General features: G+C 45.9%; 2 protein-coding genes across 8 annotated transcripts in view; one reads left to right on the top strand and one right to left on the bottom strand.

The window, feature by feature from the left end:
• Positions 1 to 215: 215 nt before the first annotated feature.
• Positions 216 to 49,639, top strand: Atp2a2 (ATPase sarcoplasmic/endoplasmic reticulum Ca2+ transporting 2). Of its 3 annotated transcripts, none has more exons than NR_027839.1 (21): positions 216 to 839; positions 1,454 to 1,471; positions 1,579 to 1,661; positions 11,162 to 11,266; positions 13,399 to 13,537; positions 30,161 to 30,241; positions 32,466 to 32,551; positions 33,540 to 34,004; positions 35,631 to 35,719; positions 36,487 to 36,589; positions 37,292 to 37,423; positions 40,914 to 41,036; positions 41,119 to 41,337; positions 42,127 to 42,462; positions 42,914 to 43,134; positions 43,451 to 43,653; positions 44,526 to 44,611; positions 44,832 to 44,965; positions 45,432 to 45,549; positions 45,634 to 47,162; positions 48,843 to 49,639. NR_027839.1 is itself a non-coding variant. In NM_001110139.2 (21 exons), the coding sequence occupies exons 1-21, from the start codon at positions 722 to 724 to the stop codon at positions 48,854 to 48,856; spliced, it is 2,994 nt and encodes a 997-aa protein (NP_001103609.1). In that variant the 5' UTR covers positions 216 to 721; the 3' UTR covers positions 48,857 to 49,639. The 3 variants fall into 3 exon arrangements, 2 of the variants coding, with proteins under 2 accessions (NP_001103609.1, NP_001104293.1); NM_001110139.2 differs by having other exon boundaries at positions 45,634 to 45,754; NM_001110823.2 differs by lacking the exon at positions 48,843 to 49,639 and having other exon boundaries at positions 45,634 to 46,723.
• A 10,575-nt stretch (positions 49,640 to 60,214) lies between these two features.
• Positions 60,215 to 70,507, bottom strand: part of Anapc7 (anaphase promoting complex subunit 7) — a 28,097-nt gene continuing 17,804 nt past the window's right edge. For 4 of the 5 annotated variants that reach the window (XM_006249365.4, XM_039089466.2, XM_017598334.3 and 1 more), the window contains exons 7-11: positions 68,765 to 68,882; positions 65,185 to 65,381; positions 64,383 to 64,607; positions 63,462 to 63,612; positions 60,215 to 61,838 (exon numbers count right to left, since the gene is read on the bottom strand). In XM_006249365.4, coding sequence (XP_006249427.2) covers positions 61,649 to 61,838; positions 63,462 to 63,612; positions 64,383 to 64,607; positions 65,185 to 65,381; positions 68,765 to 68,882 — 881 coding nt within the window. In that variant the 3' untranslated portion in view covers positions 60,215 to 61,648. The remainder of the gene's footprint in view (positions 61,839 to 63,461; positions 63,613 to 64,382; positions 64,608 to 65,184; positions 65,382 to 68,764; positions 68,883 to 70,507) is intronic. The other variant, NM_001107142.1, reaches the window with a different exon arrangement.

The raw sequence follows: 70,507 nt of genomic DNA on the forward strand, positions 1-70,507 counted from the left end.
CTCGATCCGGGTTACTGGGGGCGGCGCGCGGGAGGAGGCGGGGCCTGCCGGCAGCGTGGGCGCGCAGCGCGCGCGCGGGAGGGCGCCGGGGGAGGGGGCGGGGCCGCGCCGCCCGCGCCGCGCTGGGCTCTCTCGGCCAATGAGCGGCGTCCACATGCCGCGGCGGCGGCGAGAGGGGAGGCAGCGGCGGATAAATGCTATTAGAGCAGCCTCCGCGGAGCCGTCCCCGACGCCACCTCCCGTCTCCTCCGCCGCAGTTTCCTCCGCCGCTGTCGGGGGTGCAGAGCTGAGGGGCTCGGGCAGGCGCGCCGCGCAGCTCCTCTCCAGTCGCCCGCCTCGCCGTCCTCCCCACCGAGGGCTCGCCCGGGCGCCCCTCCTCAGCCGCGCCGGGTCTCCTCAGCGCAGCGCCGCGGCCTGCGCTACCTGCGGCCGGCTGGCAACAGAGGCAACGCACACTCGCGGCGGGGCGGGAGGCTCGCAGCCCCTCGGGCGGGCTCGGCGAGGCCCGGCCGCGTGCGGCGGTTTCTGGGGGAGGGGGCTCGGGTGATTCAGCGCCCGGTCAGGCGGAAGCGGCCGCCGCCGCGGAGGAGGAGGAGAAAGAGGAGGGGACAGCTGTCCGCGCCCGGGCGCCCGCGGTGGCACGAGCCCGCGGCCCGAGTGCGAGGCGGAGGCGAGGAGGCCGCGGGGACGCGAGGCGAGGCCGGCCGGGGCCCCCGCAGCCATGGAGAACGCTCACACAAAGACCGTGGAGGAGGTGCTGGGCCACTTCGGCGTCAACGAGAGCACGGGGCTGAGCCTGGAGCAGGTCAAGAAGCTCAAGGAGAGATGGGGCTCCAACGGTAGGTGCGGGGCGCCGGGGCTGCAGCGGCGCGGCGCGGGCCAGAGCGCAAGGGAAGATGGCTGACCCGGCTCCACCTCGTGGGGCTCGGCTCGGCTCGGCGCCCGACGGCTGCGAGAGGCCCGGCGGTCCGCGCGCGGGTCCGGGCCATCGCCGACCTCTAGGGGTCTCGAGCCGGTGACCTTCCCGGCGCTCTGCAAGCCGGGGTGGGGGGAGGGAGGGAGGGAGAGAGAGAGAGGGAGGAGGCTCCTGCGGCTGGGCTGAGTCCCCCGCGGATTTATGAGGCGTCGATGTGGTTGAGAAACCCTCCGACCGTTTCTCGTACTCCCCAAAGTTGCACATCTGGCAGAAGTGATGACCCAGCTGAAATGACTGCATGGTTCGGGAGCCCGGAGAGGGCTTAAGAGCAGTTCCGAGCCCATTGATTACCAGGGCTGCATAATTTTCTCGGGGTATCAAAGTGGAGAGAGGTCGTTCGCCGTTCGTGTGCCTATATCTGCCTTTCAGACAACGGTGGTGGTGAGTTTAGCAGTTTTTGTAAAAAGCGCTAATAAAATGTCTTCATTCTTTCTGCTCTCCTCCTGACACGTTGCCTGTCGGATTTCGGCGTTCTAGAATTGCCGGCTGAAGAAGGTAAATAATTCTATTAACGTGTTATTTTAGAGAGATGATGTGTGTGCAGACGCCGACTGATTGATGTGGACAATTGACACAATTTTTTTTCCCTTCTTTTCTAACAGGAAAGACCTTGCTGGAACTTGTGATCGAGCAGTTTGAAGACTTACTAGTTAGAATTTTATTGCTGGCAGCATGTATATCTTTCGTAAGTATTTAAGAAATTATTTTTTCTACCCCTAAAAGTTGAAAGTATTTCTTGGTATACCAGAAAATAAATAATGGCCATTGAGTTTCCGTGTTTAAAAACAAAAAGACAAAATAACCCAAGAACTAGAGGAAAAATGTTAGAAGCTGTTTTGATAAGGTAATAGCCACTTTTGCAGTGCAGTGAGAAATGGATCCTGATTGTGCAGGGTCTCCGAAATGCTTGTGCCCTACCAGTGTTTAGTATCAGAAAGTTTCTCCTTGGAAGGCCTTTTCTGTTGGGGTTCTTCCATTGGTTATCATGTTGTAAGATCACACTAAGATGATGTTGGGCACTTTGTAAAAGGAGCAGACAAAAGAAATAGTCCAGCTGCTTTGCCTCCCTGGTAGTGGCAAGGTGACAGTTGTTCCTGACAGTGACAAGAATGATGACGGCAGAGATGGCACCAGTGTTGACCAAATTTGGTCACTGACCTTTAGGGTGGCATCTAACTGGACCCCTGTCTTGGGTGATGCCTAGACTAAGAGAACAAAGTCCAGCACTCTTGGTTTTAAATATTAAAGAGGGAAGGAGGGCAGAGGTGGGGTTTTTGTTTGTCTCTCTCTCTCTCTCTCTCTCTCTCTCTCTCTCTCTCTCTCTCTTTCTTTCTTTCTTTCTTGTTCTGGGTGTGCTTGAGCCAGTGTGGTTGCTAAGAAACTAGTGAAACGCAGACACCTGCCCAAGAAGGACTACTAGAGGTGTCAAGGGTATTTCTAGGTTATTAACATTTTACTACTGCATTTTCCCCCCTGGGCAGTGGACTTTATGGTTTCTTTAAGATGGTATAGTGGTGTGCAGATGCTTAGTCTTCATAACACACACCAATTTTTTGTTGTTAGAACATTGTTTTCTTATGCTATGATAGGAAGTGAAAATCATACAGTGCTGTTTTGGGCTTCACAAAACTGGTGACTGTATGGTTTCAATTAGGAATTCACATTTAAGTCTGACCCAGGGGTTCTGTCTGTGATCATGGCCTCTATGAAGAAAGCATAGAGGATTGTTTAGAGAACTTACTGAGTTCAGGTAAAGGAAAGATGAATTTTTAGCTATTTTTAAAATAAATGTTGGTGGCAAGGTGACCTTTAGGAGCACTTGTGTATGTGCATTTTGTCCTGAGACTCTAGTTTGTCATGTTGTCTAAGTGTTGCCTGGCCATTACTAGTTCAGTATTAAGAATCTTACCTGTGGTTTTCACTGAATAAAATGTAGACTCCCACAGCAAACCGTTCAGCATACTAGTGAGTCGTTTACTCTGTGCTTCTTATATATATATAGCATATTGTGTGGTTAGTGTCAATGGTCATTTCATTCGTAAACAAGATGAGTGGCGCTGATGACAGGGAGCATGGTGCCGGGTGCTAAAGTAGTTCTGTATCTGGGGTCTTTAAGGTTTGTATTTATGCAGGCTGCATCATTCTGGAAGTCTGTATTCACTAAGGCCATCAAGGACTGGGAATTAGAAATTAACCAGCTGATACAGACAAGCTGCAGGCAAAGTGCGTCCTTACTGCTTCCTTTCGTACTACTGAGGCAATCTTAGGAACATGCCACTTTTCAGTGAACAAGTTACTTGGATTTCACAGCGTTTCAAATTGTAGTGGACAGTTTGACTTTTTATCAAGCAGAATTAATGATTATAGATACATTTTGCATTGGAGTAATTAGGAATTTATTATTTCTAATCATTCTCAAATTTGAAGTGCTTAACATTTTTTTGTGATAAGGAGACACTGCTTGTTAGTGCTGTGTTAGTAGTTGAGTTCATTTTCAACAGTTACTTGGAATTCTTGTTCAGGAAATGAACTGTTAGGTTTTTGTGATCTGACTTGTTAAATGGCTAAAGAATATGTGTTTAGGAAGTGCTTTTTATGGAATTGACTGCCTTTGGTTTATGTGATCGAGATTGTGGATGGATTAGGATAACTCTTCAGAGGCCACTTTAAAGCCTGTTCCAGCTCTAACCTTTAGTGCCCATGGTTAAGTCTATACTAAACCATTAAAAAGAATAAACCTTTAAGAAGAAATAAACTCCAAGGTTGCTTTATTTCAAAAGAAAAGGTTCAGGAAGCGGGGGTATCAATATAGCTGGGATAGAGTAAGACCGTATCTTAAAAGCTACAAAAATGGAAAAAAGAAAAATTGCACTCTAGAAGATGGCCTTTGTTGATGTTCTTCATGGAGGGCTGATGGTGCTATATGGTGCTTGATCTGTTCTTATTTCCTTCTAGTTCAGTTACTGCCTATGTGTGTATGTGCAATGTATGGGTATACTTGTTCAGGTATGTGGGTGTACTTGTGTGTGAATGTGTGTGCAGAGGCCAGAAGTTGATATCAGGTGCCTTGCTTAATAATTCTCCTCACCTTACATACTAAGGCAGGGTTGCTGGATTAAACCTAGAGCTCACTGATTGAGCTAGTTCAGGTAGCCAGCTTGCCTCTGCCTCCTGAAGGCTTCAGTTACAGCCAGGCCACGCAGTCTAAGCTCAGGGCCTTACACTTAGATTGTAAGCACTGCCTGCCTAGCCCTTCTTCAGTCTCTTCTGTTTTGGCGTTTGTTTTTGATACAGGGTTTCTTGATGTAATCTCGGCCATCCTTGAACTCACTCTGTAGACCAGACTTATGGCCTCTGCTTCCCAAGTGCTGGGATTAAAGGCATGCGCCACCAGCATCATCTTTACTGTGTTGTAGACTGGTCTCAAGCTCCCTGTGTACGTCCAGCCCAGCCTTACCTGATGCTCTTGCCTCACTTAGCTTGACTCTTAGAAGCCAGGATGACAGGCTTGTGCTACCAACTTGAGATTATTTCTTTTCACGGCGTCCACATGAGGGCCCCGACTTAGTTGTGGTAGTCAGTGTATTCTTACAGGCACAACAGGAGGATCACAGCCAAACGCTCAGGGTCTGCAGTAGCATTGAACAGGCAGGTCTCACAAACCACCTGTTCTCTTCAGGTTAGAAAGATATTAATGATTTATTCCAAATATCAGATTAGTAAACTGTTAACTACAGTTAATGTTTTGCTCTGGCCAAAAAAAAAAAGAAAAGAAAAGAAAAGAAACCACATTAATGGTTACACTTGTGGCCCATGGGGACAGTTTAATTTTTAGTATCCACCAAAGCTGTTTCTTTTAAAAAGGTCAATTCAAATATGGTAGTGCGTGCCTGTAATTGTAATTAGTATTTGGTAGCTAAGTAGTGGGTTAGGAGTTCAAGGCCATCCTTGGGTAGACAATGAGTTTGAGGTTAGCCTGTGGTATACAAGACTGTCTCTGCAAAATGCATCTCCCTTTGCACATGGGTTAATTTGACACCATTCACTAATTCTGTTTCATTTGGGTTTCCATTCTCTTAGGTTAGTAACTTTACGTGTTCTACATATGGTTGCCTAACTGGAATGCCTGCCCACGCCTCCTATCCATAGTTAAACACCTGACGTACACACTAGGGACAATGGGAACATGGAGTCTGTTGCCGTGAATGATACTTTTGAGAAAGTGAAGCAGAGGGGCTGTTGGCTCTAGGGAGAGGCATGCAGGCTTTTAGTGGGTGCTTGTGTAACCTCACAAGATAACCTTTGAAGAAAGATCTGCAGGAGAAGTGAGTATCATTAGGGCTATTGCTGGCATTAGCTGATCCATCTAGACAATAGTGGTACCAATGATAAAATCTGCATGGGTTTCTTGTTGCCCCAATTCCTATTTTTACAATACTTAGATTGATTCTAAAGTACTTTTTTGTTGTATTATTGAGACTGGATCTGTCTTTGTAGTTATGCCTGTCCTGGAGACCAGGACTATATAGACTGTGCTGGCCTTGAACTCAAGAAATCCTCTTAGCACTACTGGGTCATATGTATCTTCAGAACCTTAAATATAGGAACAAATTTGTTTCTAGGGTTTTGAGGCACTTATGAAATATGCTATCTAGTTTGCTGGTTTCAATGATCCTCAGGAAGTGTTTGATAGTGCATTTTTTGGTGATTGACATTTTTAAATTTTCTTAGTACAATTTAAAAAGTGGTTTGAAGAGGAAACATTAATGTTTTTCCTCACTTTCCATACTGTAGGGATATACTCCAGGGCTGATTCACTTGCCCCAGCCTCTGTGTGCTGGGGTCACAGGTGTGTATGGTATGGCCATGCATGGTTTTTTGAAGTGTTTTACAGAAGAAAATGAATTCTAATTTGTGTTAGGTTTTTTGGTTTTGTTGTTTTGACTGAAGGAATTTTATTTTATTTATTTATTTTTTGTCACTCAAGTTACTTAGCAAATCATTTATTGATAATCTTTTGTGGTGATATTGTAAAGTCCTTAACTTCCATTTCTTTGAAATTTTTTTTTTGAGACAGGGTGTTTATGTATAAATTTTTTTTTTTGAGACAGGGTGTTTATGTATAACAGCCCTGGCTGTCCCAGAACTCACTCTGTAGACCAGGCTGACAACCTTACAAAGATCTGCCTGCTTCTGTCTTCTTATAACATTCTTAATGTAAATTTTATTTACTGATTCAAAGGCACAGTGCAAGTTTCTGAAGATACAAGGAAGATGAAAATAGCATTTTTGATTTTTCTTCCCCTCAGCATATGATGCTGGCACTAAACCTGGGCCCTTTACCCGGCATGCAATTATTCTCCCACTAAACTATACTCCAGCTTCTTTGCTGTCTGGGTGGTCTTGAGAGTTCAGCCTTAATTGAGTGTGGCAATACACAATTTTAATCCCAACACTCAGGAGGCAGAGGTAGTGGATGGATCTCTGGGAGCTCCAGGCCAGCCAGCCAGGGATACATAGACTCTTGACTGGGAAAGAAAAGCTCAGCTCACAATCCTGTCATAATGTGACGACCTTCTCTCCCATATACATAGCAGAACATGGCCTTTTTTGTGTTAGAACAAACTTGCTTTACTCATTATTCGTAGTAGAATTAGTAGTACTGCCAGGTTAAGTGTGGTGACACACTTGTAATACCAGTCTTGAGAAAGCTAGTGTAGGAAGGCTGATTCAAGTTGAAGGTCAGCCTGTCCTGGAGAGATGGCTTAGTGGTTAAGAGTACTTGCTATACTTGTAGAAGACTTGGATTTGGTTCCAGAACCTTCTTCAGGTGGCTCAAGCCATCTGTAGCTCCAGTTCTAGGTGACCCTTTTGGGTTCAGTGGATACCAGCACACATGATGTGCATATACATATTCTCAGGCACACACACACAACCTTAAAGTTATGAGCACTAGTAGTACCATAGTGCCATTTCTAGTGAGCTTGGATGGAACCCCAGACCCTCCCGTATTTTAGGAAAATGCTCTACCTCTGAGTTACACACTAATCCAGAGATGGAGCTATAAAGGAATGTCAGTAGAAAGATACCTGTCCTACACTGCTTCAGCTTAAAACCTAGTGACTTGGAATAGGGCTGGCAAGTTAGGGGAAAGGCACCATTACTGTAACAACACAGTTCAGAGGGAAGAAGAAACACTGTCTTTGTCTAAAACTACTCAGTCCTCTCCTTTCAGTTCCTGGTGGGTTGTTGGTTACTCCTTTACTCCCAGACTCTCACCTCGGCTTTGTATTTAGCTCTGCAAGCTCTTGTTTCATTGTTTCCCCACTTGTCCAGTATTAGATACTGAATCATCTACACCAGAGCATCCTCTTAGCCCCTAGGGAGGCAGCAGTGAACAAAGGCAGTATAAAGAGAATCCTTGATGTCCAACCTAGTCTCAAAGAGTTTTTAAGACCTATTTCCCCTCTTGTGTAAATCTATTTTCTTTAACTGAGGAAAACCCATAATTATAACTAAACTGACCAGACCATAAGAGAACATCTGGGGTTTTCCTCCTCCCATCAGCTGTTTGTCAGGTCTGGTTTTCCCATCTTTATAGCCCGATAGGATTTCTTATCAATAGAGCCAAAACCACAGACACTGAAAAACTCTGAGCATAGATTTGTTTTATCAGTTAAATGTGATTGATCTTTAATTTGAGATACAGGATTTGAGTTTCTGGGTCATTTATTATTTTACGGTAGACTATCTTTAAGTGATAGTCTTAAATATGTGAATATATATGTATGTTTGTGTTACTGGCAATTTAAAGCTGAACTGGGGCCCTGGAAGAGCAGCAAGGGGCACTTAGCCACTGAGTCTCTTGAGCCTCAGCTTTGTTTTTGTTTTAATGAAGTATTCAAGAAACTGCTGTGAAATTCTCCCTCATCCCTTGTATTGGAGACTGACCCCAGGGCCTGGCATATGTTAAGCAAAGTCTCTAGCCACTAAACTGTCTTGAGTGAATGGTCCTTAAACTTTAAATAGGTTTGGATGACATTCTTAGCAAATTTGGTCTCTAGTTTCTCACACAACAATAATTAGTCTATCTGTAGAACCTTCGAGTGTGGGTAACCTGTGCTTTCTATTCAACAGGACTCATGGAAGGCAAATTTAGTGCACCAGTCAAATTGGGATTCTTGCATTTGATAAATAGTCATGAGAACAGTCACATCTCTTGACTACTAAGGTTTTCGTTACTCTAGTAATTCTGACACTGCTCGCCTTTCCTTCGCTCCAGCTGTTGAGGGATGGTGTCCTAAGTTGTCGCCAGGATTGGCTGCCAAGAAGGAAATTCATACCCACTTTAACAAGGTGTGAAGCTTATCTTAGAGTCACTAATGCCTCACTGACCTTTTGGAAAAGGCCCTAGTCACTCATGAAGTTGAGCAATTTTTCTTCTTTAAGTGCTAATTAAATTTCTTATTCTGATATGTTCTCCTTGGCAAATGTTTGGAAGGCTGTATCAGCAGCTGTGATCCTGCATCTATCAAAATTTATAACTTCCTAGAGAAGTTTTCATTTTGGTGGAGATCCTGGCCTTAATACTGGGCATGCCCTGTTGAAAGCTTGCAGTAGTGTTTATCACATTCATTCTGGTCTTCTCCTGCCCTACTTGTCAATGGTAGTGGACATGTGTCAGAGCCTGTATACTTTTTCTTTGATGTGATTCTTTAGCGTTGTTCCTCTTGAGAGTTTCGTACTGCCTGAATCACCTGTTGGTAATTTGCTATTTGTGGGTTGTTTTGTTTTTTTTGTTTTTTTTTTGTTTTTTTTTGGTTCTTTTTTTCGGAGCTGGGGATCGAACCCAGGGCCTTGCGCTTCCTAGGTAAGTGCTCTACCACTGAGCTAAATCCCCAGCCCCGGTTGTTTTGTTTTTTAAAAAACCTCATTGAGAATAAATGCTATGTGGGCTCATTACTTTAACTTTATTTTACTTATAACACAGGGGTGTACGCACACACACGCGCGCACACACACACACACACACACACACACACACATAAATGTTTACACACACATTGTGTTTGTTTGTTTGTTTGTTTGGAGACAGGGTCTCTTTATTATGTCCTGGAACTTAGATCTACTGGCCACTGCCTCCTGAGATCTAGGATTGAATGTTTGGGGGAGGGAGGGTGTGCACAGGTCACATGTCACATGATTATGGAATCGGTTTTCTCCTCTCCCTTTTCTGTGGGTTCCAGTGATCAAATTCAGATTGTCAAGCTTGTGGAGTATCTTTACCTGATGAGCCATTTTGCTAGCTCCTATATAATCTTTTAAAGAAAAGGTCTTCATTGTGAAATGTGTTCATCTTAAGCAATACAGCCTCCCATCCCATCCCACCCCCACATGTAGAGCAAAGCCTACCTTCCAGATTCAGTCATTCAGGTTGGCAGTTTCTGATAAAATTGCCACTGACATTTGTTGGCGCCTGGCCCTAGAAAATGGAAAGCTTGTGTGCATATATGACATTGGACATTGTCGTATGGAGGTCAGAGGACAGATCCTTCCATTGTGAGTTTGAGAATTGAACTCAGATCATCAGACTTGCCTAGCAAGTGCTTTTACCCACTCACCGTCTCACTTGCCTTTCTGGGTAACTTTTAACTCAGATCTACAAGGTTCGCCTGTGTCATGACCCTTTTGGGGCAGTTGAATGATCCTTTCACAGAGGTCATCTAAGGCCATCAGAAAACATAGGTATTTATAATACAGTTCATAACAAGCAAAATTACAGTTATGAAGTAGCAATGAAAATAATCGTATGGTTGGGGGTCACCACAGCATAAGGAACTATTTTAAAGGGTCGCAGCATTAGGAAGGCCGAGAACCACTGCCTTGGATGTTCTTTGTTGCCTCACCGTGTTCTCTTTATCATCTTTATAGTATCTTGGTTATTTTAGTTGGTTGGGTGAGAATAAGGATGTTACCTTAAGCTGGCAATCATCCTGTACCTTTTTGGAGTAGTTTTCCTTTTACCATGTGATTGAATTTCGATCACTCTAGGCAGCAGGCCTTTTACATAATATACCGTCTCCCCAGCTCAGTTTATTTTACTTATTTGGAGGGGAATTCCTGTAATTTCTGAAGTGCTGTATTGCAGTACTAGGTGCTGTATGGTAAATTGCTTTAAAAATACATCCCCAGTCTCAGAACAGTCTCAGGTCTGATGTGACCTTCACCACCACTGAGAACTTAGGGATTAACTTCTGAGAAGTTGAATTTGAGTGAATAGTCAATTTTTTTTCTCTAAATGTTTGTTTGGTTGTTTTTGTTTTGTTTTGTTTTGTTTTGTTTTGTTTTTTGTTTTTTTGTTTTTTTTTTGGTTCTTTGAGCCAGGTTTTTCAGTTTGTAGACCAGACTAACCTTGAACTAACAGGGATCCTCCGGCCTCTGCCTCCCAAGTGCTGAGATTAAAGGCATGTAAAAATCACACCTGGTTTTGTTTTTTGTTTGTTTGGTTTTTTTGTCTTTTTAAACTGTAAATTCAGGCCATATATGTCTATGAATTGATGTAAATTTTTAAGAAGTTTTTTATTAATTGATGTGTATGGGTGTTTTGCCAATGTGTATATTTGATTACCAAATGTGTACAGGGCCCTGGAGGGCAGAAGAGGGCATTAAGACACACACACAATTAACTAAATCAGTGTGGGTATAGGTGTTTACCTTTATTGTAATAAAATCAGGATTTTTAAGTTTATTTGAAATATTTACCTATGAAGTGAATGAATTTACCACCAAAATAAAACAAACAAACAAAAAAAAAAAACCCAAAACTACTATTTGTGCTCTGACATTCCATTTAAAAGAAAAAATCCTTTTAATAAGAGTTGTTGGGGCTGGGGATTTAGCTCAGTGGTAGAGCGCTTACCTAGGGAGCGCAAGGCCCTGGGTTCGGTCCCCAGCTCCGAAAAAAAGAACCAAAAAAAAAAAAAAAAAAAGAGTTGTTAAGAAGTTAATCTTAACTTAGGTAAGAAAAGGATATAAACCAATTGTTTCTTTTACTACATTTTGCCTTATTTTTAAGAACAAGGGTTTTTATTTTCTATAATAACTTCCACAATGTGATCTTTTATTATGAAAGTAACTAAGCCTAAATGCACATAGTAGGTCTAACATGTGCCATTTTCCTTTTAGGTTTTGGCTTGGTTCGAAGAAGGTGAAGAAACGATTACAGCCTTTGTAGAACCTTTTGTAATTCTGCTTATATTGGTAGCCAATGCAATTGTGGGTGTATGGCAGGTAAGCAAAAAGTTTCTGCAGCAGTGTTAAGTGTTACATTGTAGTAATCTGGTCATTTTTCTAAACCTTAGCTGTTTTGTCTTTTTGTTTTTTTGTTTTTGTTTTTTTTTTTTTAACATTTTATGTATGTGAATACACTGTAGCTGTCTTCAGACACCAGAAGAGGGCATCAGATCCCATTACAGATGGTTGTGAGCCACTATATGGTTGCTAGGAATTGAACTCAGGACCTCTGGAAGAGCAGTCAGTGCTCTTAACACTGAGCCATCTCTCCAGCCCATTGTTTTTATTTTTTAAAGACAAGGACTATTCACATAGCCCTGGCTGTCCTGAAACTGTATATACCAGGGTGGCCTGGCATGCACAAAAAGAATCCAGATGTGGTGAAACAGCCCTTTACTCCCACCCAGTCCTTACTTGGGAAGCAGAGACTGGTGATCTCTGTGAGTTTGAGGCCAGCCTGGTCTACAGAACAAGTTCCAGGACAGCCAGAGGTATACGGAGAAACCCTGTCTGAAAAAAGGCAGGGTGTGTGTGTGTGTGTGTGTGTGTGTGTGTGTGTGTGTGTGTGTGTGTAGGGGGAATGGAGAGTGAATGTGGATGAGAGGCTGGGCGTGGTGGATCTTCCCTTGCAGTGTAGCACTGAGTAGTTGGAGGCAGGATCTTTTGAGAGTACTCTGAGCAACAATAGGAAGACTGCCATTTTCAAATAAGAACGTTGATAATGGGAAGCTACAGAAAACCAAAGGATGTGAGGACTGTACTCTGCCTCTATACTTGATGATGACTTTTGAGGACAAACATCATGAAAATGTCTCTTATTTTCCTTGGCTGGCAGAATAGGAAGAGGCTGTAAGAATTCTTAGAACCTAAATTGTTTGCAATTTCTCTATTACATAGGCTTTGCCTGCACACAGGCTGAAAGCTTTTTACTATAGAACAGAAATGGTGTCCTTCAAAATTGTTCCACAGGGATCTACCTCAAACAGACCAACATGTTTTGTTTAGAGTTTGACAAGACGGTCGTTTTCAAGTTGGCTTTCTTTTCCCCTTCAGGTTTTTGGTAGTGTTACTTTAGAAATGGAGTATAATGCTTAACATTCTTTGTTTGGGTTTTTTTTTTTTTAATATTTATATATTTTTGGTAACAGCATTTTAGCCCAGGTTAGCTGCAAGCTCAAGAAAGACCATTCTATGTCAGCCTTCCAAGTATTTGGGATCACAGGGGATTGCTGGACCATTCGGATTGCCATCAAGCGTACTTTACAGTCCTGGGGTGGGTGTAACTCCAGCTCCCAGGAGGTGCAGGCAGAAAGCAGTTTGCTGGCCTCTGTGTTAATACCCCGTCCTCACCCCCTGTTAAAATTTTGAGGCAGGATGGTGGTCAGGCATACCTGTGACATCAGACTCCGTTTTTTAGGGGTTTTGTTTTTGTTATTGTTTTTGTTCAATACAGGGTTTCTCTGTGTGGTCTTGGCTGTCCTGAAATTCACTTTGTAGACCAAACTGCCTTGAGCTCTAATGTATTGTGTTTTGTTTTTGAGGCAATAGTAGCTCATAATATAGCCCAGGATGGCCTCCAACCCACAATTCTCCTGCCTCAAACTCCAGACTGCAAGGATTCCAGGTATGCATGACCACATATTTATTTTATTTTTGAGACAGGGTCTCACTAGATAATTCTGTCAGGCCTAGAATGTACAGAGGACCTCTGCCTACTGTAATGAGTTAAATTAAAGGTATGTATCACCTAGTTTGGCCTGGCTTTTTACTGTATACATAAGTTTGTAAATGTTTGTATTAAAAATGCCAATTGTTGGAGCTGAGAGATGGCTCAGTGGTTGAGAGCACTGACTGCTCTTCCAGAGGTCCTGAGTTCAAATCCCAGCAACCACATGGTGGCTCACAACCATCTGTAATGGGATCTGATGCCCTCTTGGGTATCTGTGAAGACAGAGCACTTATATGTAAAAGTTTTGTTTTGTTTTGTTTTTTTAACCAAAATGCCAGTTGTTTAGTACAGGTGTCATTAATAATGCTTTTTAATATTAAAGATTGTAATTGTAATTTCTAATCTAGAAATATTTAAGCCAGGCAGTCTGGTTTACCCTACTTGATTTTCCTTTATACAGGAGAGAAACGCTGAAAATGCAATAGAAGCTCTTAAGGAGTATGAACCTGAAATGGGCAAGGTGTATCGACAGGACAGAAAGAGTGTGCAGCGGATTAAAGCGAAAGATATAGTTCCTGGGGATATAGTGGAAATTGCTGGTGAGCTGAGTTCCTTTTTATTTATTCCTACAGTTTATTTTTAAGGTTCTTTTCTCAAGGGTCAGAATTATATTTAGCTTTTTGTGTTTAGAGGTTTTTGTTTTGCTTTTTAATTTTATGCATGTGAGTGATTTGCTAGCTCAGGACTGTCTGCGCTGCACATGTGCCTGGTACCTGTGGAGTCCAAAAGAGGGCATTGGATTCCTTGGAACTGGAGTGAGCTGAACGTGGGTGCTGACTGAGCCTTCTCGAGCCCTGTTTTCTTTAGTAATTCTATTCAAAATTAACAAGTGGGTCTCTAACCTCGTACTTTCTCTCCCCCCCACCCCTTAATTTTATTTGTTCATGTGCTTAGTCTGCGTGTTTGTCTGTGTAACTTTAGTTACAGACATTGTGAGCTGCCATGTAGGTGCTAGGAATTGAAGCCTGGTTCTGGAAGAGCAGCCACTGCCCTTAACCCCTGAGTCATCTCTCCAGCCCCTCCACTTTCTTTTTATAGTTGTTGGGTGTTTTGCTGCTGTTATAGTTTGTTTCCGTCGTTTTTGGAGACAGTGTTTCCCTGTAGACCAGGCTGGCCTTGAACTCAGAGATCCACCTGCCTCTGCCTCCTGAGTGTTGGGATTAAAGGCATTGTTAATATTTTTAAAAATGGTGAGGTAAATAAATACTCAAAAAACAAAGTTGGATATTCAAAAAAATAAAATGGATGAATTTTAAAATTTGAATATAGTCAGTTGTCATTCCCTACATTTTTTTTTGGTTCTTTTTTTTTTTCGGAGCTGGGGACCGAACCCAGGGCCTTGTGCTTCCTAGGTAAGCGCTCTACCACTGAGCTAAATCCCCAGCCCCTGTCATTCCCTACATTTAAGGCTATGTTCCTTTGACCTGTTTCTGAATCCTTCATGGGCAGTGCTAACTCCCTGCTAGATAGCCACTTTTGCACATGCATTATGGGAAGTATGGACAGTGTTTTGGCCTTGTGCTCATGTGCTTGCTTCTTGGATTTTGATCATTCTAAGAGGTGCAAAACAGAGATCGATAGTTTTTACATCCCTCTTGCGCTTCTTCCTTTTTCGTCCTGAGCACTTGGTAATGCTGACCAAAGCATGGAATCACAAGTGTGCATTAGATGCAGCTGATAAATACCTTTATGATAAAATTTGCTCTGCAGGACAGATCTAAATGTATTCAGGGATAGACACTTAAGTGAGTGGATATTTTGACATTCGTACAAATGTGTGGTTTAATAGCCACCAGCTGCTCTAAATATGTCCTGTTCGCCTTCTCTAGTTGAGGAAAATTAATCCCTGTAGTGTCTAACGTACACACATGATGACCACATGTATGGCATGTACATGAGTCACATTTCAGTTTGCTGGTGGCTCACATCACTGTTTGTAGCATCTCAGTAATACATGGTTGATATGCCATACAACCTTCTTTTCCAAAGTGTTCACAAGAGTTCTGTAGCCATCGTTAACTCCAGACTTTCATCCAGTCAGAGAAATCTCTCTTTTCTAAAAACTGTTGTTGTCTTCCTTTCACTATTCCCTAACAGCTTGTTTGGATTGTTATGTGTTTTCTTACTCTGAGATGTCGTGCACAATGTATGGTGCTTTGATATCCAGACACATTATTTTGTGTGACCATTACAGATGGCTTACGTAAGCTTTTGACCTATCTAGAACACAGTCATGTAAAGTTGACTTGACAGAGTAAGATTACAATGCCCATCACTCATTATTTCTGCATCATTTTTAATGCCAGAATATTTCTGATGAATGGAAACATAGTTGACAAGCTGTATTTAATCGTACAGTAAGGGAACATAAGTGGTTCTAAATTTTCTCTATTAATCTGTTAATCTTATAAATGTGAATTAAGCTATAATAGCAAAAGAGTGTCTGAATTTAGATTTGGCAGTGGTTTTGATGCATGCCCTGGGGGCTTATTCAAGGGTACTGTCTGCATCACTGCCTTGGAACAGGATGAACAGTGGCACAGAGCGTAGTTACGCACACGCTCCTATCCTGCAGCATCCTCTGGAGTGAGCTCTACCTTAAGGTTATCGTGCAAGTGATCCGAGTGACCCAATCTCAACACAGAATTGCTTTCAACCTTCTGTAAGAAACAGATTTTATATTTCCTGATTAGTTGCTCAGTAGTAGGGACAGCACTTTCCAGATTTACTCAGTAATACAGAGGAATAATTCTTGGGGTTTTTTTTTGTTTTTTTGGTTTTTTTTTTTTTTTTTTTCTTTTTTTCGGAGTGGGGGACCGAACCCAGGGCCTTGCGCTTGCTAGGCAGGTGCTCTACCACTGAGCTAAATCCCCAACCCCCAGAGGAATAATTCTTAAACCTGACTATTTAAAGAATAATAATGAGATTAAGTAACATAAAGCCAGCCTCATGCAGGGTGGCACACACCTTTTGTTCCGGCACTTGGGAGGCAGAGGCGGGAGGGATCTCTTGAGGTTGAGGCCAGCCTGGTCTACATATTGAGTTCTAAGACAGACAGAGCTACATAGTTAGACTCTGTCTCAACCCCCCCCCCCGCCCCCCCTTACATAAAATATGCACATATGTGACCTTGCTAGGCCATTGAGTACAAGGCAAGGTTATGGCAAGGCAAGAGATAACCCAATTCATTGAAGAAAACCAGCATTGTCTTCCTCTGCCTAAACGCAGGACAGAGAAAATTTACCTCTACAGAATTAGGCAGTTAAAGTGAGTTGAACTTCTTTGACATAGTTCCCTCTAGCCCAGGCTAGTCATGAGTCATTAGCCCTTGAGCTCCAGGTGCTGAAATATAGGTCTATACTGCCGTCCCATCTCTGTAGATTCTAAGGAACTTTATGAATGAACAGTACATCTAAGGTGGTTAGTTGTGACCATGAAACTTGCTTGCTGGGTTTTTTGTTTGGTTGGTTTTGTTTTGTTAATTTCTTTTAGGAAGCCATCAAAGTGGAGCAGCCTAGCTTTGTTTAACAAGCACAATCTTATGAGCTGGGCAGCCATGACAGCATAGATCAAAGCAGGCCATGGGATTTCAAGCATTGGCCTCTGTTTTGGTGTAGGTCCTTATAAACTCAGGCCAGGTTGGAACTCAAGATCCTCTGCCTGCTGGAATTACAAATGTGTGTATGCCAGATTGGCAGATTTGGGGTTATTTGATGGTTGTGGTGAGGGGGGCATTGTGATAAAACCAGATGGTATTTTGAGTTCTGTGTTATTTACAGCAAAACCTTTTTTTTTTTTTTTTTTTTTTTTTCCGGAGCTGGGGACCGAACCCAGGGCCTTGTGCTTCCTAGGCAAGCGCTCTACCACTGAGCTAAATCCCCAACCCTGCAAAACCTTTTTTAAAGCAATCACTTAAAAAGTGTAAAAATAAGATGGAGACTCATTTCTGTGATCCAAGCACTTAGTTTACCACTAGTTGGGGTGGGGGTTGGTAATTTTGTTGTTTGTTTTTCTAGGCAGGGGGTCTCTGCATAGATAAACCTAGAATTCTATGTAGATGAGGCTGGCCTGTGAACTCATAGGTGCCTCTGCCCCCGAGTGCTGGGATTAAAGGCATACATGACCATGTCCCCCCTATTGTTTATCTTGCATTATGGGTGTTTCGCCTGAGTATAGGTGCCTGCAGAAGCCAGAAGAATACATTGGATCCTTTGAGACTGGAATAACAGATGGATAACTGTATGAGCTTCTATATGGGTACTAGGGATTGAACCTAGGTCCTGTGGAAGAGGAGTTCCTAACCCCCGAGCCAGAGTTAGGCATCTCCCCAGCCCTGTTTTTAAGTACAAAAACAAAGGCTATTTGGTTGGTTTTGTTTAGAGCAAAGCCTAACTTTATGGGCAGGTTGATTATTTAAGTCTGAAGTGGAGCTGGGTGGTTTCTGAATTTCTAAAAGTTCCTACTGTCCCAGGATGCTGTTTTTGTTTTAAAATGACTACAGCTTTTGCAGAATACCAAAGTTCTGTTCACAGCTTCCATTCCATGGATTCCTCTGGTGTCTGTACGTAGTACATATAAATTCAGACAGGCATATGTGTGAGCGCGCACACAGAAAACAAATAAAAAGAAAAAAATAGTTTTCCAAGATACGTACGATTCACTGTTTTGCCCTGGTTGGCCTGGAGCACAGATGATCTGCCTCTTCCAGAGCATAAATGTGGATTCTGTCATGCAGATCATACTAATTTTAAGTATAGTTTAAACAGTAATTACCGTGGATAAGCAATTTATGGTTAAGCAATTTAATGAGATATTAGTTTTTTATTCACAGAAAAGGTGTGTGTGCGCGCTTGCTTGCTCTTTCACCCCAAGAGGGCCTTCTGATCCACCATGTGGGTGCTGGGATTTGAATTCAGGATCTCTTAAAGAGAAAACCAGTGTTCTTAATTTCTAAGCCATCTCTCCAGAATGTAGGGTTTTATGTGTTTATAATTGTCAAACTGGACCAGAAAGATGCATAGCAAGTGCTTTATGCACTGAGCCATCTTTCTGGTCCGCACCCACATAAAACATGGGGATGCATGGCCTCTCTCCTTTGATCCTGTTACTCTAGCAGGCAAGCAAAGGACCCCACACCAAGTTGGCTACACTAGTTGAGGTGAGCTCTAGGTTCAACATGGGATTCACTCAGTAAATAAAATGGGGAATGGTTGAGGATGACATCTGATGTGAACCTCAGACTTCCACATACATATCTGTCCTGTCCCCTTATTTATTTATTTATTCATTTATTCATTTACTTATTTATTGTGGTAAAGATTTATTTATTGTATATGAGTACACGGTAGCTGTCTTCCTCAGACACACCAGAAGAGGGCATCGGATCCCATCACAGATGGTTGTGAGCCATCATGTGGCTGCTGGGATTTGAACTTAGGACCTGTGGAAGAGCAGTCAGTGCTCTAACCACTGAGCCATCTCTCCAGCCCCCCAAATTTTTTTAAAAGTCAAACTTATATTTTAAAAAAAGGGCAAGAAAAACAACCTAGTAAAGTGTGAAGCGTGTTTGTTTTCCTTCAGCTTTCCCTCTGTGAAGTTGTTTCACAGTGAGGATGTAGAGAACAGAGCTGCCTAGAGATAATAAAGGTCAGGGCATCTAGACTCAGGCAGTAACACTGGAAATAATAACTGGGTTGTTTGTACAAATAAAGTCGTAAATTCTTCATGTTAGCATGTATGTTAAGCAAAGCAAGGACTGGAGTTGAGCTCAGCTCAGGTCATACTCTTGAAAAGACCCTCAGTTAAGTCCTGGCACCCAGTTTGGGAACCTCACAATTGCCTGTAACTCAGCTCCAGGAAGATCCCACGCCTCTGGCCTCCTCAGTATCCTGCACACAGCACACACATGCGCATAGATAAAAATAAAGCTTAAGAAAAAAGAAGAGCCATGACTCCCAGTTGGAGCACTGGCTGCTCCTGCAGAAGACTCATTCCTTTCCCAACACCCATTTGATGGCTCAGAAAAAAGTAACTCGGTTCAAGAGTCTCTGGCACCCAGGTCCAGGGCATCCAACATGTCTTGGCCTCTGCAGACAACAGACACACATGAGATAAATGCAAGTCTCTTTTGATGGGGCAAAATACTCTTTTTTTTTTTTTTTAATTTTTTTTTTTTTAACTTTTCTATTTTTCGGAGCTGGGGACCCAACCCAGGGCCTTGCGCTTGCTAGGCAAGCGCTCTACCACTGAGCTAAACCCCCAACCCGCAAAATACTTTTTAAAAGTAAGTGTAGATATATTAAGCAGAGTCTTTGAGGTCAAAACCCTTTAACATTGGGAGGACAGGTCATAAGACTGAGAGATGAAGCACTAAGGGAGGTTCCCCCGCCCCCAACCCCTCAGACCGGGACAGACCAGTTGATCTTGAAGCTTGACCTGATTACATGGGGCTGGCATTTCCTGATTTCCCGTAGTTACACCCCCACTGCATGACTCAGTAGTACTCACAGTGTCACTTTCCCATTCTTGACACTGAGGTTAAGATGGGGGGGTTAAAACCGTGGGAAGCAAAGGCTTACCTTTCCTGAGGTACTGAGACTTGAAAAATACGGTGTTTTAGCTTTGCTTGTGTTAGAACATTTAGAGGATTGGGATTTGGAGAAAGTGGCTGGGACATGAGAATAGAATGTGATTTCTGCTTCCATGAACTAATGCGCCCTCCAGAAGTAAACGATGCGGCTCATAGCTCAGCATTTCAGGGTTTTCTGAATGTGCGCTAGAACTCTGCCTGCTGACTGAACTACATATCCAGCCCGTCCTCTCTTCATTTTCAGACCTCGTCTCACTCAGGTGTCCGTGCCCACCTCAGCCTCCTGAGTTAGTGTTAATACCAACCTGTACCACTAGGCTGAGCTTCTGAAGTCTCTTACCTGTCTGTTTTCTCCATCAGTAAACACTTTATTTAGCTTCCTCTAGGTGCCAGGTGTGGTGAGCCAGCAAAACGTCATGTCTAGTAAGAAGCTATTGGAATTTTTTTTTTTTTTTCCTTTTTTTCGGAGCTGAGGACCGAACCCAGGGCCTTGCACTTGCTAGGCAAGCGCTCTACCGCTGAGCTAAATCCCCAACCCTTTTGGAATATTTTTATAAAGACATTTCATATTTGTGTTTTAAAAGAAAACCCCCCCCCCCGGGCTGGAGAGATGGCTCAGCGGTTAAGAGCACCCGACTGCTCTTCCATAGGTCATGAGTTCAATTCCCAGCAACCACATGGTGGCTCACAACCATCTGTAAAGAGATCCGATGCCCTCTTCTGGTGTATCTGAAGACAGCTACAGTGTACTTATATATAATAAATAAATAAATAAATCTTTAAAAAAAAAAAAAAAAAAAGAAACCCCCCCCAAAGCTACCATGGGAACAGATTCATAGTGCTGTGATGCTTTGTAATGTTTCTCCCTTGTTCATGCTGAGACCTATGACAGCTTAAGGAAATGGGGCTTTCAAAAGTAAAGAATGCCATTTTTTTCTATATAACCAGAAAAATTTAAGAAATATAAATTAGCATTCAGGAGACAGAAGCAGGCAGATCTCATGAGTTTGAGGCCAGCCTGATTTACAGAGCAGATTTTAGGGTAGCCAAGGCTACACAGTGAAACCCTGTCTCAAAAAACAACAGAAAAAATTTATTACAACTTGTTTCAAGAGCCATTTCATTCATAAGACAGCTTCTGATCTTACTTTTTGAAAGGGCTTCTTAAAGTTATATATGTATATATTTTAGTGTACATAAAATTGATTAATAAAAGTTTGCTTGCTAGTAAGTTAGCTCTTTTGATAAAAGTTCCTGTGCTAAGCCTGACAACCTAGTTGGATTTCTGGGGCGTGGTAGAAAGAGAGAACTGATTTCTGTACGTTGTCATTTGACTTCTACTTAAAGACTGGTACGGCATACAACTAAATAATAAAAATGTAATTAAAATTTAAAAAAAATTTGTTTAGGGTTGGGGATTTAGCTCAGTGGTAGAGCGCTTGCCTAGCAAGCGCAAGGCCCTGGGTTCAGTCCCCAGCTCCAAAAAAAAGAAAAGAAAAAAAATTTTTTGAGACAGGGTTACTTGGTGGAGCCCTGGCTGTCCTGTAACTCACTCTGTAGACCAGGCTAGCCTCAAACTCAGTTCCTCTACCTTCCAAGTGCTTGGGACTATAGGCATGCACCACACACCCAGCTAAAATAAGAATACTTTTTATTCACCTACATACGTGTATGTTTAAACTATTTTCCTTGTGTGTATCATTTATGTTTAGGTAGAAAAAGATGTTTACACATCCTTAATGCTCCTTGTAGGGCAAAGAAAACTTCCATTCCTTTGTAAATTATGCAAAATAATAATTTTTTAAAACTTACTCTTAACTGTATTCTTGGTTGCCTAACCTTTAAATTGTATTTTTGTTCAGAGTGAAAATCAGTATTGTTATGGAAAGGAAAGGGCTAAGAACTTAAGGAGCCAAGAATTACATGTGAGCAGTGTCAGGTGTTAGCAAATGGAAGGAGGTTTATAACAGATACTCTCATTCTTCCTGCCTCAATCCAAAGAGGAAAAAAAATGTGGAGGAAAAAATTGCAGAGCACTCCCTTGGCAAGAATAAGAACTTTCCACTACCGAGTGCCCTCAGGCACTGACAAGCCCATTAGGGAACATTACTGGATGTGATCAGCAGTGTTGCCTTGCCTGCTTCCCAGGCACAGCCGTCTGAAACTCACAGAAGCCTGTGCTGTAAAGGAAATTGATATATTTTTTTCCTTTATAAAAGCCCCCCCCCCCCCACTGGAGCTGGGGACCGAACCCAGAGCCTTGCGCTTGCTAGACAAGCACTTTATCACTGAGCTAAATCCCCAACCCCTATTTTTTTCCCTTTAAAAAAATATGAGGGGCTGGGGATTTAGCTCAGTGGTAGAGCGCTTACCTAGGAAGCACAAGGCCCTGGGTTCGGTTCCCAGCTCCGAAAAAAAGAACCAAAAAAAAATATATATATATATATGAGACAGGTCCTACTTTCATAGATTTTTTTTTTTTTTATTTTAAACTCCTTAGTAGATCTGTTTCCAGATGTGCCAACCAGATTGACCCTTAGCAGAAGATGTGAAGTAGTCATAGCAAGTTAGAGAAGTCTCTCATTCATTGAGCTTCCTGAGGTAAAACTCTATTTACTTCCTGGCCTTGGTGAAACAAGGTCATGGGTTGGCCAAGTTGATGCAAAAAAATGCTAGCACATGGTACGTTATGACAACTAACCTGGGCATACTTCTTCATGCCTGTCCACAAAGACGGTCTAGTAATGTGAACAGCATAATCCTACAACTTTTTTTTTTTTTTTTTTTTTTTTTTTTTTTTTGGTTCTTTTTTTCGGAGCTGGGGACTGAACCCAGGGCCTTGCGCTTCCTAGGTAAGCGCTCTACCACTGAGCTAAATCCCCAGCCCCAATCCTACAACTTTAAGATGCCACTTTCTAAGTGCTAAGCAGTTGGGCTTCCCCTCTGGAAGCCAGTATTTCTGGTGTGCAAGAGAATGGAATGGAGACAGTTCTAAACAAGCTCTTCAGAATCTGAACCTGTGGTTACGAGTATTTTCCCCACACTAGCTTTGTTTTTTAAATGTATTTCTGTGTGTGGGTGTGGTGTGGTGTATGTGCACACCAGAACGGTTAGAGAACAAGTTAGGAAGAGTTCATTGTCTCCTATAGGCATGGTTCTGGGGATTAGACTTCCAGTTGTCAGGCTTGCTGGCGGTCGATTTTACCTGCTGAGTCATCTTGCTAACCCTCCTTGTATTAAATTTTTTTTTTCTTTTTTTTTTTTCGGAGCTGGGGACCGAACCCAGGGCCTTGCGCTTGCTAGGCAAGTGCTCTACCGCTGAGCTAAATCCCCAACCCCTAATTTTAACACTTGATCTTAGCATGTGAGTCAGCAGAGGGAAATGGTCAAATAGATTCAGTCAGCCCTGTCGGCCTGAGACTCACTGTCTATGTGAATCAGACTAGACTGCCGTTTGACCTCGTGGAGATCACCTGCCTCCCAAGAGTTGAGAGTCAAGGCCTGGCATCAGGTGTTGCCTGTTCATGAGTCTGATATACTTTTTTTCAAGATTTATTTTTATTTATATGAGTACACTACAGCTGTCTTCAGACACATCAGATCCCATTACAGATGGTTGTGAGCCACCATGTGGTTGCTGGGAATTGAACTCAGGACCTCTGGAAGAGCAGTCAGTGCTCTTAACCGCTGAGCCATCTCTCCAGCCCTGCTGGTGTACATTTTCATTTTGTCTTTTAAACTGTTAACCGAAGTTCTGTTTAGATCCAGTCACTGTCTCGGTGATCCAACACAATTGGAGTAAGAACAGTACTCCTTCCTTCCGAGTATGATGGTGCATGCTTAATTTCAGCGTGGCCCATGGAGAGTCTGGAAGATCTTTGTGCTTCAAAGTCTGCTCGGTCTACCCAGTGACACCTAGGACAGCTATGGCCCATGGAGACCTTGTCTCAAAAAACAATGCTCGTAGGAAGTAAGGAGACAGAAAACAGCACCTCCTATTCTTTAGAATCTGGAATTCAAAGGATTTTGGAATAAAGAAAATCCCTCACCAAATACAGGGGTCATAAAACAGGCACATGGCTTCAGAAAATCTGCCACCTGTGGGATTCTAGAAAGAAGCCAGTCCTTATCATACAAACCCTCTGGAGTTTGGGGGTCCCAAACCAGCCAACCTGACTTAGCACCTAGTCAGCAGCTTACAAAGAAAGCAAGCAGTTTCTTGACTTGGTGAGGTCAGCTCCCACAGTCACCATGACAAAAAACAATTCTCTCTAGGTGTGGTGGTCAAGCACACCTTTCATTCCAGCAGTTGGCAGACAGAAGAAGGTAAATCTCTGAGTTTGAGGCCATCCCGGACTACACAGACAGACCACGTCTCAGAGGAGAGAGAGGAAGTAGGGGGAGGGAGAGGGACAGAATAGAATAAATACAACACCTATAGGGCTGGAGAGATGGCTCAGTGGTTAAGAGCACTGACTGCTCTTCCAGAGGTCCTGAGTTCAATTCCCAGCAACTGCATGGTGGCTCACAGCCATTTGTAATGGGATTCAGTGACCTCTTCTGGTGTGTCTGGTTTGTTTTAGCTCTAGGTAGTTACTTCAGTGTTAGATTGAGCCAAAGTCATTTCCTGTGTATTATGGGCAACTTACTTTTCTTTTACTCAGGATACAATCACACTGAGAAAAAGTTGTACCTGATAGTTGAGTATAATGTCTGAGGACTACATTAACCACACAGCCATTTCATTCCTGCCTAAGACCATGGAGCTGACCAAAATTCATGCGTGCGTGTACTTTTTTTTTTTTTTTTAACTGTTCAAGGCCAGTTGAAAGACCTGATAGTCCCCTGGGATCATTTAGGCACGAGAGGAACTTTTGGCTCCTTTGGTCTTTGTTTCACTAGTTATTCCATTTGTGTGAGGATAAGTCAAAGGCCTAATTTGACAACTGCTTTACTAGGAAGTGTGTAGGAAGTTTTTCTGTTGGTTGACTTTTGTAGTCTGGACACTGATTAGAATTGATTAGATGAGGTTTCCCTGGCACACCCTGGGATCTAGCTGACTTTAGAAAACAAGGGTAAAAGTACTTCTTTCCATCCCTCTGGCCACATTATATAGGCCTCTAAGTAGAATTATTTAATACCCAGAAGGTCAGTTACTCCAGTCAGGTACTAACACCAAACACTTTATTACATGTATATTTTAGAAAGTTCTTGTAATTGTTGATCTTTGACCTTAGACACTTGGGTACCATTTACATCATCCCATTTTCATCCTTTACACACCTTAAGTAAATTACTCAAAGCTAACTTGCATAAGCTTTCTGCTTTTCCATTGTAGAAACATCCACCAATATAGATTTTTTCTTCATTAAAATGTCTTTATTAAAATACAGTCTTTTACACATTTACCGGTTTCCTTTCTTAACATGAGAAAATAGAATTAATGATTTCTTATTAAATTTTTGAGAAATTTCCCGGGGGTAGGATGTGACTAAGCGATTATCACCCTGGGAGCCAATGTTAGGCTTGCTTAGAATTGACACAAAGCTTACTAAGGCGTGCAGGCGACCTCAGAGTCAAACTGAAAAGTCTTTACCCAGGATGCAGCGGGGCTTTCCTTTTGCCACATAGGTAGTTCTCCCTTTCCCTAGGCTTCCCAGCCTATTACCCTAGATCTTCCATAAGCTCTGGAGGCTTTGTGTGGTTAAGGTTTATTATAAAATTGGCTGGCACAGCTCTGCCCATTTCCTCCTCTTGTCAAGGAGTATAGCATTTAACCTGTGCCACAGTGAGCATGAAGACAACGTTGGTTTAACTTAGATCGGAAGCCCTGCGTTCTAAGAAATGGGCACGTTTACCTTAACTTTTATCTGTAGGGCAGGTGCCCTGCTGTCAGTGGAGTTTTATGTTTTCCGTGTGACTGGTTACTTTAAGTGTGAAGTGTGCACTGTAAGCACTCAGTGTTACTTTGGCTTTTTGTTTGTTTTTTTAAAAACTCAGTGACCACATGAAACAACCATTTTCTCTTGGGCAGGAGTGAAAGGCTCCCTCAAGTGAAGAGAGTTCCAGGTTTCAGTTGGACCTCTTGTACAAAAGAAAAAGATCGATGAGCCAGCAGCAGTTCAGTTCAGCCCGAGACATAGAGGACAAGGCTGGGTGTGTGTGAGAAGAGAAAGGGCAGTGGTGGGTAGATTGTGTGGCTGGGGCATGAGACAGAGGGGGTGCACACACATTGTAAAATGTGTCATTGGAAGCCTGCTGCTGTCAGTGGCGTTTGCTCAACAGTTCCATGAATAGCAGTACAGCAGAGTAACAGTCTTCATATTAGGGGAAGTGGTTGACCTTATAACGCTGTCATAGATGTTTCATTTAGTATGTATGTTTAGGTATTGGCTTTACCTTACTCTAGTGCTGTTTGTGTTATTCAGAAATTTTAACCTGTACATTCATTGCTGGGTGTGGAGGCACAGGCTTATAATCTCGGTATTCTAAAGGCAGACAAGAGTCTGAATGGAGATCTTGTTTCAGGAAAGCAAGGATTTGTAGTGATTGGCTCACTTTCCTAACATATACATGGTCAATCTTTAGCACCATTAAAATGTGGGTGGGGTTAGCGAGAGAAGGCTTGTTGGTTAGAAGCACTACCTGCTCTGAGAGAGGTCCAGAGTTAGGTTCACCTACATCAGGTAGCTTCCAACCATCCTCACTCTAGCCCCAAGGGATCTGATGCCTTTTCCTTGACCTCCATGCACACATACACAAGAGCGTAAACATACACACCCCACTTCTCTTCTCTCCTCACCTTTTTGGGGACAGGTGAGGATAGGGTTTCACTGTGGCTGTCTTGAGTGTTCTGCCTGCTGAGGTTAAAAGTAGCATCATAGTTTGCCCTTTCTATTTTATTACACATGTGTGTATAATATGTGTGCATGTGATGTCTCAGTGTGCTACAGAGTGTGGAAGTCGGTTCTCTTCTCTGTTTCCAACATGAGATCCAAGGATTAAATTGAGGTCCTCAACTTGCTCTATGAGAGCTTTACCTGATGCCATCTTGTTAGCATTAGACAATTTTTCCTCCTTTTAATTGTCTGATAGGTATTTTGTCTAATCACCTTATTTCCAAAGAAGCCAGAAAAGGGCATGGGGTCCTTTGGGATTGGAGTTAAAGGGAGTTCTGAGCCACCATGTGGATGTTGGGAGACAAACCCAGGCTCTCTACAAGAGCAGCCAGAACTCTTGACCTCTTGAGTTCTCTCTCTAGCTCCCTTAGATGGAAATTTGTAAATACAGTTACTGTGTACCCTCTCAGTTACAGCGCAGTCATGAATAACATTAGCTATAAATTGCTAGTGCCTCTGGGCCTCATTGGACAAAAGTCTTGTCTGCAGCTCCCGTGGGATCATTACACCAGTCATCTCGGACATCAAAGAAGCGTTTGAAATTTTCCATTTAGAGTTATAATGCTTCCACTTGACCTTGTACTCACTTCACAATGTTGAAAGGCCCAGGGAATCAGATTAACTTATAATATGCAGAAATAATGCAATTAAGAGAGTGGTGGTGGCACCACTAGGTATCTTGGCTGAGTGAGAGCATCTCCTCAAGTTCAACACTAGTAAGAGTCTGTCTTACAAAACCTACTTGAAAAAGCCAGGCCTGGGCACTCCAGGACGCACCTCGGAGCAGTTGACAGCACAAAACCAGCTGGTATTTTTGTGGGGTTTTTCATTTTTATTTTGTCTTGTTTGAACATTCTTTATCTTAGTTTTTACTTTGATTTGGTTTTATGTTTTTGTGGGGGGGTTATTTTTGTTTTTTGAAAGAACATAAAGTTGGTGGGTCTTGAGGCAGAGAGAGTCTGGGAGGAGAAAACATGATCAAAATATATTGTATGAAAAAACCTTAAATTTAATCAGAACAAAACCAGAGTCACCAAGATGGATTAGCAGTAAAGGTGTGTGCTGCCTTCTGATGACATGAATTCAGTCCTTGGAACCCACATAAGAGACAACTGACTTCTGAAAGATAACCTCGGACCTCATTCATGTTGGGATGTCCCCATGCACATACAAAATAAGTAAAAATGTAATACAAATTTAAAGCCTAAAACAAAAAATAGTACATTTACAGATTTATTTTATTTATTTATTTATTTTTTATTTTTGTAATTTAGTGATTTGTTTGTTTGTTGAGGCAGGGATTCACTACTTAAGCCTGACTTACCTGACATTCCGAGACCTGCTTTTGCCTGTGGAGGACTGGTGTCAAAGGCATGCGACTGTCAAGCCTGGTCTTCTTAACCCTCTTGTGTGTGTTTTGCGTTGCCTTTTGCTTTACTGTCTTGATTATTTGGATGTGCTCCCTTTGCTGTGCCGTGAGCAGAGGGCCCTTGAAGTGGAGGGTTTGTCTTACCCGGTTGGAATGTTGCTCTTGGTTGCATAAGCATTTCCAGCAGGAATTTCCACCCTCACCTGTGTGTCCCTGTAGTAAATGCAAGGATGATCTTTATCCCTGGAGGGTTTGGACCTACCAGCTTTGTGTGCTGCCTTGCTCTCGTAGGCATAGGGGTGTTTATTTCATGCACTAGAGCGGCAGGGGTTGCATGTCAGATACCCTGCATATGAGATATTTGTATTACGGTTCCTAAGGGTAGTAAAATTATTACAGTTATGAAGTAGCAACAAAATAATTTTATGGTCAAGGATCACTACAGCATGAGGAACTGTGGTAAAGGGATTAAGCATTAAGGAGGTTGAGAAACACAGCAGTAAATTCTTTAGAAAGCTAGCTATAAATTCTCCTGGGTAAAGCTCTGGAGAAGCGCTAACAATGCAGCGCGAACTTCTCGGATGGGATGGCTGTTTTGGTGTTTTCCAAACCACTTTGGTTGCCTTTCAGAACGTCCTGAAAGTCTCACACTGTGAGGGTGGAGGCAGTCCCAGGCACTGCCAAGCAGGCTGTCTTCTGAGCATGCCCAGTTCTCATGCAGATGTGCGTTTCTTTGGCGCTGTTGAAGACTACAGCTCTGGTACTGTCCCCAGAAGCACATGGGACTTTGCTGTGGTCTCCTACTGGGTGCATTATAGCATCGGGCTTTATACTCACCAAGGGCTCAGCTAGGACCCCATTGGGACTATTATAGGAACTCTACCCAGGAAACAAATTGTTGACTGAAAGGTTTTAAGGTTATGCAAGAGATTTATTTGATAATTTGAAAGGTAGCAAAGGTCATAGGGTGAAATGTCTCCACTGTGGCCTGTGACCCCAGCGGTGCTCATTCGTTACCATTACAGCCTCTGCCGCCCTGTACGTGTGGTTGATCTCTGTCACTCCCCATGCAGTGCACAGGTGTCCTGGGACATTTTCACTGCAGTGTGAGTAGAAAGTGATCACAGCTTTCATTGCTTATAAAGTCAAGAATAAGCTTTACACAGAAAGGAAGAGCAGTGAGTGTCGAGGCTTTTAGACGGCAACACAAGTCCTGTCCATGCCTCGTTTCCCTTCTGTCCTATACTTCAATGTCTAGAAGCACAGGTAAAGCGTGACAAGTTAGCTAGTCATACTTTGTGACACAGAGTATTGGATGACTTCATTATACACATCTTACATTGTCCTTTTTAGCACTGGGAGAATTTTCATTGATTTCCGCATTTGTCTATCTCACGTGCTGCTTGCTTTTTATATTCTTATTTGGAGTAGAGACAGCTGCGGGCAGGCAGTTCTCTCCTCCCATTGCGGGGGTCATACCCAGTCTTCAGATTGGCCTTCCAGTGCATGGCTGCTGCCCAGTCTCACTGACGGATGGTTAGCTTTTTACTTAGTTTATGTGTGGTGTGGGGAAGAGAGGACAACTTTGGGGAGTTCTGAGAACTGAAGTCATGGTTCCAAGGGACTTTCTTTCCTATGCTTGCATGGCAAACTAACTAACAACCTGCGCCCCAGCCATGTTTGTTTGTTTTTACCCCTTATGTAGATGTTTAGATCTTGTCCAGTAAGCATCTTATTACCAGACAGCTTTGACTCAGGTCTAGTTTCTTATTTCTTGCCATTTTGAAGGTTAAAGTGGCATTTCTACCGTTCTGTATTTGTGTTGTGAAGTAAATGATTTTTCTTTTTTTCAGAGCTGAGCTAAATCCCCAACCCCATTTTTTTTTTTTTTTTAAGAGCCATTTGTTTCTGTGTTGCTTCTCTGATGGACCTTCCTGTGTATTTCAGATCTATTCCGTGTATGTGTGTTTCTTATGCCAGTGAGGGAAACCTTCCAGTCTTGATCTTGTGGTGGGAATTACCTATGTGTGTACCATAGGTAGCCACTCAGTTCTGGGACCACACCCAGCCCTGTCTACCCTCTGACCCCCAGCCCCCATCTAGCTTGCTTTGAGTACATTGTAGTATACATTGGGAGTGTTCTACCCTTGATCTGTTCACTCTGCTCATAGAAAAGTATTCTGTTGTGTTGTGCGCAATGTTTTTGGTTTTTAAAAGCATGTTTGATATCAAATCATTCATCTTTAGGTAACCACAAAAGTTGCTTACCTTAACTGCTCCCTTTTTTTTTAAACCTCTTCATTAGTTGGTGACAAAGTTCCGGCTGACATTAGATTGACATCCATCAAGTCTACAACTCTGAGAGTTGACCAGTCGATTCTTACAGGTAAGTATTAGATGTTGGAAAATCACTCAGATTCGGAAGCCTCTTTTTTTTTTTTTTTTTTTTTTTTTTTAAGAGATTTATTTATTTATTATGTGTACAGCGTTCTGCCTGCACGTACACCAGCAGGTCAGAAGAGGGCATCAGATCCCATTACAGATGGTTGTGAGCCACCATGTGGTTGCTGGGAATTGAACTCAGGACCTCTGGAAGAGCAGTCAGTGCTCTTAACCACTGAGCCATCTCTCCAGCCCGATTCGGAAGCCTCTAGTCGGTGCCTGCCATCCCTTTATGGCATCCTACTCTAACCTTCTCTAAGATACTTAATTCTTAGAGTTACCATGATCCAGGGTAGAATGATGCCTGCAGGCAACGTTGTCAGGTTTAAAAAAGTGGTGGCAGGCTGGAGACATTGCTCACTGGTAAGAGTACCAACCACTCTTCAAAGGACCTGGGTTCAGTCTGCAGCACCTACATGGTAGCTCACAACTCCAGCAGGCAGAGCACCAGTGCATGTGGGAAAAAAGGAAACCACACAAAACACTGCTTGTTAGCCAGGCATGACGGCATACACTTTTTTTTTTCCCCCCGGAGCTGGGGATCGAACCCAGGGCCTTGCGCTTGCTAGGCAAGCGCTCTACCACTGAGCTAAATCCCCACCCCGACGGCTAATCTTAGCACTTGGGAGGCAGAGGCAGGCAGCTCTCTTGTGAGTTCAAGGACAGCCTGGTCTACAGAGCAAGTTCAGGACAGCCAGGGCTACACAGAGAAAAGAAACCCTGTCCCAACAAAACACACACATACACTTTCTCTTCCCACTCCACACACATTTAAAAACAAAACTAATTTTAAGTGTTAACCTCAATAGCAAGTAAATATAAATCTTAAAGGCTGTCAAGATTTATTTGGGTTCAGTTTTTTTTTTTTTTTTAAAATGTTTATTTTATGTTTATGAGTACACTATAGCTGTCTTCAGACACACCAGAAGAGGGCATCGGATCCCATTACAGATGGTTGTGAGCCACCATGTGGTTGCTGGGATTTGAACTCAGGACCTCTGGAAGAGCAGTTGGTGCTCTTAACCACTGAGCCATCTCTCCAGCCCTTGGGTTCAGTTTTAAAAGTCTCTAACTTATCATGGTAAGGTAGGTCCACCCGAGGCTTTTTTTTTTTTCCCCCTAAGATTTATTTATTTATTTTATGTGAGTACACTCTCGCTCTCTTCAGACACCAGAAGGGAGCATCAGGTCCCATTACAGATGGTTGTGAGCCATCGTGTGGTTGCTGGGATTTGAACTCAGGACCTCTGGAAGAACAGTTAGTGCTCTTAACCACTGAGCCATCTCCCTAGCCCCCAGTCACCTGGGCTTTAGGGCTTGATTTTATATAAACTGCTTAACTAGTTAAATTCCCTTTAGCAACATCAGATTCAAGTTATTTAAGCCATAAAATGTTAGGGAAGTGACTGGGTTGTATACCTGAAATCCTCGGGGTGTGTCTAAAAATAAGAGAAAACTGAGAAAGTTATCAGAATCTTGAAGGTCCCCTTTTTTCCTCTTGGCTTTTTGAAGCAGGATATCCTGTAGCTCAAGCTGTCCTCAAACTTGGTAATACCTGAGAATAATCTTGAACTGCTCTTTTTACTGTCTATACTTTCTAACTTGGGCTTAAAGCATGTGCCACACACTTGGCTTTGTATGGTGCTGCAGACTGACACCAGATTTTGTGTGCTAATTAAGCACTAGGACAACTGACCCATGCTCCCAGCCCAACTGAATGTTATACTACAGTCATAGGTCAGACAGATAACCCTAGCTTGACTATTCCAGGAAATATTTCAGGAGCTTATTTCAAAATTAGTCATTTTTAAATTATACTTTTTGTATTCCTGACATTCTTTACTCTGAGATTAATTTCCATTACAAAGTTTTCCTCGTTTGCCTGTTTTGAATGAATGAGCCCTGTGTTCCTTTTCCCATGTTGGCAGTGAGTATGTACTTTTTCACTTGTTTTGAGACTGAGTCTCATTGTGTTGCTCATCCCTCAAACTAGATATGTACGTAGCACATGGCGGCCGTGAACTTGCATCTTTCCTGGCCTCAGGTCCTGTGTGTTGGGATTATATGTTACCCACACCCGCTCACGTTGGCAGTGATAAACAGTGGGGATGGGGGGGATTGGGGATGCCTCAGATGGCGCTAACCACCCTGTCTGCTAACCTGCATAGGTGAATCTGTCTCGGTCATCAAGCATACTGACCCTGTCCCTGACCCACGAGCTGTTAATCAAGACAAAAAGAACATGCTCTTTTCTGTGAGTACTTTTCATCAGATGCTGGGGGTAGGGTTTCCTGGGGGTTGAACCCAGGTCCTCACCTAAGAATGTACTTTTATTTAGAGATGGTCCCTGTCTTAATTAGGGTTTCTATTACTGTGAAGAGACACCGTCACCACAGCAACTTTTATAAAGGAAAACATTTGATTAAGGGTGGCTTACAGTTCAGAGGTTTAGTCAATTACTGTCATGGCAAGAAGTCCAGTGGCACGCAGGCCGACATGGTCCTGGAGAGGGAGACGAGAGTTCTACATCTGGATCCTGAGGAAGCAGGAAGAGAGAGTGAGGCACTAGGCCTGGCTTGAGCTTTTGAAATCTCAAGACCACACCTCACAGTAATGCTACTCCCTGTAGTATATGGCGGCCATTTTCACTCAAGCCACCAACATCCCAACATTCTGATTTTTCCTTTCCTTTTCTTTTTTTCTTTCACTGGCCTCTCTGAGTGATCAGACTTCAGAAAATACCCAGTTATTCCAAAGATAATGTGTGTCAGCTGTCAAAAACCCAGCATAGCTGGGGACGAAACAGCGATTGCTGAAGGCACTGGCCACAAAGCAAATGAGCCACACTGGAGACGGTAAAATGGTGGCTGCATGTGTGACTGATTTTTTGTTTCAGTTGCCAGCAATGAAATGATTAGCGCAAACCTGTTTAAACTCCATTTGTAACAGTGAGAAGTAGCCTTTTCAGGAAAGTCATCAAGCCTAGTAAGGGTGCTTTTCACACCCCACGGGCATTGCTGATGCTGCTGGCCTGTGATTTAAAAGTAGTCCGTGTTTGGAAAGAGCAAAGGTGGCACACCGTGTGAGCCTAGGTGAAAGCGCGTGCGTGTCTGTCTGTTTCAGCTGATAATGAAAATTTCCCAGTAGTATAGAGTGAGTAGGTACCATGTGGAGTCCAGACGATCTAGCGGTTAGTATTTGATATGCCGCTGACCTTATGACGAGTTCCCTCTTCTCCCTAGGGCACAAACATCGCTGCTGGCAAAGCTATGGGAGTGGTGGTGGCGACTGGAGTCAATACTGAGATCGGCAAGATCCGGGATGAAATGGTTGCAACAGAACAGGAGAGAACACCCCTACAGCAGAAGCTGGACGAGTTTGGGGAACAGCTTTCCAAAGTTATCTCCCTCATTTGCATTGCAGTCTGGATCATCAACATCGGGCATTTCAATGACCCAGTTCATGGTGGCTCTTGGATCAGAGGTGCCATCTACTACTTTAAGATTGCAGTGGCCCTGGCTGTTGCTGCCATCCCTGAGGGTCTGCCTGCTGTCATCACCACCTGCTTGGCTCTTGGAACTCGAAGGATGGCAAAGAAAAATGCTATTGTTCGAAGTCTGCCTTCTGTGGAAACCCTTGGTTGTACTTCTGTTATCTGCTCAGACAAGACCGGCACACTTACCACAAACCAGATGTCCGTCTGCAGGGTGAGTAAGGAATGTCCTTTGTGGTGCTCCCACTTGGTGGAAGGGGAGAATTAACTCCTGAAAGCTATCCTCTGACCTCTGCATGTATTCTGGACACACAAAAATACATGTTGAAAAAATTAATACGTTCCAACTATGTTGGGAACTATAGACTAGCTATAAAACTTACAAATTTTTATTAGAGAAGTAACTAGAGGTCTCATCCTGTCTCTAGATGTATGTGTTCCAGAGGAAACTAGTTAACCTGCTGCTGAAGTCAGTTGCTCTTTCCACACTAAACGAAATGGTTTCTCCCAGACACACATCAGCAGATGCTTGCTTATAAGTTGTCATTTTCTGTCAGGTTAGCCTTGCTTTCTTCTCTTGTTAGAACATTGTTTGAAGTAAAATAAGAAACTTTTTACTGTGCTCTGTAAGAATGGAAACTAGGGGGGCTGGAGAGCTGGCTCAGTGGTTAGAGCACTGGCTGCTCTTCCAGAGGTCCTGAGTTCAATTCCCAGCAACCACATGGTGGCTCACAACCATCTGTAATGGGATCTGATGCCCTCTTCTGGTGTCTGAAGACAGCTACAGTGTATGCATATATAATAAATAAATAAATCTTAAAAAAAAAAAAAAGAAACTAGGCCCAGTAACCCACAGTGTAGTCACAGGTCCTGCAGGTAAGGTAGCAAGATCAAAGATTATCCTTGGCTACACAGTGAGTTTGAGGCTAGACTGGGCTAAATGAGCCATTATCACATTTTAAGGAAGAAAGCAAAAGAATTGAAGCTAGGTATTAATGGCATATGCCTATTTGAGGCTGAAAAATAGAATCTTAAGTGATATTGTGAGGGTCAAATTTTCAGTAAAGAGTCAAGTTAGATTTTCTTACAGAAAATGAGACACACACACACACACACACACACAGAGAGTAGTGCACACCTTTAATCCCAAAACTGGAGCTGAAGAAACACATAGCTCTGAGTTTAAGGCCAGCTACTCAGTGAGTCCCTGTCTCCAAAATGAAGAGAGGGGGCAGGGAGCAAGCAGCTCCTGCGCTGACAGACACTGGCCTGGAGCCTGGCTGCAGAGTGCACCAGGCACTGCGGCATCGTCTAACTTAGCTTCAGTGTTTGACCCTGAGCTGTGAGTCTCCTCTTCCTCAGCCTCTATGCCTGTGTTTAAAGCAGAGCTATGTAATGATGTCCTCTCAGCTACTTGATAGAGAATTCTAAGCATTTACGACAAGGATCATTTGCTGACTTCTGAATCCCTCTCTGTATTTGGGTTATCTTAGACTGCATCACACTTAGGTTGAAGGCTGTCTCAGTTCTGAGTGTTGAATAAGAGCAGCCATGTGAGGGTGAAACTGGATGAGCGTTGTTCAGACTTTTCTTTTTTTTTTTTGTTGGAGACAGGGTTTCTGTGTGTAGCCCTAGACTTCGTGGAACTAGAACTTGGTAGATCAGGCTGGCCTCAAACTCACATGGTTCTGCCTGCTTCTGCGTCCTGGATGATGTGACTAAAGGCCTGCACCGCTGCCATCTAGCTTAAACCACCCTCTTAAATGACAGGATTTTTCACTGTAGACAAAGAATCATTGTTTGTATATCTTATAAAGACTTTAATCTGTATTTCCTTTAGATGTTCATTCTGGACAAAGTAGAAGGTGATACTTGTTCCCTTAATGAGTTTACCATAACTGGATCAACCTATGCACCCATTGGAGAAGTGTGAGTAAGCTTCGTCATCTTGGGATCTGTCATTGTAGTGACTGGTTGTTTAGAGCATCATGGGGAATGGATCTAGAAAACCTTGATGTTGACAGAAGCATGGCTTGGTCGTAGATCTAAAGTATGCCTAGGATACGGAAACCTTGCTTTGAAGCACTGAAATAGCAGGGAGTACCACGGTGGTGGTCAACGTGGCAGGTCACAAGATTGTAGCCGGCCTGGCCTCTGGGAGAGAACCTGTCTCAAAGGTGTGCTCTCTTAGTGCAGAGGAACTGTTGTTGGATGGCTGACTGGCCGAGTTAGTGGTTTTATTGAAACAATGTCTTTTGAAGCCTAGATTTTCTGCTGAATTGTTCTCCGCTTACGAGTACATAGTGGGGCTTTGATGAGAATTTCTGCTCATTCAAGCTTTCTGAGTCTGTTTAGATTTGTTCTTTCTAAACCCATATTTTTACCCTTGGGGGGCTGTTACATACCTACAGAAGTTCAGGGCCATCCTGGGATAGAAAGTGAGATCTAGTTTCAAACAGAGAGGGTAGAGTTAAAAAGCACTTTCTCTGTAGGCAAGGCAATGGGCATTCCAGTCTCAGGAACTTTGGTGGTGGAAGGAGAACCTTCCACAGTTTGTCCTCTGACCTCCTCTGTCCATGTGTGCTGCATTGTAGCACACAGCCTCTCACACAGAGAAGTGTTTACGGGTTTTTATTTTGTTTTGATCTTGAGTTTGAGGCAAGCTATGATCCAGAAATGTTTTTCTCTTTTGATAGGCAAAAAGATGACAAGCCAGTGAAATGCCATCAGTATGACGGGCTTGTAGAGTTAGCAACGATCTGTGCTCTGTGTAATGACTCTGCTTTGGATTACAATGAGGTAAGACTCCTGACCCTGCTCAAGGGTAGGGTGAGTGGAATTTTAAAAAGCCATCTTTTGTACTTGGAAAGATTGAGTTCCTGATGACACCCCCCACCCCCCCATTTCTCATCCATGTGGCCTGGCTGAAGAAAGCCAGGTGCCCTTCGTAGCGCTGCAGCTGGGGACTGCAGTTGTTTGACTAAGATAAATAGTGTGTCCTGATGTTCTGACCGCTGATGCACCCTGTAAGGACCAGAAAGGGCTTGGACTACAAGTCTTTCTGAGTGTGAGGGTGAGGACTGTACTTGTAAACATGGATTGTGGTGTATCCTGGAGCACAGTCTGAAGCTTAAAGGGTTGTTTTGGTGGTGGTAGTAAAGAGTAATAACCTAGAGGAACCTTTTTTTTTTTTTTTTGGTTCTTTTTTTTTGGAGCTGGGGACCGAACCCAGGGCCTTGCACTTCCTAGGTAAGCGCTCTACCACTGAGCTAAATCCCCAGCCCCTAGAGGAACCTTTTAAAAGTTAATAGTGGGGTCAATTATTTGCTTTCTTTCTCAAGTTAGGCCGCTGCCAGAGAGTGCTAACTCATTAGAATAATGTCCTGGAAAGATCGAGCACTTTAAATGAGAAAACATGTTAATGACTCAGTTTAGTGTCTTTTCTGGGATGGACGGGAGGACAAGCTACTCTCCTGACACTGACTTCTTTTGACAATGCAGGCGAAGGGTGTGTATGAAAAAGTTGGAGAAGCCACAGAGACTGCTCTCACGTGCCTGGTAGAGAAGATGAATGTATTCGACACGGAGCTGAAGGGACTTTCTAAAATAGAACGCGCCAACGCCTGCAACTCGGTCAGTATTTGAGCTTGGGGCATTGTGTCTTAGCTGGACCACTTACAGTCCCCTCCTTCATTCCTCTGTTGATTTCACCGTTGTTGTTCTTCCTGATAGTCAGTCAGGTAAGATGGTCTCTCATGCATAGTCCTAGCACTCAGGATGCAAAATTGTAGAATGGCATTCTCCTTAGACAAACAACTAAATCACATTAAAAAAACCAAAAAGCCAGCAATCTTTAGTGAATTGTCGTAGGTGCATCGCTAGGGCTGCCTTTCCCAAGAAGCTGCAAGTGAACTGTCCTTAGCCCCGCCTGCATTTCATTTCCTGTCTCTGCTGGCTCTTCAGCAGCACAGAGAGGGGAATTGTATGCTTTTAAACTTAGAGCTGTCCCTTGCCCTAACTTTGATCGACACCCCATTTCTTTAGCTCACTGAGAACAACTGTGGAGTAGCATTCTTTTTCACTTCTGGTTTCTCCAATCCATTCCAGTCAGCTCTTGCCTCCGCTACCCAGTCATCGAGACCTCTTGTGATTTTGTGACTTTGTGCTCAGTCCGGTGGGGATTGTTTATAGTTATTAAATGTCACAAAACAGACGGTCAGCAGTCTGGGTTTGGAGCTGGAGCCATAGCTCCCTGGTTAAGATGGCTGCTCCTTAGAGGGCCTGGATTTGACTCCCATCACCCACCTGGCAGCAAAGAACTCTTTGTCTCTCCTGTTCCAGAGGGTCAGAGGGTGTCCTCTTCTGGCTTCCATGTTCCCGGCATGTGCAGTGCACTGACCAGATTAAAGTGGGAGGTCTTGGAGAGATGGCTCAGTGGTTAAAAGTACTGGCTGCTGTCCCGGAGGATCAACCCAGGTTCATTTCCAGGGGATCTGACGTTTTCGCACATACGTACAGGCAAAACACCAATGCACATTAAAAAATGAATACTAAACCATCATTTTGAGAAATGAAAAAAACAGAGCTATGAAATGGGGGTCCTGGTGTATCCCAGAAATCAACCTAATAACTGCTGTGATGGAAAACTAACAAAGATTCAGAACATTTGAACAACAATCACCAAAACGTGTTTGTTACTATTTTTGTTTTGTTTTCTGGTTTGTTCTTCCACAACATCATTTCTCAGTGTAGCCCAGGCCGTCCTGGAAGTTGCTCTGTAGACTAGGCTGGCCAGAACTCAAGAAACCTGCCTGCTTCTGCCTCCTAACCCTAAGCACCACAACTGTTTTTTCTTTTTCTTTCCTATTTTTACACTTGATCTTAGCCAAAAGGCCGAGAAGCGATTCTTTCCTATTTTTTAGTTGAGGCTGGGGGTGCTTTTTACCATTTTCAAATGCACAGAGATGACTCAAAGTAGAAAATACTGCTGTTACGAAGCAGGGCTGAGTAAATCACACAGACTATATTTAAAAAAGAAAAAAGCCAACTCCCCCGATGATACTGAAGTGGGCACTGAGCTATCAAGTCCTCTGGATTTGTTTTCAGAGAGGTTACTTCATGCCTGTTGGCTAGCACTGTCAGCAGGAGGGAGTGTCAGTGAACAGCTGTCCTAGGTTAGATTGGCCTTTAGGGATTCTCTTGAATTAATTCAAGTGGAAGAACTAGAAACTGTTGAGCACTAGTTCGTGTGCATTCATTCGTTCTCAGCTTTTTTTTCTTAACAGACTTATTTATATTATTTATACAGTGTTCTGCCTGCACAGCAGAAGAGGGCACCAGACTTCATCTCAGATGGGTGTGAGCCACCATGTGGTTGCTGGGAATTGAACTCAGGACCTCTGGAGGAGCAGTCGGTGCTCCTAACCGCTGAGCCATCTCTCCAGCCCGGCTCTCTGCTCTTAACTGTGTGTGTGGTGTGTCTAACTCTCTCAGGTTTTTGCCATAGTGGTTTTCCTGCCAGGTTGGCTGTGACTCGCCACAGACACACCTCCTCCTCTAGGTTGCCATGTTCAGGATCCTTCATGGCCAACCTAACCTGGGTTACTTAGTTATCAAGATACCGTCTCACAGAGGGGACAGGGAGTTAGAAGTCACTGCGACAAGTTTTGGTTGGAAGAATGTTAAACTGAAAACTAATGTGGCAAAGCTTTGCAGTCACACTGTTCTGCCAGTGAGGTTCACTAAGTGTTTTCTGTGGGTGCAGCAAATACATTCTGTGTTATAGAGAGCTTTGTCATGACCCCATGAATTACAACTCGGCATGTGTTTGAGGAGGCTGAGTTTAAGCTCTCTCCAAAGCCGTTATGATCTGTCAGTAAACTCAACAGATGAAACAGATGAAAAGTCGACAGGTCATCTAATAACTTTCAGCACTGTCATAAGGAATTTTTAAAAATGCTTAATTAAAAACATTAAATCTACAAAGTATTTTGTTTAAAAAAAGTTCTCAACTCTTTCATCCTGCATAATCCTAATGGCAAAGGTCAGTGTCAGTGTGTAGGATGCAGGACACAGCCATGGGTATTGTATCAGCTGCCCCTCAGCCTGAGCAGATCCATCGGCCAGCATCAGCATGGGCAACCCCGCCTGTCCCGGACCCACGGCTGTGCACCTCCAGACCATCATACTAGAGCTGTCGTTCTACTCTCTAACTCTATTTCGGCTTGCTGTGGCCTTGTGAGACCAGCCATTCTGAAGTTGAATAAAACAATTTTGTGGCTGCTGGATAAGAAGTGATGTATAAACGGGACAGGAGTCAGTGTGTCAGTCAGTCAGCAGGAGGCTACTGAGTGCTCGAAGGAATCGACAGTTGCCACTCTGCTCCCTCTGGAAGTTATGTGTCTCCCGGGCTTGGCTTCTCTTCCAGGGTCTCTTTGATCTCCCCTGGCCTACCAGGAATTAGATATCTACTCCTAAACTCTGGCCATTTTTGTGTCTAGTTACCCCCATGCTGTCTTTGACTATATAATGTTAAAAACTTTGAATGTTCTGAGTCTGATGGGGTCATGACAAAGCTCTCTATAACACAGAATGTATTTGCTTCACCCACAGAAAACACTTAGTGAACCTCACTGGCAGAACAGTGTGACTGCAAAGCTTTGCCACATGTACCCTGGACCCACACCCTGTGCCATTGGACTAGTCAGCTAGCTGCCACTGTATGAAATGGAGTTACTTGTCTCCCTTTCAGAAATTCTTTATCACTATATAGCTGGGGCAACCCTTGAACCCCTCCTGCCTTGGCCTCCAGTTTCTAGGATTATAGGCAGTAACACCACTGCAACTCTTGAGTTCTTAACAGCCTGCGTTGAAAGCTTCCATTATCCTCCTGCAGTTTCCCACTGAGGCCTTCAGTCTGTCTGTGTTCTGATCTATCCCCAGACCAGAGGACACTTCTTCGAAGGTGAGGGCTTGCTGCTGCCTTGTTCACTCCTATTTAGGTTCCAGAAGACCAGCGAGATGAACACACATGAGCGGGCAGGGAATGCCCGACGAGTGTCCGAGCAGGTGGAACACGTCTAGGAGTAGTAATCCAACAGTGTTCCTGTCTGATCCTCTACAGGTCATAAAACAGCTCATGAAGAAGGAATTCACGCTAGAGTTTTCACGTGATAGAAAATCAATGTCCGTCTACTGTACACCAAACAAACCGAGCCGGACGTCCATGAGCAAGATGTTTGTGAAGGCAAGTGCTGCACAGACCGCCCGGCGCGCTCTCACCAGGTAAACAGCAGATGCAGCTGCTGACCTGAGTCTCCCATTCTCAGGGTGCTCCAGAAGGTGTCATCGACAGGTGCACCCACATCCGAGTTGGAAGTACCAAGGTCCCCATGACGCCTGGTGTTAAACAGAAGATTATGTCTGTCATTCGGGAGTGGGGCAGTGGCAGCGACACACTGCGGTGCCTGGCTCTGGCCACTCATGACAACCCGCTGAGGAGAGAGGAGATGCACCTGGAAGATTCTGCGAACTTCATCAAATATGAGGTACCTGCACCTGCACAGTCACTGTCCAGCCTCTGCTGCCAGAGGACAGGCAGATGTCCCTAGCCAGGCCCCAGGAGTCACCCTTGTTTGGATTGCTGCTTCAAACAGAAATAGTTAAGGATTTAGTAAATCTGCTTTCAAAGCTGAATAATCAAGACAAGTTCAGACACGCCTGTAAAGCCTGACGCAAGCCTTAAAAAAATTAAGTATTAGTGAAAAGTGAGAGATTTCCACTTCTTCCTTAGACCAAAATTCGATATCAGGGTTGGAAGATCCTCACCAGAAGGAACAGCTTTGCTGTGGCACTGACACTGCCAGCCTCTAAGTCTTGACTCTTTAACACTTTGTTCCCAGCCCCACCCCACCCCACCCCTCCCCACTCCATGGATGCATTTTTTTTTTTGTTTTTTTGTTTTTCTTTTTTTCGGAGCTGGGGACAGAACCCAGGGCCTTGCGCTTGCTAGGCAAGCGCTCTACCACTGAGCTAAATCCCCAACCCCCCATGGATGCATTTTTAAATGTGAGAATTTAGACCAGAATAATTTGATGAGGGTGTTGCTCGGTTGTCCAACACTGCTTAGCATGACCAGAGCCCACGTGGAAGGAGCAGGCTGAGGCAGAAGACTGGTACACTGCAAGTGTCAGGACTGTGTCTAGTGAGTCCTTGGTGCAACCAAGGACAAGCAGAAAGAGAAAATGTCAAGCTTCAGTTAGAGCAAGAGGGAGCCGCCTGGGCTCTCCTGGTGGGAGAAGTAAGCTGTTTGCACTCACGTGGCTCTCTCGCTTTAGACCAATCTGACTTTCGTTGGCTGTGTGGGCATGCTGGACCCTCCCAGGATTGAAGTGGCCTCTTCTGTGAAGCTGTGCCGGCAAGCGGGCATCCGAGTCATCATGATCACTGGGGATAACAAAGGCACTGCTGTGGCCATCTGTCGCCGCATTGGCATCTTTGGGCAGGATGAGGATGTGACATCAAAGGCTTTTACAGGGCGAGAATTTGATGAATTAAGCCCCTCAGCCCAGAGAGACGCCTGCTTAAATGCCCGTTGTTTTGCTCGAGTTGAACCTTCCCACAAGTCTAAGATCGTTGAGTTCCTGCAGTCCTTTGATGAGATCACAGCTATGGTAAGGTTTTAGACATGGGCAGTGGTTTACATGGTACAAAAAACAGTGTTTGTGTGCCTACAATCCCAGCATTTTGACTGAGGCATGCCTGTGTTACCTAGTGGCATCCTGTGCCTAAAAACTAAACCAAAAAATGGCATGTTTTTTAATGTATAAAAAATACTCATTATTATATTCAAGCATGTGTCTGAGTTGTGTGATGACCTTAAATTGTGTGACCACACCACAAATGGCTGAGTTTTGAGTGTTGGTGTTAGGCACTATAAGCAGATGTCCAGTCCCTTAGCTCCTCCTTTCTGCGTCTCTTTGGTACGCTCACATGGCTGCTTTTATATTTTCCTGGTAAAGTGTTGGACACCAGCTACTGCTCTGTCCGCTCCTGTGCATCAGCCTGCCTCTGCCCGAGGCGTGCCGCGTGGGCGGTGACTGAGTCAGCTGGCTTCCCTTTCAGACTGGTGATGGTGTGAACGACGCGCCCGCTCTGAAGAAGTCGGAAATCGGGATTGCCATGGGCTCAGGGACTGCAGTGGCTAAGACGGCCTCTGAGATGGTGCTGGCCGACGACAACTTCTCCACCATCGTGGCCGCTGTTGAGGAGGGGCGCGCCATCTACAACAACATGAAGCAGTTCATCCGCTACCTCATCTCCTCCAACGTGGGGGAGGTGGTCTGGTGGGTGTCCGACTGCAACTGCTGTGCTGTCTTTAAAGGCTGGGGCTGGGATGTTGAGCGTTTCAGTTTGCTGCTCCTGTTACGGCAGATTGGGTTGTTAGCCCGAGAGGAGAGAAGTCTCCTGGGGCTTCTCTGCAGCTGATGCTCCTTACCAAAGCTAGTTTCTTTGGTGATCACAGAAAGTCTAGGTCCTCTAAGTTTCTTTCATACGAACTTTGACAGATGTTGTCTGATGCTCCTGGCTTGGGGAGAGAAACGACTTCCATACTTCCAAAACTCACGGAGTTCTTTCTCTTCTTCCCTCAAATGGAAACAGTATCTTCCTGACGGCAGCCCTTGGGTTTCCTGAAGCTTTGATTCCTGTCCAGTTACTCTGGGTCAATCTGGTGACGGATGGTCTGCCTGCCACTGCGCTGGGGTTCAATCCTCCAGATCTGGACATCATGAACAAACCCCCACGGAACCCAAAAGAACCGCTGATCAGCGGGTGGCTCTTTTTCCGTTACCTGGCTATTGGCTGTGAGTACAGTTGTCCTTTGTGTGGGAGGATGCTCTGCGGTGCAGGTCACTAAAAGCCTCTGTTGAGCATCCTGTCCTTCCCTTGGGTATAGAGGAGCAGCAGTTAGACATCAGACTTTTATATTTTCCCCTTCACAGAGTGATACAAATTTCCACGCCAGAGCCCTCCCCTGTTCAGAGCCCCAGGCTGAGATTTGAATGGGTTATTACCTAGGCAACAAGAAGAGTCCCACTGGCAGAGGCTAGTACCATTTTCTGTCACTGTCGTTCAGGTTAAGGAGCTCCTCTGGCCTTTACCATCTCCCATGGAGCAGCTGCCCTTTGGGGAAAAAAAAAACAAAAACAAAACTCCCTGTCTTTTAAGCAGTGCCCTGATGCACGTTGTAATTCCTGTTAGCTGTGTGCTCCGCAGTTAGTGATTGTGACCATGGCATAAGCCAGCCTCAGTTTTGCAGACATCGTGAAATTGGTGCAGAATGGCTTCTGCCTTAGACCCGACTCTACTGCTGAGGGCTGAGAGCCAGCGCTATAATGGCTGGCTTGGCTGTGGCTGGAATGACGCAACTACATAGTGTCCAACAAGGTCACATCAGTTCACCTGTGGTGTGACTTGGTTCTATCTGATGGCACGGACCTGTGCACCACCTGTGTCTGTCGTGAAGCCTGCACCAGCTCTGTAGCTCTATGACACTGTGCAGGGTGTGAGGTGGGCTCAGCAGGAAGGTTTCCTCACAAACACTACAGAGCTTGCCTAGTTCCTTTTTAGACCAGAGACCCTGTTTGTAGTCAGCTGCTCTGCTCTTGGCTGTGTTAGCCTGCAGTTGGCAGTGCTGTCTGCAGCCCCAAGTCGGCAACATCCTCTTTGTTTCCAGGTTATGTTGGCGCTGCCACCGTGGGTGCTGCTGCGTGGTGGTTCATCGCTGCTGACGGTGGTCCGAGAGTCTCCTTCTACCAGCTGGTATTTAGCCACGTTTATTTAACCCCTGTGTGGTAGAGTTAGTTCTTGTAAGCCCTTGGTCTTTCTGTGGTTTGGGGTCATCTTAGGCTCAAACAGTAGTTTCTTCAGTAGCTCCGGGACCCAGGGCTTCGCTGTGTTTGTGTTGGTGCTGGCCGTGGACTTGGTGTGGAGATTTGGGAAATACTCCCAGCCGACCGGGATGTTTGCACTTTCGTTGCAGAGTCATTTCCTGCAGTGTAAGGAGGACAACCCAGACTTCGAAGGAGTGGATTGTGCAATCTTTGAGTCCCCGTATCCGATGACAATGGCACTTTCTGTTCTAGTCACCATAGAGATGTGCAATGCCCTCAACAGGTGAGGGAGTCATGCGGGCTAAGGTCCTAGGGTCTGTGAGGGTCATGGCTGATAGCTCTTCCCTTCCAGAAAATGACATAGTTTTAAGCTATTGTCTCCAGGAAACAGTGGGGGTGTCACCATCATGGATACCTAATGTGGCAGAGTGTATGAATGGGACCAGCAGTGTAAACTAAGCCTGCACCCTAGGGAGTGGAGCATAAGAGGCTCCATCTAACTAAGCCACGGACGGGTATTTCCAATGGCTCTGTCTTTGGTCATCACCAGCTTTGAGCCTGCCAAGATGGGCCTGCCTGCGGCACCAAAGCCCACAGCTCACCACCACAACCCCCACCCCCCCGGGAAATCCGGGCCTTTAGAGTTAGGTCAGCAGGCAGTACCACAGCTACGTCACTAACCTGTTGCCCCCTTCTGTGTCATGGACACACGCCTTCACCTCTGAGGTCACCTGTCTTCTCACCTGTAGCTTGTCTGAAAACCAGTCCCTGCTGAGGATGCCCCCCTGGGAGAACATCTGGCTCGTGGGCTCCATCTGCTTGTCCATGTCCCTTCACTTCTTGATCCTCTACGTGGAACCTTTGCCAGTGAGTCATTGTGACCCCAGGCTGGGTCTGGTGCAGTTCCTCTCAGGCGAGTTCAGAAGCTTGACACAGCCTTCTTTGTCTCAGCTCATTTTCCAGATCACACCGCTGAATCTGACCCAGTGGCTGATGGTGCTGAAAATCTCCCTGCCTGTGATCCTCATGGACGAGACGCTCAAGTTTGTGGCCCGAAACTACCTGGAGCCTGGTAAAGAGTGTGCGCAGCCTGCCACCAAACCCTCCTGCTCCCTGTCGGCATGCACCGACGGCATTTCCTGGCCCTTTGTGCTGCTCATTATGCCCCTGGTGGTCTGGGTCTACAGCACAGACACTAACTTTAGTGATATGTTCTGGTCTTGACTGACAGCGCTACATGCAGAAGATGTTTAACTTAATCAATTAATTTTTTATTGTTTAAAGCAACTGTCTATTTCTGCTGAATTTTCACATGAACATATTGGCTGGTGAAGGAGGTTTCATATCTAGATTTTGTTTTGCTTTTTCTGACTCCAGTGGGACAAGATTTTCCTTTTTTTTATACACATAATTAAAGTGTCCATTGACATGTACAGAGAACTAACACTATTTTATGCAGATATTTTTTTGTAGATGAAAAAAGCATGTACAGTGTTCTGTTTCATACTCATACTTGTACAAAGATCGTTGAGCCAGCAGACATTGTCAGCAAGTTAATTGGCAGCAGACTTAGGAAATGAATGTGTGTGGTTTTTAAAAGAAAAAAAACTAAATAGCATGTATTGTGTCTTTTGCATGATTCTCTGGATTTAATTTGGTATCACAGTCTAATTTTTATTCATAAGCCAATTTTTCTGCACTGAGCAGAGTCCTGCTACCTCAGTCAGTATTTTTGGTTTGCCACTCCCTGCACCCTCAGCCTCTGTCACCCCCAGCCCACCCTGGCCCGCTCGGCTGCTTCTGTAGGTCTGATGGTTCTGTTTACATCTGTCTTCACGAGGTTTGCCTGTCTCGCTTGTGCAGAAAACATTGCTCCAGATCCAATCGACTGGGTTTCTGTCCCTTCGCCTAGTTTTTAAGGTTATTTATTTAAATGTCTAATGTATTTTATTGTAACAGACATTGTTTTGCCAACATTGCCTATTCAGTGGCACTTCACAATCTAGTTTAAAAGAAAAATAAAACATTTTAAATGGACAGAGGAAAATAACTGTCTTGTTCTTAATGGCCTTGAACTACCCATGATCAGTTCAAATTCCTGAGCTTCTCAGCTCGGAGCCTTAGTTTCCTGTTCCTGAGAAGAACGTGTTCTGCTGCACAGTAGGGATTATCTATAATGTACAGGCACGATCGTCATGTGACAAACATTTACTCAAGTTTCTGCTGGCCTGGTGTATGTAGGCTGGTGTAAGGGCAAGTGTGTGTGTGTATGTGTGTGTGTGTTTTGTAAAATCTGTAAATAGCACATGACCAAATGAACTGTATAGAAATATTTTTATTTGAATATGGCACTAACCACCACCACCATGACTGACCGGACGTTTGCGCATGTTCAAGGTCAGTCTTAACGGCAGTGTGAGTCATTAACAGTCCTAACTGTGGTGTTTTCCTCCAATGCCTTCCAACATCCATCAACTAACGTGAGTATCCGCCCCGTGGGATGGGGGTGCTGTGGCCTGTGTACAGATGGTGCCACTAAATAGGAAAGATGGCCCTGGTCCAGTGAGCTGCATGGCGCCTGTGTCCACCAGGCAGCCACTTCCTAAGGAAACAGGGATGTCAGCCACTCACTGCGCAGGTTACCATAGTGTAGACACTGACCAGGACAGTGATTCCTGGGAGCTATGGGAAGGAGGGTCTTGTGCCCTGGCTGATCTCAGGCTGAAGGAGCTGTATGTATTCCCTCTATTACCAAACTGACACTTGGCACAAACCATGGCACAGGCCGAGGAAAGCCAGGGAAATCGCTGCCCCTGCATGGGTGACTTTTGTCATCTTTCTAGGACACGCCTCAAGCCTCTAGTGTGCAGAGGTTTGGGGAATGCTGCCTCCCTAAGGGTTCTGAGGGAACCCAGCAACCGACCCTTAACTGGAGGCCTCTGGTTGCTGCAGGGGGCAGTGATTCTCAGGAAGCAGCCTTCATGGCAGAGTACAGCTGAGTTGAAGTCAGAATGGTGGAGTGCTGGGCCCTAACACCTTGCCAGGAGGCTGGACCAGTCAGCCATTCTGATGTGGTCCTTAGTTCAGTGACATCTACATATGAGTCGGCCCCTAAAGGAGCTAATTCTCCCTGATGGTGCTATATTAACAGTGTCCAGAGAGGACCTGTTCAACACCAACAGTAGATCACTGCTGCCCTGACCCCTCCAGCCACAGCCACAAGCAAGGCTGACGTGACCTCCCCTGGCCTAATAGACCAAGGCTAACAGCACAGGCAGCCTGCTGCATGTAGTCCGCCCTGCCCCTCACCCAGCACCCTCAAGAAGGGACAGCATTGGGTTGGGGATTTAGCTCAGCGGTAGAGCACTTGCCTAGCAAGCGCAAGGCCCTGGGTTCGGTCCCCAGCTCCGAACAAAAGGAAAAAAAAAAAAAGAAGGGACAGCATTTACTGTCAGTGTCATCCCCAACCCACTAGGGCAGTCTAGCCTGGAGCTCAGCCTTGAGCTTTTCCTGTATGGACTCTTGAGCAAAGCAGTGTAAAGGCTCCACCCTGCAGCCCACTCTGCAGACTTCAGGGGGTGCCTTTCCCAGAGAGCTAGCAGGGCTAAGGCTGAGGCCACCTCACAGCAACTGCTACCACAGCATCCTCAAGCTAGGGACTCGGGCCTCAGGAACATCCAAGACCACGGCATTGGCTTGGTGCCTGCAGAGCCCTATGAGCCAAGAAGCATGGGTGCCCTTGGTCGTGAGCTACCAAACTCCCATCAAGACCAAGCCTGCAGTTGGGAAGGAAGCCTTTTCAGGCTGCCATAGAAAACGGGGAGGGAGCAGGAAGTCCTTCCCTCCCGTGCCATGCCACTCACTGCTCCACCTGCCTCACTCACCCTCTGCATGGCTCTCAGCCCTCGTACCTGACATGCCTTCTACTTCCTGCCTCCTGAGCTTCCTTAGGAGCCGGTGATAGGAGGCGGCCCAGGGCAGACACCAAGCCACTGCTTCTAGATGTGCCTGGGCACCTGGGACACATAGTCAGAAATGCTGGTTTTGCATCTAGACCCAATAGTGCTCTGTCCATCTGTCCCTGTTGTTGTGTCTTGGGAAGTTGTTCTAACATTGCTCTATGTTTCAAAAAGCTGATTTCCTCTCTCTTTCCTTTTCAGCAATACTGGAGTAACCGCTTCCTAAACATTGCAGAAATGTAAGGGTGTTCGGGTGCGTGCATGTGCGTTGTTAGCAACACATCTTCCAGCCCTCTGCATGACTGAGCTTGGGGAAAGAGAAATAGAACAGCCCCCAGCTCACTGTGTGATGTGGAGGAAATGTGTATTACAAGTGGGGTTTTAGCTGTTGAGTCAAAATAATAACAAGTGTACAATTTAGCATAAGGAATCGGAGAGCCTCTCCAGAGAAGTCGGTTTCTTTGCTGCAAGAAGAATGAGGTTCTGAACCCTTATCCAAGAACAGAAGCCATCAGCCAAGTCTCCACATTTCTCTGCAAAATGTTGTAGCCTCTATAACTGTATGATAGTGTAATGCATGCCTTCAGTTGTAAGTGGCCAGATCGCGCTACAGTGACATTGAAACCTGCTCTCTAATTGGCCCTGTACAGTTTGCTTATTTATAAATTCATTTAAAACACTACAGCTGTTGAATGGTTACAACCTAGGCCTCCGGTCCTAACTTCAGTTGTTCTCCTCGGTGTGCAGCCAGCTGTTCCACACTGTATTATTGTAACTTATTTAGTGAAGTCAGAAGCAGTAGACAGATGTTGGTGCAATACAAGTATTGTGTGCATTTATCGTAATAAAGTGCTCCGCGTCGGTTCAGTTCCTCACAGCTTCTCACAGTGCATGTCTGACTGTAGTCTGTAAATAGAGGTCAGTGTCCGTGCTGCTAACAGGTATCGATCGCACAGACATGATTTCAGGTAAATAAATCGATTCTACGATAAACCCTCTGCAGAGCGGTGGCTGGTTTATAGGAGGGTGGGGACGGGCACCGGGGCCTCTCCTGGGAGACCAGCTTTGTACTTAAACAGGCAGGAAGCAGAGCGTTCAGCAGAACAGGCCTTTCCACTCAGTAGAAGATTCTGTACATGAGCAGCCTCAGAGGCACAGTGACTGCTGCCCTTCTGTTTAAAACAGGAGACAGTTGAAGTAGACCTAAAGGGATCCTGAATTCTCCCTTAAACTGCCATCTGGCCTAGGCTTCAAATGAGGCTCTATGTTCCCTAAAGTGGTCCTGGCAGCTCCTGGAATAGAACAGCTTTTTGACAACACAAGGGCCACAATAGCTCAGCAGGTCAAGGCCTTTGCTGTGTGGTAATCCTGGAGACCTGAGTTCGATTCCCAGAACCCATGGTAGAACCGACTCCATCCACAAAGTTGTCCTCTGCCCTCCACATCTGCCCACATTCAGAATAAAAAACTAGAATTCTTCAAAACCCTTCAGAATTACAAGACCACTGTCCCCAACAGTTCAGCTCGGATTCAAAGGAGAAATTTCTCAGAATGAACAAAACCAGGGTCTCATTAGAGACCAGGCTGGTTTGGAACGAACGTCACCTGTCTCTGCCTCCCAAGTGCTGGAAGGTACGTGCATCACAGATACCCAGCACAGACATCCCGTTCTTTACATTTAATAACTTCAAAGACCACTGTTTTAATAATAGGGTTGTTTTGTATGGACCAAGGAGGAAGTATGCTAAGCACTGTCTGAGGGCCACTTGAGCCCTTATCCTTGGCAGAAAGAAACACTTCTGTATCCTTCTGGCCCAATCTAGTACAAATGGATCAAAAGGTTTTAAAGCGGGGTTGGGGATTTAGCTCAGTGGTAGAGCGCTTGCCTACGAAGCACAAGGCCCTGGGTTCGGTCCCCAGCTCCGAAAAAAAGAACCAAAAAAAAAAAAAAAAAAAAAAAAAGGTTTTAAAGCCTAAACTACACTTTGGGAGAAAATGCCTTAGAAGTGTGCAAGGATTCTGTTCTGTGTCAGCTGTGCGTTTTTCATGGCTGCTGGGAGTGCAGGCCCCCTGAAGAACATGTGGGTGTCACCTAAGAAGCCCAAAGCCCTTCACGACCACTCTAGAGCAGGTCCACTCTAGGCCTCACAGAAAGCTATAGCAGTTTGCAGGGGACAAGCAAAACTGTCAAGTGTGAGCTGTAAGAGACCTGGATGCTTGAGTCAGAATTCGGGGTCAACACAGACCCAGCACCCACATCACTAGGACCTTAACAGTGTGTGTACTTAGGTGAGGCCTCACCACGAACGAAGGCTCTCACATCCTCATATTTTTCAAGTACAAGAAGGAAGCTCGGCCTTTCTTGGCATGTCCTGAAAGCCTGAGAGAGAGAACGACCAAAGAAGACAACAATCTTAGCCTAAAGGCAGAGGTGATTAGAATCTAACACTCCACTCCAGACAACGGACTCTCATACACTGAACAAAGAAGCACTCACTACACTGGTATTGCCCTGTCTGGCCACTTTTTTTTTTTTCTCCATCTTTATTAAATTGGGTATTTCTTATTTACATTTCAATTGTTATCCTTTCCTGGTTTCAAGGTCAACATCCCCCTAGCCCCTCCCCCTCCCCTTCTATATGGGTGTTCCCCTCCCCATCCTCCCCCCATTACCACCCTCCCCGAAACAATCCCGTTCACTGGGGGTTCAGTCTTAGCAGGACCCAGGGCTTCCCCTTCCACTGGTGCTCTTACTAGGCTATTCATTGCTACCTATGAGGTCAGAGTCCAGGGTCAGTCCATGTATAGTCTTTGGGTAGTGGCTTAGTCCCTGGAAGCTCTGGTTGGTTGACATTGTTGTTCATATGGGGTCTCAAGCCCCTTCAAGCTCTTTCAGTCCTTTCTCTGAATCCTTCAACGGGGGTCCCATTCTCAGTTCCATGGTTTGCTGCTGGCATACGCCTCTGTGTTTGCTGTATTCTGGCTGTGTCTCTCGGGAGAGATCTACATCCGGTTCCTGTCAGCCTGTACTTCAAAGTTTACTAAAGACATTCTCCTGACATTGTCCTAACTGTCCCATATGTTAGTTGGCATGTTCCTTGGTGTATTTTGGAGTTGATCCCTGAATCTCTTAGATGGTTAGGGCTTAGGAATTAATTTAAAGGTGCCTGAATACATGGTACTACAGTTTGAATAAGCAGTGTCCCCACCTGGTCCCCAAATTATGAGACTGTTTTGTAAGGTTTCGGACCATTAAAAGATGAGGTCCAGCGGAGAGACATGAGTCCCTGGGGGATGGATCCTGAGGATCATAGTCTCTCCTAAGTATCTGGCAAAGCACTTGCTCCCTACTTTCTTCTCCAAAAAGATGTAAGCAGGCTGCCTGTCTCATGCTCCTGCCATCATGAACACCATTATGCCTTCTCACCATGATACAATTAAGTAAAATAAACCTTCCTCCCTCTACCTAATAATCTGCCAGGTAACTGATCAGAGCCACAGGAAAGTCATGACTACAAATGGCGAATAGAGACTGAGACAACTTTTATGGAATAATAATGTTTCCTAGTGATGAGTTGATTAAGCTTAATCATCAAGATAAAACACTCAGTTTAAACCAAGCAGCACTGATGTTCATGTTACCCAAAAGGAAATCTACTAATTATTATTTTTTAAACATATGAAGCTCTATAAAACTCATCAACCTTAGAGTACTCATTAAATAATAGTTAATGAATGCAAAGAGGTTAGAAAACTAGCAGTGTTAGATGAGTGAAGTTTCAGTATTTTACTATGAGTGAGTATTTTTTAAATTTCCATCTTAGTTCTCATGGAGGAAGTAAATGGATATCTCTGAGTTTGAGGCCAGCCAGGTCTACAATGGCAAGTTCCAAGTTTTTTTTTTTTTTTTTTTTTTTTAAAGATTTAATTTATTATATATAAGTACACTGTAGCTGTCTTCAGACACACCAGAAGAGGGCATCGGATCTCTTTACAGATGGTTGTGAGCCACCATGTGGTTGCTGGGAATTGAACTCATGACCTCTGGAAGAGCAGTCGGGTGCTCTTAACCGCTGAGCCATCTCTCCAGCCCGTCTGGCCACTCTTGAGGGGGTTGCTTATCCCCAAGCCCCAGTGTTTTTTGTTTTGTTTTGCTTTAAGTCTCATACTGTGGTCTAAAACTCGTCAGGCTGGCCTCAAACTCACAGGCTGTTCCTACCTCCCCAGTGCTGGGATTAAAGGCCTGCATCACCATGCCCAGCTTCAGATCTATTTTTTTTTTCTTTTTTTCGGAGCTGGGGACCAAACTCATTCAGATCAATTTTTAAGTGCCCATACCCAACACTTCACTTTGCAGTTTCCCAAATACGTTCAGACAAGAAGAATCCATTTTAGTTGTGTAGGTAGAGGCTCACCCCGAACTCCGTATACAGCTGAACCTGCCCTTCCTGTTGCCTCCACCTCCCAAGTGGGCTCACTGTGCCTGGGAAACTATACTATTGGCTTGCAAAAGCTGGAAATAATTGGCTGCCACCAATAAGATCTAGAGCAGCGGTTCTCAACCTTCCTACTGCTGCAACACTTTAATGGAGTTCCTCACGTGGTGACACCCAACCATAAAATTAATGTCACTGTGTCATAAACTGATTTCCCTAGTGTTATAAATTATAACATAAATATCTGATATTCAGGACAGTCTTAAGAGACTGTCAAAGGGGGGTTGGGGATTTAGCTCAGTGGTAGAGCGCTTGCCTAGGAAGCGCAAGGCCCTGGGTTCGGTCCACAGCTCCGAAAAAAAAAAAAGAACCAAAAAAAAAAAAAAAAAGAGAGACTGTCAAAGGCTCATTCAACACCTCAAAGGGGCCAAAGTCTACAGGTTGGGAACCACGAATGTAGAACATAAACCATGGAAAAAGACAAGTCCTCCAGTACCAGTGACTGATGTCCATTCTGCCTAGAAACACCCGTGCGGAAGGCTGCTCGTACATTTTTGGAGTCGTATGTGCTGCACAAGTTCCAGGCCAGCTTGGGCTACAGAACAAGACCCTGCCTCTAAAAGCCAAACAAAATGGAAAAAAGGGCTCGACTGGTAGAAGTGACTAAAGCCAGGCCTGAAAACTTGAGTTTGACTCCCAGATCTCACATAGTAGATTACTGATTCCTCTAAGTTTTTCTCTGACTTTCACATGTGCTGTGTTTATGTGCACACAATAATTTTTTCTTAAAGAGGGGCAGAGCAGGGGCTGTGGATTTAGCTCAGTGGTAGAGCGCTTACCTAGGAAGCGCAAGGCCCTGGGTTCGGTCCCCAGCTCCGAAAAAAAGAACCAAAAAAAAAAAAAAAGAGGGGCAGAGCAGGGTTGGGGATTTAGCTCAGTGGTAGAGCGCTTGCCCAGCAAGCGCAAGACCCTGGGTTCGGTCCCCAGCTCTGAAAAAAAGAGAGGGGGGGGGGGGGCGGGCAGAGTAGTTGAGAGCACCAGTTCTGGGTTATCTAACGCCCCCTTCTGGCCTTTGTGGGCACTGCGTGCACAGGGGCACAGTCATACATGAAGCCAAAACATAAGTGGTTTGGTTTGTTTGAGTTGGTTTTTTTCCAGACAGGGTTTCTCTGTGCAGCTCTGAATGTCCTGAAACTCACTCTGTAGACCAGGCTGGCCTGGAACTCAGAGATCTGCCTGCCTCTGACTCCTGAGTGCTGGGATTAATGGCATGAGTCACCACTGCCTGACTCAACCACCCCTCCCCCACGTAAAATCTTTAAAAGGTGACAAAAATTAATTCCTTGCCTCAATGGTTGTAAACAAAGGGCTCCAGGATACAGGTAGCAGATAACAAAGACATCAGGGTTGGGGTGAGGATGTCAGAACCATTGAGTCACTAATTGAATGGGCATGGATGGCTCTGGCTTAGCTCCACTCACAGCTCGAGCACACTGAGCACCGCAGGCTCCTGACAGAATGTCCACCCAGCAGCAGGGATCGCACTTACTCCCACTCAGGTTTCCTAAGACCACGTTCCATGGCAGGTTCCAAATAGCGTGGGCCAACCAAGTGCAGGTGCAAATAATCACAGGTCGGCATTGGCGTGGACAAAGGTTAAAAGGACACAGCAAGAGCTGCGTGGCTCAGATTCGCCAGCAGGGGTGAAGGCAGCCTTCCTCCCAAAGGAGGCTGGACAGTGTGGGCAGGGAAGGCCACAAAGCACAGACCGGGCAGGCAGGTGCCACTTCAGCTAGGCAAGCAGATTAAACACCTCAGTGGTGGGGACATCCTGAGGCAAGCACCATTGGTCCCTAGAATGCTTCACACCTCAGGCCAATTACCAGGAAATCTGACAAAATTCCAAAGAATTCCTGATGAGCACCCCAAAACCTCAAGATGATCCAAAGTGCAAAGTGCGTGAAAAAAAGGTGGTCACACAAATCATGGACCTGGTGATGGGGCTGCACCAGAGACAAATCAGCAACTAAAGCTGATGAGAAGACACTAACCAGAGTGCAGCAGGGACCACGGTCAGCTGGATGCAGGGGAAAGCATCAGACACTTGCATGGCACCTCACCTTGAATGGCGAATGTTCCAGAACAGGTACAAGACCATGATCCACAACTGGAAGCATCTTAACTTCCAGATAAGATTCAAAACAAAACAAAACAGAGCTGAGACGAAGGAAACTTCAGAACACAGAAAATATTTCACTGCTAGGGGGTGCGGTTGGGGGAGGGGAAGTGATCCTTTGCAGGAATGACAGTGAGGCCACCTGAGGGGACTTCCAGCAGCCTAGAAAGACCGCACAAAATTAACCAAGGTGACAAGGTGCTTCAGACAGACTGCAATTCAGTTGGGACAATAGATGGGCTTGAGGTGACCTGAGACCTCCGTCACCCAGGACAAGGAGACAAGTTTATTTCTGGCTTGGACATCAGTGCTGCTGTTCTAAGGGAGCTGCTGAGAGAATTGGAAGCAGCCGTAGCCATGGAAGCAGCAGCAGGATAGGCCTAGGACGACCTGAGTCAGAGGTTTCTATGTGACAGGCTCACTGAACTCCTCTCAAAGTACCCACAAGCTAGATGTCACTCTAGGACCAACATGTCACTCTGCTAACTGTTCCTGTGCAAAGCCCCAGCGCTGGCTCCTCAATGACCAGCTATGCTCCCACTGTGTAGAATGATTGTTTCTCCATGAAAACTATTAGCAGTTGTGTGAGTAGAAAAGTTGCCGAGTGCTTGATCTGCAACCATTGCACAGCTCGATGCTTCTTTCCCATGTATAAATGACAGAGTTCAAAATCAGGTTTGAGGGGCTGGGGATTTAGCTCAGTGGTAGAGCGCTTACCTAGGAAGCGCAAGGCCCTGGGTTTGGTCCCCAGCTCCGGAAAAAAAAAAAAAAAAAAAAAAGAACCCAAATCAGGTTTGGTGGCATAAGCTTTTAATCCCAGCACACAGGAGACAGAGACAGGAGGATCTCTGAGTCTGAGGCCAGCCTGGTGGTCTATGTGGTGAGGACAGCCAGGGCTATGTAGAAAGACTCTGTCTCAAAAAACAACACACACAAAAAGGACAGAGCTGAGAATATAAGTATGGCTGCTCCCAGAGTCACAGACGTAAGATACCCGAGTATGTGGGTAAGGACTCCTGTATCCCAGGCTGGCCTCAAATCTGTTATGTAGCTGAGGATGACCCTGAACTTCTATTGCTAGAACACTATTTCTCTCTTTTTCTTTTTTCTTTTTTTCGGAGCTGGGGACCGAACCCAGGGCCTTGTGCTAGCTTTACCACTGAGCTAAATCCCCAACCTAGAACACTATTTCTACCTCCCAAATTACAGGCATAACCACATCTTTAAAGAACAAGCACTGTCTGGGTGGCAGGGCAACCTTTAGTCCCAACTCTTGGGAAGCAGAGGCAGGCAGATGTCTGAGTTTGAGGCTAGCCTGGTCTACATGTGAAATCCTATCTCCAAAAATAAATTGAAAGAAAACACCGTGAATCCCCTGGGTAGGTTTGGACTCATTGGCAGGGTGCTCCGTGGCTTTGAGCTTGGAGGTGGCAGGCCCCATCTGTCCTCTGATGGCCAGGGTGAGGGGTTCTAGTCACTTTTCTAGTCTCCTGACCCTCGGGGCAGAGTCTTGCTCTCCCTGGCTCCCACTCAACCCCTGAGGTAAATTCCTGCTGTCTGTGGGCTCACGGAGGCAGCGCTTTGTGCTGGGAGGTTGGTTTGAGTTGTTGCAAACCTCAGGTTCTGCAGGCCTCGGGTCTGGCTAAGGGCATCAACCTTTTCCAAAGCAGGCCGGGCCTCCAGATGCAGGACACTCAGGTCCAGGGGAGGTTCGACCCCAAAGGTCCAACCACACGCTCTAGCCTAGGCCTCCAGGGATGTGCTGACACTTGGAACAGGCAGAGAGGACACAGGCATGGAGAACCCGAGGCCCTGACAGAGACCCGAAAGGAGGAAGCCTTACCCCACACAGAAACATCCAGGAGTCACGCCACAACCTTTAGGCCACGGGAACTGACTTTAGCACCACCTTGGAGGAATGAGTTTCTCCAAGGAAGAGCTAGGCAGAGCTGGGTACGAGGAAGTATTCTGAGGCCCCAGCCAGGCCTGAGAAAACAGTCACCACCGGCTCCCAGCACCAGTGAGGAGTGGCCGCCATTTCAGACAGGATCCTCACTCTCAATCCCTAACCTATAGCTTAAGAATGAGTACCTACAGGGAGATGGGACAATGCGAATAGGACAGGAAGGGGACAGATCCAGCCTGGGCTACCATATTCTCATAGAGTGGACATCTGGCCAGCCCCCTGGAAAGTTCCAAGAAGGCTCACTCTACACTCTGCTAGGGACTTACCCAAAGAAGGAAAAGCTGGGAGCTAAGAGAAGCCGCCAGAGGGCTGTTTATAAAGACAGGCTCTACAGATCTAAGCGGCGGGAGAACCGGTCTCAAGACACCACCACCCTGGCCAGACTGGCTGGCAGCCTGAGTGCAGCGAGGCTGAGCATGACAACTGTCCAGAAGACAATGCCAGAGCACTGGGGGTGAGAGGCATCATGGGTCAGAGGACCATGCTCCGGGAGCCACATCATGTGGTCTCAGGGTTGAGCTGGGGCCAGCCCAGAGGCCCATATATTAAATACCTGGTGAACCCTAAGCCAGGGCAGGTCGGGTTGTCCCGGGACAGCAAGGGTTCTAGTCTGTCACCTGAGAGTGACTGCCAACTTCCACAATGACCTCATGACATACACCACCCACGAGAATGTGACCAGACTCTGTCCTGGTGCTGTTAGATCAGAGCGTCTCTGACATCACATTCTAGGCAACAGCACAGCCACATCAGGGCCCTGCACACCACTAGCAAACGTAGCCAGGGACAGAGCAGCCAAGATCCAGGTCCGGCAGAGCCTGGGTTTTCATTTCAGACTGTGTGGTGGGCACAGATGTTTCATTTCAGACTGTTAATGGTTTAGCCGGGGGATCACAAGTTATCTCTATACACTTAGGGGTAAAATATCCAATTTACTCTTAATTACTTTCAAAGCACTTTTTTTTTTTTTTCCGGAGCTGGGGACCGAACCCAGGGCCTTGCGCTTGCTAGGCAAGCGCTCTACCACTGAGCTAAATCCCCAACCCCTCGAGCTACATTCTTAACAGCACACACAGCACTGAGGCGTCCGTGCCCGGTGCTCGGGATGAGCAGAAGCAGCCCCATCACCTGTCCTGTAACTGGGTCCTTTCCTCTGGTGGAACATTCTCAGAGTGCACTGAGGTTTCAGTTTTGTGACCATGACAGCCCACTGTCCCGTAGCTGGACCACAGTCTGTGTACAAACTTAACTGGAAGCCTGGGTTGTTTCCACCTCTTGTCAGTGGTGAACACACGTGTATAGTCCCTGTCTGAGCTTTTATTCCTTTGGACATCCACCCCAATTTGGAATGGTGGATCCGAGTGTTGAAACTTAGGGTCCACCACTTTTCCATATGGCCACACCTTTTCCATCAGACTGATACTGTTCCTTAGAAATCACCATTTTCTATTGATGGTCACTAGGAAGGCAATTTGTAAAGTTCTGGATTCTTTTTTTTTTTTGGTTCTTTTTTTTGGAGCTGGGGACCGAACCCAGGGCCTTGCGCTTCCTAGGTAAGCGCTCTACCACTGAGCTAAATCCCCAGCCCCAAAGTTCTGGATTCTTTATGGACTTGTAGGTGCTGAGCGGTTTGTAAAATAAACCCTCTGCTCTGCCAATGAGGAACATTTAAGAGTCTAGGCAAACCCCACGCCCTGGCCCCGGCCCCGGCCCCGGCCCCGGCCCTCAAGCACGCTGGGCATGTCTACTGCTGATCCAGGTATGGAGGAAGTTTGATGGCAAAGCCAGCCCTTTGTGCCCCTTTACCTCCCCAAGAAAGGGGTGGCAGCTAACGCCTAACCCTCTGCCCCAGGGGAAGGAGGCTCCGGGTAGGGTGGAAAGTCTGAACATGATGCTTACCTCAACGGCTTCCCCAGAGGCCACGATGAGGTGTATGTCCAGTCCAGCCTGTGTCTGTCATCAGCAAATGATGTGGCCCTGAGAACTGGTCTCGGCAAAGCTTGCAGTGACCGTGTTGGATTTACTCTGGCAGCAGCAGTGACGCTACGGGTCTGGGCCTGCCCCAGGTGAGCTGGGTTTAAGCTTTAAGACCCAGATGCCACAGGCGAGGCCAATTAAGGCCCATTTCCCCCACTCACGAATGGCTACAGGGCGGAGCTCCAGGACCTCTCTGAAGGCGGGCTCAAGGCCAGTGTGCTTACCAACGGCAGGAAGTTGGGCAGAGCAAAAATGCCCACTCCCCAGTCCAGAGTCCCAGACCTCAAAGTCTGTGGTGCTGAGAACCACACCCATATGTGAGAAGTTACCTCACAGGGCAGAGCTGAAGCTGGTTTTGTGTTCTCAAGGCAGGATCGGAAACAGGTGTGCGGCCATCATGGCCCTGTGGATGGATCGCTCGTACCAGACCCTAGGCCCAGCAGACTCAGCAGTGGGGAGAAGTGCATGGGAAGGGAAGGGCAGGGTTACAGATCCCAGCGGTGAAGATTAGCTGCTGGCATGGCACCAAGGGTATCTGTTGTGGATTAACTAAGAACAGCCCCCAGAGGCTCATAAATTTTAACGCTTAGTTCCCAGGAAATAGCTGTTTGGAAGGATTAGAAGGGCTGATTAGGTGTGGCCATGTTGGAGGAAACCCACGCTCAGCCCACGTTCGCCCTGCCTGTGGATCAGAATATAGCCATCCAGAACTGGTCTACACAGTAAGGTCTCAAAAATACACGATAAATAAAATCTCAAGCCTCACGAACCCGCCTGCACTCTGCCACACTACCTGCCATGAACCTGTCAGCTTTGCCCACAGTGAGTGACTGAGACCGCCAGCGTGCTGTGCCAGGGTCTCGAGCTGCTGAATCCTAAGGCCCTGAGTCAGAGGCTGCAGGCAGAAGCATCTAGAGCAGCTGCCCCAGCACTCTGGGTGGGGAGTGACGAGAGACCAACACTTCACCCCAGCTATGACACGGTAAAGCCACAAAGGTCCACGTGACACTCACACAAGTTAAAGGACACCTTCACTTTATCTAGTTTAGGAGCACGATGTTCAAGTGGACAGCCACAGGGCTCCCAATCCTGATGTTGTGACCATGGAAAAGCCAACACTATCCTTTGAGGGGCCAAGTATTTTCACACCCGAGAGGTGCTCCCCACCTCAGTCTAAGGTGGACCTGAGGGGTCCAGCTGGGTGCTGCTGGAATGGAGAGGTCACACTGGCTCCTGGTAGCAATGAGTGTGACACACAAGAAGGGGAGGAATTCCAGCACACTGCAGACACTGGGCATCCACCCTGACCTGTGGGGATCCCGTCTGGCATGAAGACAGGGGGTAGACTGGGTTCAATTTGTGGCTGAACAGATTTTGCCTTCTCTCAGCACTGACTGGTGAGTGGGGCTGCTGGCGGGGTGGAGTCAGGAAAAGCACCACCCACATGCTGCTTGCTCAAAGGGAGCCTGAGACTGCTCAGGGCCGGCTAGTGTGGAGGCTGAGGCTCACTGACACACTTTATGAGACCTGGTCCGCTTAACTTATGTCTCTTAATGCAAATCTTGCAGTGCAGCCCAGCACATTTGAACTGTCTGCCTCTGCCTCCCAAGTGCAGGCTTCCGGAATGTTTCCACCAGACTACGTGGCCCACTTCACTGCACTGACAGATGCTCTGAAATCGACTACGGATTCTTTACAGTAAACCTCATTTCTTCCTAGCACACCGATCTGCATCTTGAAAGGCACCCAGGAGGGACCTGGAGTCGACCCATCCCCAGTAGCTGAATGAGACTCTAGGCAGATGATCAAGGCTGACCCTGCCCTCAGGGACTCAGGAAAGAGCCAGGCTGGTTCTGTGTGACAAGCTCAGGGCTCTGCCTCCCAGCACATGGGAGAATAGGGAGTATATGTATGTCAAACTGTCTAGGCCTGCATGGCTGCCTCTGACAAGGAGGAAAAAGGAAGAGTCTCAAAGGGTGTCCACTGTGACATGTGACACCACACTGGGCAGTTTTATTAGTTGAACCTGCCCTGGGGTGGCCATGCTCCCATCATCTGCTTCTCAGATCTGCCCACTGAGGCCGAGCCTGCTCTGCAGTCAGTGAGGCACAGCCCGCCCCCCCCCATCCAGAGCTCCATGACTACAGGAGTGTGGCCGTACCAGGATGTGACTCCCAGGGACCGAACCTCTGACAGGGCCACCCAGGGGCATGTGCTCTTAAGAGGATGGCTCAGTCCTATGTACCCGCTCATAAAGAGAAAAAGCATCTTCCATTTCGTGCAGCCGAACCATCCAGAATGGCGAGTCTGTGGCTCGGAACTCGCTCAGTCCACAGCAAAGCAGACGGACAAACATCAGTGCCAACTTGAGGAAACAGGCAGAAAGGCCTGCTGTGAGCACACGTCCAACAGCTCCTGCCACTCTAGGGACACAAGGGTCACCGCTGTGCCCTCACTGCATGCCAAACCACTGCTCCTGGTCAGCCCACTGGGCTGCCTCACTGTCGCTACCCTCCAGGTCCCCTTCTTCCCCACTGCCCTCCATGTCGTCCACGTCGTCCTCCTGAGTGGCGTCTGTGGGGCTCCCCTCCTTCTCCATCTTCTGCATGCCCTCCAGGGACTTCTGGTCATTGGGGTCCAAACTGAGGAACAACAAAACAGAAGACAGGCCTGAGTCTCTGCCCTGCTTCTTGGGACTGTCACTGAGCTGGCCCAGCAGATATGACTAAGCCAGAGACGTTGCAAACAACTGTGCTTCCATGGCTGGACCCAGGGAGTCCATCAGAGATGAAAAGGGACATTATTCGGAGTTTTAGAACTTTTAACTTGAAGGGGCCGGAGAGGTGGCTCAGTGGTCAAGTGCATCTGTTGCTGGGTTCAGTTCCCAGCACCCATATATGACTCATGACCAACAGTGACCCCAGTTCCCAAGTATCTGACACCCTCCTCTGGCCTCTCTGGGCACCAGGCACATACATGGTCCACAGACATTCATGCAAGCAAACCCATCCACATAAAATAAATTAATAAACAATTCACTTTAAAATGGCAATTAAAAATTCTAACTTCAAATTTTCCTCCAAAAAGTTTTTAAAGCTCCTCAAATACCAAGCCCTTAACTCTCCTGTAGGCAGTGGAGGCAGTGGGGGAAGTGGAGGCAATGGGAGGCAGTGGGGGCAGTGGAGGCAGTGGGGGCAGTGGAGGACAGTGGAGGACAGTGGGGACAGTGGGGGCAGGGGAGGCAGTGGGAGCAGGGGAGGCAGTGAGGGCAGTCGGGGGCAGTGACCAGACAGAGCAGCGGTGCTCGCAGAAGGCCTGGTGCTTGAGGCCAGGCACAGGACACAGCCCAGCACATCCAGGAGGGAAACAGGATCAGGACACCCGGGCAGCCTCGGGTACATGATGATTGCATGTAGCCTGCCCCAGGCTGGTTATTCTTCCATGTGACTTTATACCGTGGACTGCAGGCAGCCACCGCCGTCAACCATGCTACACTCTGGGACAGATCATAAGTCCTGAGGCTAGGGGCTGGACTAAGACAGTTTCACTAGTAGCAACACCATGAAGCCCAGAGCCCAGGAGCCTCATTTATTTGGCTCCTAAGAAAGCTTTAAAAGAAAAGTCCTAGAAATTTACATTAAAAAATTAAATGTATTATTGTGTGTACACACACACATTGTCTGTGCGTTGTGTAAAAGCCATGGCGCACACGTCAGAGGACAACCTTGGAGTCAATTCTCTCCTTCAACCTTTACATGTGTTTTGGGAATCGAACTTGGGTCTGCACGATTATGTAGCAATTATTATCTTGATACCCCTAGTTAATGCCCAATGAGGTAGGTATAGACAGGGAATTGGTTAGTATTTGACCAAGATAACAGGTAGAAGCTGTACTCAAACTTCGGAATTTAAGTTTTTAATTACTAGAGCAGACAAAACCAGAAGCACACACTTAGCAAACTCTGATCATAAAAAGCAGAATGTAAAATATGTACTCGGCATAAGCCTATGACGTCATGGGGGTGTGGGCAAGCACAGGAGAGCCGCACAGATCAGTCTGGGTGTTACTCTTATGTGGGCTGGAGAAGGATGATCATCTCTAATTCTTCTAATATGCTTTAGGAAAATATGTCAGGAGTCATGAATTTGCAAATACCTTCTCTCATTGCTATTCTTAGCCTGCCTTCACCTTGGGCACAGCTGTCTGCAGAGCTGCCTGGGCCCTGCTTCCTTTCCTCTCCTCCCCATGGAGGCCGGGCACCTACCTCAGTGCTATGCTATACTGGTCCATTGCTTCCTGGTACTCATTCACAGACACCAGGAAGTCCCCCAGGATGCGGTGCAGGACGCAGTCGCTCTGGTTGGCCAGTGCATTTCTCAGCAGAGCAATTCCATCTTCGTACTTCTGCTCCCTGCCTGCAGAGAAAGACAACCTTTACTGCTCAGCTAGTGCACAGTCACACCCACTATGACACGACAACTTTCTCAGAGACCCCCTCAAAGGGGCGCTGCAGGGGTGAGGGGCATGTGGTCTCTAGTTCATTGGGAAATGACATGAGTACTGTGTCTTTAAAAACCATGCATCCATGAACTTATTTATACAGTGGTGTGGGCAAGCACACACAGCACATGAGAGGAGGTCAGAGGACAATCTATCTATCACGCAGGTCCTGAGGACTGAACTGAGGTCGTCAGTCTTGGTGGCCTCTTTACCCAAGCCACTGAGTCTGTGCCCTGAATCTTTAAAAAAAACTTTTTTTTTTTTTTTTTGCAGACGAGCTGTCCTGGAACTCCTCTGCAGACCAGGCCAGCACCAGATGAGGCCAATGGCCCTGAACTAGAACCCTGAACCAAAATACCCTCTTGATAGCATCAAATAAACTTAGGAATATGCCAGAAGCAAAAAGAACAAGAGAATCCAGATAGCTCAGAACCAAACTGACCAAAGTCAGCTGTAACACACTAAACGAGTTCAAAACTAAACCAACCAGATGAGTTCACCAGCTACCAAGTAACGTTAACTGGTGTAAACCAACCTAAGCAGGTCTAAGCCACATCTGGTGTGACACACACAGCACTTCAGGCAGGTGCAGGCAGAACTGCTCCACCATCTGTGAGCTTCAGGGAGGAGGCGAGGTGGCCAGGGCGAGGACAACAGACCGAGGACACACAAGTGCAGCACTCACTCAGCAATTCTGCCTTCTTCACCACGGCCTTGACGTAGTCCGGCCTCTGGGCCAGGGCTTTGTCTAACAAGGTTTTGGCTTTCTCCTGTGTCACTGGATCTTCCAGACACACGGTGGCTAACAGGGTAAGCGTCTGAGCGTTTGCACCCAGAGTTTTGTAAACATTGTTGGCCATCACCATGGCCTCTCGGATGCTGTTAGAAGCTAAGTAACATTCTATGAGACCTGGAAAACAAAGAACAGAGATGCCAGACAACAGGACGGCCCACAGCCCCTCCCCGCAGCCCCTCCCCGTGCCCTGTCGCTGAGCCACAGCCATCCCCCCCCCCCCCAAGTGCCTTTCTAATGGGCTCTAAAGAGTGACCCAGCAGAGCTCTCTCGATATAGAAACAGATTTTTCTTTTTCTAACTTCAAATTTTTCTCTTCAAATTTGGACTCATCTTCCTGTTACGAGACATACTAAGCTTATTTTTAAATTCCTATAAAAATATGTTTTAGAGGAACAGAATCTTGTAAGAGCTATTTTAGTGTCAGTGACTCAGTCACCAAATGTTGCTAAACCTGGCACAGCTCTGCTGGGCTGCAGTGACATCCAGCCTCAAAGAAATATTAACAATAAAAAAAGTTTTAAAAAACAACTCATCTATCAATGCCGGAGAGCTCAGTTTGGTTTGCACAGCTGCCTCCCCGAGCTGCCATGCCTCTAATACACGACAGAGACTGCAAGCTCAGACCTAACAGAATCCCCCAGCTCGGTGCAGACGTCAGGCCTAGAGCCACATTGGCAGGTCCCTGTCTCACCTTCGTAACAGTCTAAGCGACAAGGCGCAAGCCTTATGGCCTCCCGAAAATGTATTATAGCTTCCTGGACTCTTCCCATGTTTCTAAGCGCCGCTCCTTTGAGTAATAAAGCTTGGACACTGTTGCTGTTCAGTTGAATGGCCTTGGCGCCTAAGTACAGGGCCCGGGAGTAGCGCTTACTGTAGAAGCTGTGGCATCTAGGGAAAAAACACAAGTTATTTGTGAGAAGCCTCTGAAGAAGGCTTAACACGACTTTGTAGACAATTTCGGGAACCCTAGCACTTGGGAAGCTGATAAACTGTCTTCAAAAACACCCTGCACTCCCCCCAAAAAAGCTGTCCAAATGGCTCAGAGAGTAAGGGTGCTGGTAGCCAAGCCTGACGGCTCCTAAGACCTACACCACTCTTGCTAACTGACCTATGACTTCCTATTGACACACAATGTTTTAGAGAGCTTCATCCACTATCAGAAGTCTGTATACGCCTCTTCCTTAGGAAAACATCAAATGGCGGGTGATGCCGGTGCATTGGGAGGGCCCAGAGGATCTAGGGGCCCAGGATTAGGAGGCCGTGGCGGCTTCCACAGAGGATTCGGCAGCAGTCTTAGTGGCCATGGTCTTAGGGACTATGGTCATGGTCAAGGCCAAGGGGCTCGTGGAGGTTAAGCTGAAGACAAGGAGTGGATCCCGTCACCAAACTGGGCCTCCTGATTAAGGACATGAAAATCAAGTCCTTGGAGGAGATCTACCTGTTCTCCTTGCCTATTAAAGAGTCTGAGATTACTGACTTTTTCCTGGGTGCATTCCTAAAGGACAAGGTTCTGAAGATCATGCCAGTGCAGAAGCAGACTTCACTGCCCAGCAGAAAAGGATCAAGGCTTTTGTCACTATTGGGGACTACAGTGGTCACATCGGTCTTGGTGTTAAGTGCATTGTCACAGCCAAGCTTTCCATCCTCCCTATGTGGAGACTGACAAGCCCAACACTATTCCCTGCAAGATGACAGGCCACTGTGGCTCTGTGCTTGTGTGTCTCATTCCTGCAACCAGAGGTACTGGCATTGTCTCTGCTCCTGTGCCCAAGAAACTCCTGATGATGGCTGGTATAGATGACATCAGCCAGGGGCTGCACTGCCATCCTGGGCAACTCTGCCAAGGCCACCTTTGATGCCATCTCTCTAAGACCTACAACTACCTGACGCCCGACCTCTGGAAAAAGACTGTGTTCACCAAATTTCCTTATCAGGAATTCACTGACCATCTTGTGAAAACTCACACCAGAGTCTCTGTTCAGAGGACCCAGGCTCCAGTTGTGGCCACCACATAAGGGTTTTTATACAAGAAAAACAAATGAATCAAGTCTGTTATAAAAAAGGAAGTCTGGGGCTGGAGAGATGGCTCAGCGGTTAAGAGCACCCAACTGCTCTTCCAGAGGTCATGAGTTCAATTCCCAGCAACCACATGGTGGCTCACAACCATCTGTAAAGAGATCTGATGCCCCCTTCTGGTGTATCTGAAGACAGCTACAGTGTACTTATATATATAATAAATAAAATAAATCTTTAAAAAAAAAAAAAAAAGGAAGTCTGTATACATGACCGAAGTCATAAATTATCCTTACAGCTGCAACCCAGATATCAGTAAAGAAGCAAAACAAAACAAGCATAAACCTCCAAAGGGATCTCAGACAGGTGTGGTCGGCACACCAGTAAAGCCAGTCCTTGGAAGGCACTTTGGATTAGAGTGAAGAGGGAGCAGAAGGCTCAGCCATCAGTGGGACTTCTATGTCAAATCCCCTTCCAGAAGGACCATGCAGAAGAGGTCAGAAAGAATCTAAGAGGCAGAAATCTGGGAGGATTGTGCAAAACAGTGTCCTCTGGGATGTGACAGACAGCTGCTCTTATGAACCCACAGAGCCATGGCGCCTGCCCAGAATCAACATTCCAGCACACAAGGGACGGGGTTCACGGGAACCCACCCTATGTGAGGACCCACAACAGTTGACAAGGAAAGGAGAGCTGTTTTTTAACGACTGACTACTGAGAGTGACCACACTCCTGTGAATTGCCCCATACCCAGAAGTCAAGGAGAATACAAACAAACTATAGTCACAGGGTTAGTAAATAAAATATAAAATAAACAGGATACCCAGTTGGAAGGCTAGGTAGGGTGACCGACTAGTAGGAGACTAGAGGAGTCTGGAGTGAATATGATCAAAATATAATGTATGAAGTTCTCAAAAATTTGAAAAAGAAATGAAAAAAACAAACAAACAAACAAACAAACAAAAAGACAATAGCAACAACAACAGAAAAACCCACCAGTTCAAGGCTGACTAGCCTCAACTACACAGGAGCCAGCCTTAGGGTACATTAGGCTGTCTCAGAAAAACAAAGTCCAACCTAGCATAGTGACACTCATTTTTAGTCCCAACACTTATGAGGCAGAGAAGGAGGATCTCTTGTGAGTTTGAGGCCAGCCTAGTCTACATCAAGCTCTAGGACTACATAGAGACCCTGTTTCAAACAACAGTGGCTCCTTGGTCTTGGCAGTAGAAAGATGAGGAAGGATGAGGCCTCATCCTGAGAGAGGCCCACGAAATGCAAGGCACTCACTCTGTGCCTGACCCTGGATGTAGGTTCCTTATCCTGGTCTCCAAATGGAAAACAACTGAGGTGAGCCAATAAATGCCTGCCCAAAGTCAGAACCATCCATCCTGCTCTGAGTTAGGTCTCATGACTTATGAGTTCAATCTCATTCTCTCTCGCTGCTTGTTTTAACAAAGGCCCTGTGAGGCCCTAGATGACTGGAATTTGATATAGACCAGGCTACCATGGAACCCACATGCCTCTGCCTCTTGAGTGCTGGGACTCAAAGCCTGTATCTCTATGCCTGCTTCAATTTATATCCATCCACGACCCACCCACCCACCCTATCTATCTATCTATCTATCTATCTATCTATCTATCTATCAATCATCCACCCATCTATCATCCATCCATCTATCATCCATCCATCCATCCATATATCTTGCTTTGTTTCACAAGACATGGTTTCTCTATGTAGTCCTGGAACTCACTCTGTAGACTAGGCTGGCCTTGAACTCAGAGATCTGCCTGCCTCTGACCCCAAATGCTGATTATAGAAGAGCACTACACTGTAAGGCTCACATTGAATTCTCTCTCTTTTAAAGATCTATTGACTTGTTTATTGATTAATCGTATGTACAGTGTTCTGCCAGTGTGTACGCCTGCACACCAGAAGAGGGCATCGGATCCCATTACAGATGATTGTGAGCCACAATGTGGTTGCTGGGATTTGAACTCAGGACCTTGGGAAGAGCAGTCAGTGCTCTTTTTTTTTTTTTTTGGTTCTTTTTTTCGGAGCTGGGGACCGAACCCAGGGCCTTGCGCTTCCTAGGCAAGCGCTCTACCACTGAGCTAAATCCCCAACCCCCAGCAGTCAGTGCTCTTAACCACTGAGCCATCGCTCCAGGCCCTGATATTCTCTTAAAGAGGAAAAAAAAAAAGTCTCTTTTCAAAAACTCTATTAAAAACTGGGGAGAAAGAGTGAGCTACCTTACCCGGAGACCACCCAAGGCTCGGCATGCTGATCAGAAATATTGAAAAGGCGGCAGCCAAGGTTCTCCACATCCTCTAGCCGCCCTTCTCGTGCCAAGAGGTAGCCATAAACATCCATCCCTGAAAGAAAGAACACAGGAAGAGGCTGTTCTATCACAGCAGGAAAAGCCCTCAGAAAGGGCAAGGGCCTGGGTTCAGTTCTCAGCACCCACATGGTGGTGGCTCACAGCCGGGGCAAGTGACTTCCTCTTCTGACCTCTGAGGGCCTGAGTTCACACAGCACACACACACAAAGACAAAGCACTCACACATAAAAATCAAAGGAAAAGGTCAGAGAAGGGCCTGTGAAATGGTTGTGGGTATAGAAGACTGTCGCCAAGCTGGAAGACCAAAGTTTAATCACCAGGATCCACATGGTGCAACCACTTTCCAAAAGGTGCACTCTGACCTATTATGCGCACACATATAATTAAAATTTCAAACTTAAATACATGTGTGGAGGTGCAGCTCAGTGGTAGAGTGTTTGCCCAATGTGCACACTCAGGGTTCAATCCCTAACACCATATAAACTGGACGGCGGCACTGGAGAGTTGGAAGCAGAAGAGCAGAAGCTCGGGGTCAATCTCAGCTACATAGGAGCCTGAGGCAGACTGGGCTACGTGCCGGTGACCGTGACGCCTCTAAGTGACTGAATAAAGAGCAAAACCATCCAAAACAAGGAAGGCCCCCTTTCGGCCTCTGTGGGCCTCTGCACACACAATATGAACACGCACTTGCAAGCGCACCTCACAGCAAAGAACGAGAGGCAGGCAAAGGAGCAGCAGCCCTGTGACAGCTTAAAACGCCAGCCTCGTCAAGAACTGTCTGTCCTAAGTGCAGTGTGAACAGCAGTCCAGAAAAGCCATCACATAAATAAACCTCTCACCTCAGTACACGCTTACTAGGCTAAAACACCAGTCCCCAAACAGTCTACGCCCCCACACGCTGTCATTCATTCTAGAATGCCAGTCCTCACTACTCTCTCTCCCACGCCCCTTCCATTCCTCCCTCGTGGTTCATGAGGCCTAACGCTGGCTCTCAGGCACCTCTTCCTGCCATTCTCCATCCCCTCCATCCCTTCAGATCCCTACTCCTCTCAGAGCAAGGTCCCAGCCACAGCCCTGCTGGCCTGGGTATGAACATCCAACACCCAGCTATCAACACCGCCAAGCTAGGGTGCCTGAAACACTACATTTTTTCCCTTTCTCTTTCTTTTTTCTTTTGTTGTTTTTTTTTCCCAGATAGGCTTTCTCTGTATAGCCATGGCTATCCGGGAACTCGCTTTATAGCCCAGGCTGGCCAGGGTGCTGGGATTAAAGGACACCACCACTTGGCTCCTCTTTGTCAGCAGTGGGAGGTGGAGCTTGACCCTCTGACTCCTTTTTCCACCTCCCAGTGCTGAGATTACAAGTGTGGTATGGTTAGCTGGAAAAGGAGGAATACACTGTACAAACATACCTTCTAGATCTGCTCCCACACCCAGTCATCCTTTTTGTTTGAGTCAGGGTTTCCCTGTGCAGCTAACCTTGATCTCACAATCCTGCTTCAGCCTGCTGGAATTATTGGTCTCTTACTCTTTAGACTCTAAAAGCCTGTCTGCCGTCCTGAGGCGTTTCTGTTCTGGTCCCCCCGTCAGGTCTTTACAGACCTCCCTTCCCTCTGTTCCTGTACTCAGCTCTTCACAAACTGCCGGCCCCACCGGTGTC

Source organism: Rattus norvegicus, chromosome 12, assembly GCF_036323735.1.
Source record: "Rattus norvegicus strain BN/NHsdMcwi chromosome 12, GRCr8, whole genome shotgun sequence".
NCBI classification, from domain to species: domain Eukaryota; kingdom Metazoa; phylum Chordata; class Mammalia; order Rodentia; family Muridae; genus Rattus; species Rattus norvegicus.

What these genes read in the sequence shown, in the direction of transcription:
- Atp2a2 (NM_001110823.2), top strand. Translation starts at nt 722, where the DNA reads ATGGAGAACGCTCACACAAAGACCGTGGAGGAGGTGCTGGGCCACTTC. An exon ending in CAATTGTGGGTGTATGGCAG is followed by an intron (nt 11,267 to 13,398) that starts GTAAGCAAAAAG and finishes TCCTTTATACAG; the next exon opens with GAGAGAAACGCTGAAAATGC. An exon ending in TATGCACCCATTGGAGAAGT is followed by an intron (nt 35,720 to 36,486) that starts GTGAGTAAGCTT and finishes CTCTTTTGATAG; the next exon opens with GCAAAAAGATGACAAGCCAG.